The following is a 54,259-nucleotide window of genomic DNA, read 5'->3' as shown; positions in this document are numbered from 1 at the left end:
CTGTTGCCAACAGAAACTTCATGAGTCAAAGAATGACTGAAGAGATGAATGAAATCATTCGTGTTCTTCAATTGACTACTTATGATGAAGATGAATGGGATGCTGATAATGTGACTGTCATGAGAAAGGCATTGTCTGCTGCCAAGTCTCTTCTCACGGCAGCTCTTGACTGGTTGGCTGATCCACAAGCTAGACCAGGAGCTGTTGGAGAGAAAGCTATCCGTCGTATCTGTGAATATGCTGATAGAATTGCTGCTCGTGCACTTCCAGAAGATGCTCAAAGCATCAAGAGAAGCATCTTTGAGATCACTTCTTTCACTGATGAATTGTGCAATTTGAGAAACAACGGACAACATGATCGTGAGAATTTGGCTGCTCAAACTGCCAGAAGACTTAAGGATCTTGTTGGATCTCAGACAAGCTCTGGATTGATGAGCGATGCTCTTCAGAATGCTCAAAGACACGGTGGAGCCAATCCAGCTCATACTGCTGCCGGAAGATTAGAGCAGGCTATGAGGTTAGTAGTTTAGAAAATGATTATACTGTAATTCTGAATAATTTCAGATGGCTCGACAACCCAGGACTCGATGACGGAGGTCTCGGTCTCCAAGCTATCCGTCTTCTTACTGCTGATGCCCGCAAGTTGGCTGATCGTTTGAACCCACAAGACAGGTAACAATTTATCAGCTTCCCTGTTCAGTACAGTCCACAAAAACAGCTTCTCATCTACCCTTTCACAATACGTCTTATGTATCCGAACCCTCTTTCTCAACCCCCATCACTTTCAGAAACCGGCTTCTTGGTCTTTGCTCTGATATTGATCGATTGGCTGCTCAACTTGCTGATCTTGAACGTCGTGGACTCGGAAACTCACCAGAAGCACAACAAATTCGCAACCAATTGAGAAATTCCCTTCGTGATTTGGGAGATTTTATGAGAAGAGTTCTCACCGATCGTGTTGTCAGTTTTTCCTTTTTTCCTTTGTGCAGATTATCAGAAACAGAAATTGTTTCTATTGAGGTTTTCTGTTGAGAAGACGCTCCCAATATTCCTCTCTCTTTAATCAATCTGTATGATTCCAGGTGGACGATTTCGCCGACATCACGACGCCACTCAAACAATTCGTGGAGGCCGTTCACGCCGACCCATACGATCCAAACCGTGAGCAGAACTTCGTCGATAAGTCTCAACGTCTCTCGGATCACTCTCAATCGATGACCACCACTGCACGTCTCGTTGCCTCATGTGGACCATCAAAGAGCAAGAAAACAGTAGAAGCTATTCTGGATACGGCTGAAAAGGTTGAACAGCTGACACCACAAATTGTTAACGCTGGACGTGTCAGACTTCATAATCCAGGATCTGAGCAACACTTTGAGAATATTCACAAGTTAGTTATTCTGGGAGGGGATAAGGGTTTAGAATAGAGACAGAAACGGAAATTAGATTTATTTCTGAAGTGTGTCAAGTAGCAAAGAGGCTCTTTCTCTTATTTTATTTTTTGAGAAGAAATACTTTTAAACTTTTCCAACCATTCATTTTCAGACAATACGCCGACGCTCTCCATCGTCTTCGTTCTCATGTTGACGACGCCATTGATACTGGAGAGTTCGTTCGTGCTTCTGAAACCGTGAGTCTTTTTCCAAACACAATGTTCATAATTCGTCTTGAATCCAGGCTATGCGCCGTTACACCAATAACTGTGAAGGAGCAATCAGCGGAGGAGATGCCCATGGAATGGTCAACAACAGTTCACAGATCGCTCGTCTCGGAAATCGTGTGTTGATGACTGCACAGAATGAAGCTGACAACTCAGAGGAACCGTCGTTCGTGTCGAGAGTCAGAAATGCTGCCGACCAGTTGCACAATGGTAAGTTTCTAACTGAATTCCATTGGGTTCATTGCATCAAATAGAACACAACAGCACACAGATCATCTGAAATCTTGAGTCTACGATCAAAAACATCTGAAATTTCCCCCTCTGTTTATCACTTCCAAATCTCTTTTTGTTTTACTTCCCCGTTCCTCGTCAACTTAAAAAGTGACAAGTTAATGCCATCCCCACACAGTTGTCTTCTTCCAACCAACCAACCCATCATCACCAATATCAAACAGTTTAAATAGAAGCTATGAGGGAGAGAAAATGAAAAATTGTGGGTGGTTGGAAGGGGTGATTTGTTGACTTTGACGTTCATCTTACTCTCCTCTTTCAATTCTCTCACTTTCTTTTTTCCGCTTTTTGTTTGTGTGCTCCTTGTAATTTTCGACGACGACGGGGGCAAATCGGGGCTTTTCACCATCCTTCGAAACCCACGAGACACAAAAGTTCCTATCTTTTTCCAAGTTACCAGTTCAATCCGAAAACTGTTTTTCTTATTCTAAACTCCATGTTTTATCAAGGTTCCTAGTTTTTGGAGAGGATTACGGTTGTTCTATTTTGTAGTTTCAGCTTGGTAATTCGGAAATTTCTGGAATATCTGCGCTTTTTTTCTCACATTTTCATTTCATATCTCTTTTATTCTCGTTGATCAAATCATCCTTAAGTATCATCTCACAGGGGGAAATGATGCCTATCAATCGGTACTCTTCGTCAGTATCCGATAACTACGACTCATCGGATGAGTATGACAATTATAGTGAGCAAAACTATGAATATGTCTACAAAACTCGTCTGATGCCCTTCAATCCGCAGGTTCTTATTAGTAAGTAACATGATAGAAACGATAGAACACAACAAAACACAGACTATATTCAATTTCTCTTATATCAAATCAACCCAAACTCTCTTTTCAGCCATCCCACCAATGGTGAATAATGCCAAGCAAATTGCCCAGAATCCACACGATCAGTATGCTGCACAGAACTGGCGTGGAACCAATGATCATTTATTGAACAGTGTTAGAGCTGTTGGAGATGCAATCACTGGAGTTCCAATGAATAATGGAAGACATTCAAGCTACCAAGAGAGCATTTCAAGAGCTTCTCCATACAATCCAGTGAGTACTTTCTCACTTTTTGAACTCTGTTCCTTTCGAAACAAAAAACAGTTGTGTTCGCCTTCTCATCAAAGATCATCTTTGACCTCATAATTTAGTGTTGGTACAGTAAATAGAAACTTCCTTCTTTTTGTTTGCTTGCTTCCGAGGCGAAGGCACAAGAATGTTCGTAGCTTTTCTCATGAAGATCTGATTGATTTCAAGGAGTTCTTCATTGGATTTGAATGATTTGGAAGTAATGAAATCACGACTGAGCATTAAGATCAATTGGAATGAGGACGAGACAAATACAAGCAAAAATAAACTTTTTTCAGCCTCCACCATCGTCGCAAGTGATCAGAAGTGTCAATGCATCCCCACCAACTGCTCCAATCGTTCACAACAAGATGATCATTCGAGAGGATATTCCTGCCCCACCACGTCCACCCCCACCAGTTGAACTCTCACCACCACCACGTCCACCTCCACCACCAGAGTATGATGAAGAAGAAGAGACACGTGCATTCTGGGAGAGATATCCATTGCCACAAGCATCTCATCAACCAATGCTTGCTGCTGCTCACAACTTGCACAATGAGTTGAAACAATGGAGTTCACAAGAGAACGATATTGTTGCTGCTGCCAAGAGAATGGCTATTTTGATGGCTAGATTATCTCAATTGGTTAGAGGAGAAGGCGGAACGAAGAAGGATCTTATCAATTGCTCGAAGGCTATTGCTGATTCATCAGAGGAAGTTACACGATTGGCAGTTCAACTTGCTAGACTTTGTACCGATATCAAGATGAGAACGGTAGGAATTCCTCGGATAACCGAATGATCTTTATCTATTTCTTTCCAGGCTCTCCTTCAAGTTTCTGAAAGAATCCCAACGATAGCTACCCAATTGAAGGTGTTGTCAACTGTGAAGGCTACAATGCTCGGATCAGCAAGTGAGTTTGAAACTAGAACAATGACAACTGCTAATTCATAATTCTCATTTTTTTTAATTCAAAAGTATCAAAAACCATTCCAGATGTCATCGGCCCATACGGTCAACCAGTCGAGGGTAAATAATTCGTTTGCAGAGAAAACAAAATAATTGTGTGAATTGAAATTTTCCATTCCCTCACTAAACATTCTATAAAATAACTATCTTGTGTGAAACCAATGATTTGCGAGTGACTGATCTAACCATTGATTCCTTTTAATAAAAAAAGTGTGAATTCGCAACTAAATTTTTTGATTTCAGGCAGCGAAGAGGATGATGAAGCTATGCAACAGCTGGTACACAATGCTCAAAACTTGATGCAATCCGTAAAAGATGTTGTTCGTGCTGCTGAAGCTGCCTCGATCAAGATTCGCACCAACTCAGGACTTCGTCTCCGTTGGCTCCGAAAACCAATGTGGTCCAACTTCTAAATCCCTGTTTCTACTGATTCTCTTTTTCTTCATTTTTACATATTTTATGTATTTTTCCTGTTTTGCTAGTCATATGGCTCTCCTGCATAATAACTTTCATATAATTCTACTTTTTCAGTTTGAAATTTGCTCCAATTTTTCCACTCCTCCTTCCTCTATAAACCCCTCCAAAAAGTGCCTTTTACAACAAAAAACACGTTTTTTCTACCCGTTTACTGTCTACTGAAACTGCCTTTCGCTGGAATCATTATTGTAAACCCATCGTTTCCAACTCTCCCTTTCCAGTAGTTTATTTTTTATCAGTAAATTTCCGTTTAATTTTTTAAAAACCGAAAAAAAATTATCGATTTTGTGTAGAATACCATTATCATTCTCTCATTTACTTGCTATAAGTCAATTTCCATTATTTCATCTTGAAATATTGAACACTTTGTCGATTTTTGTGAATAAAAATTTAATAATCACTGCCTTCCTCCCCAACACGATTATGATTTAGAAAAATAGTTGGGGCAGTTATCTCATTAAACTGGGAGCTGGGAAAAGTTATATTGTTCTCATCTTGCGGAATTATGTTGTTGATATTTAGCATTAAAAGTTTTACGATGTTTTAAACATATTTACAGTGCTCTGCATAGTTGTCAAAAGCCGGATCAAAACGTTCCAATTCTCATCAAAAAATTGTTTGGACTTTAAAAAATTTTTTTTGATGATTCAGAATTTCTCCTCGATCATAGTCGAAATGTTACTTTTTCGTGACAAAAATTCAAAAAATTTCAAAAAATTCGGTTTTTTGTTAACTGAAATTTTCAAAAATTTTTAAACCAACATTCAGGTCTTAAATTTTCTGACTAAGATTCGGCAGCTATGGATATCCGGAGCTCCGGCCGGAGCCAAACTCTCCAGATTGATCCGGCTGGAGAGTTTGGAGTTGTCTGAGAGGAGTACACGACAAGGTGCGACAGGGCGCGATTGCAGGCATTTAAAGGCGCATCCTATTTCTTTCCACGGGTCTCACAGCGAAACATTTTTTAGGCCAAACTGACAAAAGTTTGTCTCACTTTTCCTATTTTTACTGAATTTTTAGGCTTTTTGTGGATTAATATGTAGAATTCTATTGTTTTTGTGATAATGTAACCTATAGAACGCCCTTTAGTAAACTTGAGATGTATAAAATTTTCTGTGTTTCTCGTAAAATTCTGTTTGTATTTTCAGAACTTTTCTTAAAGCTTATTTTTTCAGCTTGAGGTACACACTTTAAAAAATGAGAGGACCAAAGAAGCATCTTAAGCGTCTTGCTGCCCCAAAGCACTGGATGCTCGACAAACTCGGAGGAGTTTTCGCCGTTCGTCCAAACCCAGGACCACACAAGCTTCGTGAGTCTCTCCCACTCAGCTTGTTCCTCCGTAACCGTCTGAAGTACGCTCTCAACTACACCGAGGCCAAGAAGATCCTCACCCAGAGAATTGTCCGCGTCGACGGAAAGGTCAGAACCTGCCACAAGTTCCCAACTGGATTCATGGGTAAGAAATTGACACTGTTGATTTTTAAATACTGATTTTTTTACAGATGTTGTCGCCATCGACCGCACCAACGAGTATTTCCGTATGCTCTACGATACCAAGGGACGTTACATCGTCCACAGAATCCAAGCTGCTGAGGCTGACTTCAAGCTCTGCAAGGTCAGATCTGTCCGCACACTCAACAAGGGAGTCCCAGTCCTCACCACCACTGACGGACGCACCATCCGTTACCCAGACCCACATGTCAAGGTCAACGATACCATCGTCTTCAACATCAACACCCAGAAGATCTCCGACTTCGTCAAGTTCGAGCCAGGAAACTTGGCCTACGTCACCGGAGGACGTAACGTTGGTCGTATCGGAATCATCGGACATCGTGAGCGTCTCCCAGGAGCATCTGACATCATCCACATTAAGGATTCTGCTGGACACTCCTTCGCCACTCGGTAAGTTTGCCTTGAAGGCTAAAGGAGAATGAAGGTCGGGGGCCGCGAGGGTCGTAAAAGTCCGGCTAAGGTTGGTTGCTAAAATAAGTTCTTTCCTTCCAGCATTTCCAACGTCTTCGTCATTGGAAAAGGAAACAAGGCCCTCGTCTCCCTTCCATCTGGAAACGGAGTCCGTCTTTCCATCGCTGAGGAGCGTGACAAGCGTATCGCCCAAAAGCATTAAACTGTTGTTTTTTGTTGAAAAAAATAAAATTGTTAATCTAAAACTTCTGTTACGCATGCCAAATATTCGAAGCTTGTTTGAACAAACCTACCGCTTCCAATAAAGAAAACAGTTCGAGATTATTAAAGTTCAGAAAATGAGTCAAAGTCATCTTTGGAAGGCGCTATCCGGTGTTTTGTGTGTTTATAAGCGTTCTGGAGTCTCTTCATCGGCTCTCATTAAGCTCTTGACCAGACAGATTTCTGAGACAGTTGCTGAAATAGAATCTACTTCACAAGTAAGACTTCCTCTGATCTCTCTTCCAATTGTTGAACCTCACCATGAATCTGGAGCACTTGTGGTAGTCGGGCGGAATGAAATAGCGGATTATAGGTGAGGTCGATGACGAACATACTGCGAATCACAGTACGTAATACTTTGAGTAAATTTCTTTTTGAAGAGCAAATTGGGTTTAGAATTATAATTTCATCATTTGAATCTATTCGATAGGATTGTGAAGAGGCAATCATAATTAACATGCCCTTATCGGCAGTATTTTCAGATATCACCCTCTGGTATCAGGAAGATCCATTAGGTCGGAAGACATTCAGATTCTAGATGTACTTCCGTTAGCAGCAAATAGTTCTGGAGTTTGCCGTAAGCATCAGATAAATTACGAAAATAAACATAATATTTTAAGTGTTCGGGTTGAATGATGGATGCGAAAAAGTTCCTGAAATCATGGCGAAATCGTGGACGAATGCCTATCGGATTGATGGACTACTCAAAAAACCTGTGGACACCTCTGCAGAAATCGGAAAAATTACACGACACAGAATTGAAAAGGTTTTGTCACGGATGGAATCAGAGTTTCGTGGAGCTTCATTTAGACATGCTAATGTGGATTTAGAAGTGAGCAGTCCGGGTAGTATATCGCATAATTATTTTAATTTTCAATAGAGCTCTGAGGCTTTCGAATTAGCCCGACGAGGAGTCCCAAGAGCCCAACTTCCTGGTGCTCAAATAGTTTATTCAATCGACTTGAATTGGTTCCGATCACCCCGGTTTTCAATTACTGCGCAATGCTCTGGAGAAGACGATGAGATGTTGAGGTGAGAGTCCTTGTTTCAGGATTTAAATAGTCTACAATTCATATTTTTCCAGACAGCTCGTAGAAAACATTGGAATAAATCTTGGATTGGAATCAGCGACGATTCGACTTCAAAGACAGAACTTCGGCCCATTCAAAAGCGACGATTCATTACTCGAAAAACAAATAAACCTACAGAATATCATCAGAAATATTCAATTGAACCGGTATAGTAGATGAGAGGCAAAATCATCGTTCGAGTAAATATTTACAGGAGAATTATTGCTTCATCCGAATCGATTGATAAAAAAGTCGTCACAGAGAGCACCGAAAATGAATCTTCGAATAAGATTCGCGAAGTTTTCGATGGATTCGGACTCAAAGAATCAACGAAGCTGGATGATTACGATGCGATGAGACCGGCTTGGCCGAGAAATTATTGATTCTAATCTAGTCTTTATTGTTCTGAAAAATATACTGAAAAATGAAATAAAAATTGCGAGAGTTGTCAGGAAAAATATTTAAATTTAGTTAAGGCGTATATGAGTTTTAGAGGAAATCCAAAATAATTTGATGAAGAGAATGATGAAAAATATTAGTTTTATGATAACAAGGGGGGTGAGAAAAGAAAAAAAAAATCAAATTCTGAAGAGAATTATCGTTCGAGTGAAATTATTGATGAAGAGCGACCAGGAAGAAGCAACCGAAAGCGAAGACGTGGGAGATGAGAGAGTTGGATGCCTTGGTTGTAGTCTCAATGGATGGGGTGACTGGAGCATCAGAGGTGACAAGTGGAACGATGGCTGCAGTGGTAACCTGAAAACCGATGTTGAATAATAGAGACCAGAAAGTCTACATCGGTTATAATCTTCAGTTTTTCACTTCCAATTTCGCTACAATTTCTTCTTTATGACGCTCATAAAACACACTAAAGCAGTGTATCTTGACGTTTTCAAGACAATAGAAATTTATAGTAACTAAAAACGATCTGAAGGAAACCAAATTACTCGAAAACTAACCTCAATATCAGCACCTCCGGCCTTTCCAGTAACCTCTCCTGCAGCAACAGCTGGAGCTTCCTTGGCTGGTTCAGCTCCACCGACGGCTCCTCCGGTGACTGGAGCTTCAGCTGCTGCTTCTGTTGTCACGACGACAGCGGCTTCTGGAGCCTCTTCTTCGGCTGAAAAAGGACATTGAAACTTTCTTCCAGACATAAGATTACTGTAGATACTTACCGTATGCCACAGCGAACATCATTGAGATGGTGGCGAAAAGAACGAATGATGTGCCGAACTTCATGTTGATAATGGAGGATTGAAGGCTGAAAATAAGGGAACTGAAGATCGAAAAATTCGAGAATGATTTCGAAAGAAGAGAGTGGAAAGTATGAATGAAAAGCAAAACGTGTCCAAAGTGATACTGATGTACATATTTATAGACTGTAAATATTCCCACGATATGGTACGAAATATGGAAATGACTCCCTCTCTCTCTCTCTTTCTTTTCTTTTTTTTTGGACAACACGAAACAGATCATTTGACGACAAAAAGGAACACGAATGGAAGGTAAGAAGAAGAAGAAACGAGAAAAACGAGGGGGTGTGCAATACCATTCGAACCGCAGTTTTATAGATATATTCGAATTGAAAACGACGAAATCGTGTATGTTTTATCGTTCTCTCTTTCACTCCCTCACTCTATACTCCGCACGAACCCCACACATTCAATCGAAACAAAAAAATGGAAGTGAGAGAATCGGCGGATTACTGATGAGTTAAGATGACGTGGCAGTTTGAGATTCTAGAGAGAGGAGTGGGTCTAGCTAGCCCAATTGGAAGAGCTTCTGATGACTTCGGTCTTCTGTTTTAGAATGATCAGAAACGATATAGATCTTCATGAATGCGTAGGAAGAAATGTACTCCGGAAATTGGATTGTCTAGACTAAAAGGAAAAAACAATACAGTTTCTATTCTAATTTTCAGAGAAAGAACTCATGAGATCTCTGTATTCAACTGGTTTTTAATATGTTCTTAGAATACACAAGGAAGTAATTAGATGACCTTGAATGAGTTACTAAACCTCTGCCATTCAGAAAATGAAAATGAGAGCGAGAAGATCTGAACTACTTTGTATCTCAGATTTATATCTTCCGGGTACTTCTGATTAGATTAGATTTCCTTCCAAATTTTGTATTTTCAGGTATAAAATCCCAATCCAAAGTCTCAATAGATAATCTACTTCCTCGTGGATCAAAAAGAAAAAGTATGAAATGAAACTCTGAGTCATGTCAACACAACATCTCAATAGATTAAACCTGAGAAGAATGAGAGTTTCTAGAAAACTCCTTTCGATTTCACCAAAAGGAATGACGTGTCACTTGACAATAGACTCAATCATCTATTCAATCGACTCTTATTGTTATGATAAAAAGCTTTTGAAGATGAAAAAAGAAAAACGAAGAAACGGTTACGGTAGGGGGAATTGATAAAGTTTACAACTTTACTTTATACTTTCGAATTCGTCATGGGATGGAAGAAAGAAGGGAAATTCGTCGAAAAGTGAGGGATTCATGATAAAATATTCTGTTTTGAAACAATAGAAATAAGGAGAAACAACAACAAGACCTCCCGAATAACTTGTTTTTGTACTATATGTTTATTGGTCAATCAGATGGTCAACTGATACGAAACAACATTTTTTCATTTGTCGAATGAGTCTGGAAACTCGAGAATTGATAATGGACACGTTGGGGGAATCAGTTGGAATCTACCGTAACCGATCCGAGTTGTTCTAGAGACACCGGCACCTCAAATCGTAATAATATAATTTTTGTTACCTACCAGCCCTCATCCTCATAAATAAAAATAAAAACTAAAAAATCCCAAGACGCGAAAAATGTGTATTTCTTGCTCCTCCCAACTGAACACATGAATGTGTAAACACGTCTTCTGGTTATTTTTTGTGCGGCTCTCTTCGCGCAGAACAAAATATATATATATAGAAGAGCAGGAAAGAAGAAGAAATCTAATTGAGAATTCCGAACAGAGTGAGAGAGGAGGACGATCCGACCCAAAATATGAAAGAGTTGGAGAATACAAAGTAAGAGCAACGAACACTTGTAATGGAGAAAAAGAGCAGGGACAGAATACAGAGGAAGATGAGTTGGAAAGTATGTCGAGAGAGTTTTAGAATTCGCTAGACGCTGTTCTATTCATTTTTGAGATAAGATCCCTTAATTCTTTTTTTTATGATGGCACTCGTTTAAAGGCAAAGAGCAACCAGGTAGGCGATGCTTCAGATCTGGAGTTCTAGCGATTTGGAAGACTCTTTCTTCTCTTTCAATGGATTTCCAAGAATATCTCTTTCGCTAGACCCATATGCATGGAGCAGTGAATCACTCAAAGCTCCTTGAGACCCACCCCAAATCTGCATATTCTCAAAGATAAGATCTTGTCCAAAACCCAAGGAGCTCTCATGAAAAATGACAAAAATTGTTGGGGGTGGATGAAAAGGAATAAGGAAATAAGAATGCTTTGTCATAATCCATCTTTTCTTCAATTCGATATTCCGAAAAATTATGTATTCATCAGAATTGTTGCACAATTTTATGAATGGAAAAGTGATTAGAAGGAAGGGAACATCTGTTGACATGCGACTCCTTTCTCGAAGAAAATAGAAAGAGAGAGATGGTAAAATATATTACTTTCCTGTAGGTTGATGTCATGAGAAGTGCAAGCCAGCTTCAGAAGGAAGGAAATAAAAAATGACTCTTCTGGTAAAAGAACAGAAGAAGAAAAATAAGAGAAGATATAGTATGATCCTTGTTTGTCATCTCGAAATCAATGAAGATCCACTCGTCATCCAATTTATAAGTTACTTGCTGATCACTTTCAAAAAACAAACCTCAGACTGAAAATCCGGACTATGAAATCAACATCAAGATGTTGAGACTGTCTTATAAATATTCTCTCTCTATCTCTTACCACTTTCATCATTTCCTCTCCTCTAATTTCTCTTCTTATTTTCCCGTAAAAATGAGTGGGACGTGCCGTCTAATACCTGACGAAAAGGCGATTTGTGATGGGCGGGCTAACAAAAATTTATTTTTTATTTTCACTGGTTTTTTTCTTCGACAAAATACATTTTCTTATTTTTTGTATGTCGTGTTGAGATGTGTGAAAAAAAGAAAAAAGAAGAAGAGAGATGAATAAGATAAGTGAACACAATTTTTCAGGAAACGAAGAAGAAGCAGAAGAAGAAGAACAGTTTAAAAAGAAGAAGAAGAAAATAGAGGAAATCTATTCAAAATGAGTAATCAGATTAGATGGGAATAGAATTCTGAAATTAGTAAAGAAAACGAAGAGACGGGATAGCAAAGAAGATGTTCCACGTCACAAGAAATGGATATAATGATGGTCTTGAAAATGGACATGGACAGATGTAACTATTTGAGATGAAGGAATTGACAGACTACCGTAGTCCACTATCAAGTTTCAGATGTCTAATTGGAGACTAAGGAGGTAGTAGACGAAGGGGAATCCCAAAGGAATGAACAGTAGTTTCAGGTCCACAATGTTTCGAGATTGTATTTTACAATTATCAAACGTGGACTTCGACCGATCGATTTGATGTTTTGGAGTGACTTACATCCAATTCTGACAGTGGATTTAGACTCGAATTAGGATTATCAGTATTCAACTAACCGTAAAGCTGAAGCTTTCAAGACTTTAATGTCACCTGTCAATACCGAAATAAAGTAATTTTCATATTTGTTATTAAAAAAAATTCCAAGTAAAATTGTCCGTATGTAGAATACAAAATCTGCATCCGACTGAGTTTCAGGCCAGAAAGGCTTAAACGTCTCTTCTATGAAAATCTCCAGCAGTGGGTGCAGACCATCCACTAGTACGATCCTTTGTTAGAATAAAAAAACCAAAAAGAGCGTGGGCATGAAAACACAAAAATGGTGATCTCAGTCCTTCTTCTTCTTTTTTTCGTTTTCTTTCATCACCAATGCAAATGGAACTGGAAGATATCCTCGGGAAAAACTTGAAATTTGACACCAATTTTTTGTCTCTTTGCATTTGCGTTTTTTCTTTTCTTTTTCTCTGGTTCCGCTCATTATAAAAGGCCATTTTTTGATGTTTGGTAGCAAAAAATGGAATAAGAAATAGAGGATACGGTAGATAGAAGTTCCTGTTCTGATGGGAAGTGAGTTCAGTCGATCGAGGTAATCAAAAAAAGGTGGCATATTTTTCTAGGAAATGAACAGAAGAACACAAAAAAATTATCAAAACACGAGAGCTGAATATCTGGAAAATTGTATTGCGGGGGAAAATAATAAAATGAGATGATAACAATAACAATCAAAAAGATATGAAAAGCGAGTTTTGTATTCGAGAATCACAAAATAATATGTCTATAGACACTTTATATTCTCCATTCAATGGGTGTTTATGAGGGAAAAAGCAGTTGGTAAAAGAGGGAAAATGGGGTCTCGATTCGATAATCGAAAGTGTTTTTTGATTGATTTTTTAGTGACTCACTTTACAGAAAACGGTGGGAATGAAGTTGATGGAAAGTGGGGAATATCTTCTGCAATGGAAAGAAGAAAAAGGCTTTCAATTGAATTGAATCGAGAGATGAGTTTTCATTTTCATCTTTATAAAATCTAAAAAATATTTATCTGATAAGACGGACAAAAGATTATATTTTGTAACTTTTAATCATTTTAATGGTTTTTTTCAGATGAATAGTGCATTAGATAAATTTATTATGAGAGAATGAATGTAGTTAGACTTCAACTCACTACCACGCTGGTCTTTTGGACTGTCTAACTTTTTAAAAGAAATTGAGAACACACGGGCAAATATCACTATCCATTTCGACGTGCCAACATTCCCCCGTTAACTTTTTTTGGAAATGATTCCATGAGAGATTGGGAATATAGAAAAGCTTATTTATTCACATTACTTGACAAAAAACTCGACGAAACAAATTGAGGGACTCGAAATGCATTGCCTTCGTTCTCCTCTTTTCATCTGTCTTTTGATGGTTTATCAAGGCAAGAAATCTATGAGTTATCCCTTGAAAGAGACCTTTTTCAGCCGTCTCATTCATCAAACATGCTCCTGCCAGTAAGGGAAATTCCATGGATGGTGCATTCGGAGGACCTGTTAGACCGGAACAGGTGATGTGGGTAGTGGGTAGTACATCATCAGTTGTCGGAAAGCGGTTAAAAGAAGAATCGACAACGGTAGAGGTGATTACGGAACCAACTAAACAGGAACCGAGAACCGAAACACCAACAACAGTGCAGGTGACCACGGAAGCAACAACAGAAATATCTACAACTGAAGCACCAACCCCCGAACCGACGACAGAAAAACGAACAACTACGGAACCCACTACGGAACCAGCTACTGAAAATCCCACACCATCAACTCCGACTACTAGAGCACAGTACACTATGCCATCTGAAAAACCAACAACTGAGATCAGAATTACTGTAAAGCCAACAACTGAAGATTCTGTCACCGAGACGACGGAGAAAGTGTTCCCATCTTCATCGATTGCTCCAACTCAAGCAGAACAAACCACATCTGAAGTTCACACCACTGAACATCCAACTCCAACAAAAGGTTTTTCAACAATCGGAGCAGAATCGACGACTGGTTTCACCCCGACAATTGGCGACGTCGTTACCACTACTGAAGACGTCTCGTTTTCTAAACTCGGAGCTCATGGACGACTCGTAAGTATTTTGTTCTCGCTTTTTTCATTGAATCTCCTGGTTTTCTTCAGGGTGCAGATACACTTCCGAACGGAACTCCAATCAAAACTTTACCTGATGATTTCCGAGTCTATGTAAGATAAGATAGAAGATTCAATTTAATTTATTTATGCTATCCGAGTTTTTTTCAGAAAGGAAAAGATGATTTCAGTCCTGTCGTTGCCAACAATAAAGGGATTTATATCCTTCATCCGGTACAGAGACAGGATAAACAAATCATATTTGATCCATTCACAATCGGACAAGTTCTCGGATATCTCTATGAGAAAATTGAGTTTGGAAATGAGAAACCGCCTGGTGGAAAGTATACAATCGAGTTGATGGGTGGAAGAATTCCAACGAAACGTTTTGCTTCTAATGGAAAAACTCGTCGTGCATCACTAATTTTCACAAAGAAAAATGTAAATTAGATTAGCTTTTAAGTAAAGTTTATATTGGAAATAAATGATTTCTCTAATCAAAGTTAGCTTATTTTCTTCTTCTCGTGCAAAAACTATATATTTATTTCTTCACTCTCCAATCTGATTCACGTTCAGATTCCAACATTAGATTCAGATTTCCTACTGAAAAATTTCTTCCCTGTTGAGTTTGAACTTCCATATTTCATTTCCGTCTGACAGGTGTTCAATCTCCTCTGAATAACATTTTCCAGGTGAAAATATCAATTTATTCATGAAAACTTTAGAAATTTTTTTTCATTTTGACCACACACAGTTCTCCCAAACATATTATTTGAATCTCGACCTTCCAATGCTTGGAACTTTACCAAAAGTATGGTTAACTTATGGAATAATCTCTGCAATTTTCATGATTTTATTAATTGTTTTGTTATCAAAAAACAAACATTTCACGTTCTCATTCTATCGATTGATCACGATGGATCTTCTTCTGAATCTATGTTGTTGGCTGAATACGTGGCCGAATAGGATGATTTTCAGACAAGACGGAGTAGAATACATACTGCCAATTTATGAATACGTTCCTTCTGTGATTTATATAACTTATTTTATAATGAATATATTTCTTCATGTTCAAAGTATCAGTTCTATTTCTATTTGTATTCATCGTCTATCAACTTCTCTTTTCAAATCCTCAAACTTTTTCTGGAGTAAATATTATCTTTTGGTTTATGCATTGACTCTAGTCTACTCGTTTGGAGCAACTCAATTAATTCATTTGAATGAAGTTGAGTTCGATTACCAGTCAAATACATTCACGTTTTCCAATGTCACAGTGGTAAGTATGGGAACTAAATGTGAAGATTTCAATAACTTTTGAAGGAACAAATCGAGGCCAACAGAGTTTATCTTCGGTTTTTTATTTCTGGCTACCTTCTTATCATCTTAATAATTGGATCACTGACCATATTCAAAGTTAAGAAACGATTGGATAATCAGTCACTTCAACATAAACAATTACTTCGGAAAATGTCTCAGATTACGATTACTCATACCTGTGCCTATGCTCTTTTATTGATTTGGCAGATTGTCAGTCCTTTTTTGATCTATAACAATTCAATCAATATACTGATGACAGTTTCAGATATGGTGAGCAGATGTCATTCAGTTTCCAGAAATTGTTTCTTAGAGAGTTTCAGATTGCATTTTCGATGGCTTATATTCTGATTCTATTTGATGGAAATGTTCGAGCAGCCATTATCAACAAAATTCCTTTTACGGCTATGATAAAAGGGAGAGTTACGGATATTCAGAGTACTCAAAACAACTCAAGTCGGGTTATTGTAATGTGAAGTTGTTCTTTTTGTAACACGAAGTATTTCAATATGACATATTAAAAAAAGAAAAAGAGAGTAGTCATTGACTATTCAGATAGGTTTCACTTCTTCATTCAGCTGTTCTCGTAAGTACTTAAAAAATATAATGTTGTGTTCAGAGTTTCAAATAAACTTATGTGAAAAAATGTTGAATTGCTCTTTGTTGAAATCGAGACGCAATGTTAACGAAATTTAAGAAAATTGAAGGTTTATGCGCATTGGATTCACTTCGATTCACAACGTTGATTTTTGAAAGTTTCAGTTTTAATAAAAAGAGAAAGTTTGAAATATTTGTGCCCGGAGATGGAAATAATCATTATTCTCTGGCTTTTCTTCGGTATTTTTTCAGCCGCATTGACTATATTTCTGATTATTATTCTATCAATCCACAAATCATTCAGCTATTCGTTTTATCGTGTTATTCTAGTTCATCTGATTTTGAATACGCTCTGTTGGATCAACACGTGGCCGAATCGATTGATTTTCAGGCCTGAAGCTGAAAAATTGATACTTCCCATTTACGAGAATGCTAAATTCATATTGGACATTTCGATGTTACTCATTGTTTTCTTTTTTCATGTTCAAAGTTTGAGTATTATCATTATCTGTGCTCATCGACTGACAACTACAATACTGACCGAAACCAACTGTTTTTGGAATCGATACTATCTTATTGTCTATTTTGGAACCATCGTTTTTGCATTCATCGCAACGAAACCCGTTTCTTTTCATAACGTTATTTTTGATTATAAGTTGAGACTATTCTATTTCATTACGCTAGTTCAGGTTCGATGCTTGCACTTTGCTTCATTCAATTTCTTCTAATTCTTATTAATTCAGGATGACGGCGAAAACAGTTTCTATTATCTTTCTACATTTATGGTCATCTATTTTCTCATAATATTTATTTTCGGTATTCTAACAATTCGACAAGTAAAAAAACAATTAGTTTTTCATGCGAATCAACACAAAGAACTTCTGAAAATTCGATCGAAAATTGCAATAACTCACACTGCTCTCTATGCTTCATTTCTTTTGTGGCAAGCTTCTACCAACTTTTTTTCATTTAATATCACAATTACTATGATGATGACAGTTTCAGATATGGTGGAGAATTATAAACAGAATTTAATTTATGAATTCACTTTTCAGGTCACATTCTCAATGTCTTATATGATTTTCATATTTGATCAAAATATTCGAGAAGTGGTAATTGATATTTTATATTCATGAAAAATGAATACAGCCAGTAATTACTCTTCTGTTATTTGTTATCTAATAAGAATGTGCTTCAAAAAAAGTTTGAAAAAAAATCTTGCGAAGAGATCAAAACCATATTTATCGCTAGTTGATATTTCGGAAATGTTAGTACACAAAAATTAGTTTTCTACAAAAAGTGTTATTCGGTATGTAAATAACAACCATTTCGTATCTCAAATTTTGCTCTTATACGGAAGTAATGCCACACTTTTACTCATATCTGATCTTATGGAATTGATACTTTTTGTATGGCTTCTATTTGGAATATTCTCTGCAGTTCTATCTATTTTTATAATTACTTTACTGTCCGTTCATACATTTTTCAAGTATTCATTTTATCGTGTTGTCATTGTTGATCTCATTCTGAATTTGATGTGTTGGATCAACACGTGGCCACACCGTCTTACATTTCGACCGGAAGGAGAAATATTCATTCTTCCAGTGTTTGTTCATACTCCAATCGTTCTCAAAGTCTCCAATTTCTTGGTCTCATTCTTCTTCCATGTTCAGAGTTTGAGCACTATTATAATATGTGCTCACAGGTTGACAACTTCTATTTTCTCTTCTGCTCTCAAGTTCTGGAACAAATGGTTTCTAGTATTGTATTTTGTAGTATTGGGTCTCTCTTCACTTGGATCTAATCTTATTACTGTTCGACCAATGTATTTTGATTATGAATTGAAGAAATTCATTTCATTACCACTGTCTCAGGTGAGAAATCTCTGTGAAATAGGAATCAGTGAATAGTCGTATTTCAGGGGGAATCGGAAAAGAATCGCGTCGTTTTATTCACCTTCATTGTATTCTACTTCATCATAATAGTAGTTATCAGTGTCGTCACTTTTCTGCAGGTCAGAAAAAAGCTATCTGATCAAAACGATGCACACAAAAAGCTTCTTCGTCGTCTCACTCAAATAAGCGTTGTTCATTCTGCTGTTTATTCTATAACGCTCGCGTGGCAAATCACGTCATTCAGTGTTTCGTATTATCTGACTGTGGATATATTGATGACTGTTTCAGATTTAGTAAGAATTCCGAAATCGGTAAACTTTCATAACATAATTGAATTTCAGATAAATTTCTCAATGACTTATATTATGGTCATATTCGATCAAAATCTGCGTCAGGCTATCAAAACATCAATCTTTGTTAGAAAAACAAATGTGAGACCTTCAGGAATACAGAATTCGAGTCGGTGCAACATTACATAATGAATGCTCAATTAACTTGAACATATAAACGAATTTATTTATTACTGTTAACTTTAATAACATATTATTTGATAGCACTCCACTGAGACGGTGCTTCATTGATTGTCTCATTATCATCTGCTTCTCTTGGAGCCATTGGAGGTTCTGCTTCTGAAACATCAATTGAAGATTCACATCATTTGAGTGTTCTTATTACCCGGTTCCGGTGTTTTCACTTTTTCTGCTTCTTGAGTAGGAGTCGTCGGAGTTCCTGGTTTAGAAGCCGGTGACTTTGTAACTCCTTTTTCTTTTGACATGTCACGAGGTTTCAGTTTACTCGCATTGTTTTTCTGGAATGTTTTCAGTTTTGTACCTTTCTGATAGAAAATTCACCTTCTTCTTGCACCCAACACCAACAAAAACGACGAAACAGATATTCAGAATCAGGAAGGCGTACATCTTGAAGTATGTGCTGGTGGTTGAAGATTTGCTAAATTAGTTTCAAACCTTTGAACTGAATATTGAAATTAAAAACTCACAAAAACTAGAGTCAAATGTGAAATAAGTTTGTGAATCGACTAGACGCTTCTATTGAATGTTCGGTCAACACGGAAAAAAGTATCTTTTTTTGACGGAAATTTAGGAAATGACGTAAAAATCAGGAAAAGAAGTGTAGTTTTTCATTGCGAGGTGCATAATTTTTGAAAGTACGGCTCGATTTTTGAGTGCGTTACAGGATAATTGTATTTCTTCCACCAATACTCTACATATGATGAAAATTTCTTTTCCATTCAAAATGACTGATAAATACTCTCGAAAAATATGAAATATCTGTTATTATTTTATTCAACAACACAAAGACACAAAAGTTGATTTTTTGATTTTATTTCATTCTTAAGTTGAGTCTCCAGACGAACAGGATGTTCTAAATGCCATTTTCACGTTTTCGTCGCAGAAAAGAAGCATGTATGTCATGGAGAATGTCATCTGAACGTGTTTTAATAAACTCTTGAAACACTGAAATTCTACTCACAAAGTCGACAATAGTGATCATCATTTCGACAGTGAAATCTTCAATTTGCAAGAAAAAGGATCCCATGAGCGAGAGAAGACAGAAAACACGGAAGAATGTATGAGCCAAGATGACCAATGACGAGTGGTGATAACCTTTTTCTTCGTGTTTTCTGATTTTACAAATAGTAATCAATCCAATAATGAGACTGATCAAAATGTAGAGAATCAGAAAAACTCCAACGAGAAATATGTTCATTATTCCATCTCCCTGTAAACACTCGATTCAGAACTCTGAAATTTTGAATGTTTTAAACTAACCAAATTCATCACGATGAACACAAAATTTCCAGTTTCAGGGAGATAGCGGATAGTCGGAATAACGATCAAGTAGTTCGCAGCCAATAAGCCAAATGCTATAATTAATCCATAGATCAGAAGACACCATCTATTCCAGAATTTGTTCCGTTCTTCATATTTCTCGGGATTTGCAGTTCTCAGCTTGTTGATACAAATCACAATTGAACTCCATGACTGAATATGACAAAACGCGACTCCGAGGAATGTGAAAGACTTGAATAATCTTGGAGAATGTTCGAAGAGAACTCTTGCGAAATACGGAGAATCTTCTGTGTAGACGATTCGACTGGGCCATGAATTGATCCAACTGAGAATGACAAGAACGAGATGAATTGTGACGAGTCGGTAGAAGGATTGATTGAAAAGTTGGCTAGTTGATATTATTAAAACAAGAAATGCTGACAAGACAACTGATATGAGACCATATCCAAGCCATATTTTGGATATCACAAACATCAGTCAAAACGTGAAAACTGAAGTTTAGAAGTGAAGGCTTAAATAATAACAGACTCGAGGTATGCAGCTGAAAAAAGTTAATGAAATACTGAGAAATGGCTCTACTTCTAGTCTTTAATTTCAGGTGAAAAACACTTCGTAAACAATGAAAACTCAAATATTGTTTGATTTTTTGAATAAGTGGATTCTGGAATAGAGTGTGGTCGAATAACTGTAGTTTGTCTGGTAATAAAAGGATTCACAGCGGTCCTAGTTATTCCTCATTCGGCACTCAAAAACTTTTGAATTGAATATTTCATTTTCATGATAATGAAAAAAAAAACTTATTGATCATAACCAATCAATGCAAGAACTGGATTCAAAACGAACTTGTCGACGGCTGAGGTGTTGAGAGAATTGATGTTGCACGTGAAGTCACAAACGTCATTTGATACAAAAATACCCTGTCCCTTGATAATTTTCCATCCCGATGGGCTTTTATTTGTCTGGAAATATTGGTTTGCAATGAGAATAAAAAGGGGTACGAACTCTTTCCAAATGAATTATTGAATGTGCTTTATGCTCTGCTGAATATGATTCGATCATTGCGTAAATGTCTTTTTTTCCAACAGCAGCTGCATCCAAAACAGAGAATTCCAGAATCGTTACCAGGCGGAACAACTTTTTCACGTTATCCAGTGCTGAAAAAAAGAGTTTTTGGCGGAATAAAGACAAAAAACTCACTTCCGATATCGATTGAAGCCAGCTTTGACATTCGTGCCAAATTAGTTTCGTTCGTTGCTTTTTTCAAAAGCTCCAGTTGAGTTTTAGCCAAGAATTCAGCAGTTTTGTTAGTGCCAGAAAGATGTTTTTGGCTGGTGTAGACAGCCAGAAGCAGAACAAGAAAGATTTTGAGATGCATCTCTCAAATGATTTCTTCGAAATAAATCGTAAAAATGAACACTTTTTGTGTTCTCTACCAGTCGAATGTGGTCAATATTCGACAAAAACATACTTGTCACGGGCCGGGCCGAAATCAGGAAAAATCTCGGCCCGGCCCGGCCCGGCCCGGCCCGGCCCGGCCCGGCCCGGCCCGTGGCCCGGCCCGGCCCGCTCGGCCCGTTTTGAAACATTTTTTTCAAAACATTTTGAGTTTTTGAATTTTTTTTGGAAATTTTTTGAAAAAAGTATAGTTTTCGAATAAACATTTAAAATTGAATCAAAATTTGAATATGTAATGATAATTTAAGCATTTTTACTGTTTTTTTTCGAAAAATTTCAAAAAAAAATTGGTAAAAATGGGTACCCATTTTTGAATCCGGGCCGACCGGGCCGGGCCGGGCCGAGAGAAATTTCGGCCCGGCCGGGCCGACGGGCCGAGCCGGGCCGGCCCGATTTTTGACAAGTATGGACAAAAATGGTTTGTTTGTTTTACTTTTATGCGAACTGACGAGGCGACCATACATTGATAATCATTCCCTCTGTTGAACCCTCTAGAAAACAGATTTCATTTTTTGTATTGATCAGAACGCATGGAATAAAAAAGGAAAACTGTATCTTATCTCAGTAACAGCAGAAAAATAGGGAATGTTGTGAGTAAGGGGGTGAGTGAAAATGATTAATTATGATTATTAGGTTATTAAAAATCCGGATGCAGAAAAAACAAATCGTCAAAGAATACAGTTGTTAGTATTATCTACAGATTCCCATAGCTTGATTTCCTTCTGAATATCGTTCACATTTTTCACAATTCGATTGTACAGATGGCATGTATCTTCAGATATATAATCCAATGCATACTTCCATTCTTCAAATGATAAGTGTGCAATTTCCTTCGATTCTATCCAACTCTTAACAATCTTCCCGACGGTCACATACTTCTCATTGCCACGATGACTCTCAAAAACGTTTTCGAACTTTTTGAATTCTTCAGTCATTCGTTCACGCAGTTGATTCAACCGGGTCTTCTCTGGATAAGGATCATGCCAAACAAGAAAAAGAGCATAGCATTCGAAACCGTCTCGAACGAGAATTGTCGCAGTTAGACCGTCCGAACGAGTGATGTCGTATCCTTCAGAACAATCAATACGATTCGAATGATATGGTTCACTTGGGTCACTGCAATTGAAAATGTTTGGCTTTTTCGAAATTTCAATTATTGAAACTTACTAAAAGCATCTCGATCTGATTTTCGGATCCCATTTCTTCCATTCCAACTTGCTTTTCTTCAAATCCAGTTCAGTGTCGACATCCCATCCCAATTGCATTTTTGCCAGTGTCCTATTCGTAGAGTTGTACCAATTTTCAGCAAATGAATTAACATCAGATGGTCCAAACTTGTGATTAATGAAGCTTCCGTACCGACAATTCAAAGAGATCAAATCGGGAAGAGTCATCCAGTTGGCATTCTCCAAAGTGAGACTTTCCAAGTGACATATCTGAAAAATGGAAAATGAGAAAAGTCAGTTACTCCGTAAAACTCACCTGATCAAAATCAATCTCATCTTGATTTGTGACATACGCCTTCAATTCTTTTCCGATATTTACCATATCCAGAATTCCATACAAATCTTCGTCATTCTGTTCATTATTATATCCTTCATACACCTCTAGTTTTTGACATTCCGAGATGTTTTGATTGAGAAGAATTGAATAGAGATTTCGGATGTGACTCAGATCTAGGAAAAGGTTGACCGGTCCTTGGAAGATCTTCGAAATGTGATTAAACACGACAGATGCTCCGAACTCTGGGTTGTGAAAGTGACATTGGATTATGTTTCCATTCTTATGACTGAAAACAATTACATTTACTACTGGCGTTAGAATATTTATTGGGAGTTTCTCACCATTTCTCGAACCGATGACATCCTATTCTCCTCTCTTCTTGATGCGATTTTCCTGCCATTTGACCTCCGACGAACTCCCATTCTAATTTGTGTTCGTGTAGACCGTCGTCGTTTTTGAAGACTGTGACAATGTGTGGACATTCTTTCAGGAATTCCACATTATGTTCGATTACACGCAGTCTCGCTGAACGAAAGACACAGTCTCTCACTCTGGTGGAGGTGAAGGAGAATTCAAGTCTAAAATCAATAAACTACAACAGATTTCTCTGAGAAGAAACTTACAAATCCATCGTTCCAAAGTTCAAAAGTACTTCACGAAGTGCCACTGCTGGCAAACGAAGAAGAGGAAACGAAACAGTCATTAGTAGGGAAATAATCGTAAAAACTCAGAAAATCACTGGTGTGACCTACAAGCCTTCTACACAGAATAGACCTCCATGTGGCCATTTCTTCTCAGACCATTCTCCCACACATGATTTCCCAGTAGGTGACATTTATTATCTTCAAAAGAGATACAAAGTGCTATTAAATAGGATTAGATAAACACGAACTTGGCTCCTAGGAAACTTGAGATAATGACGTCATCATCAGATCTTGGTCATCTATGCAAATTACGGGTGAGAAGTAGAGACCTGTCGCGTCAATGGACAGGTGAGAATTGAAGACTTGTCACATGAGGATAGAAGATGAACCCATATTCGATGAAGACACGATTGGCTATTTCTCAGAAGTCAGAAGAGAATTCTGGATTTTACATAAAAGTTGAAATTATCTCTGAAAACTTGAACTCGAACATGCCGATTTTTTTCAGAAATTTTCAATTCAGTCGATCACATAACACGAGACTAGAACAGCGACGGATCCTTCAAATCCTTTCTAAATTGGGTCATTTTGTCTCACATTCTTCTTATTTCCCCTCCTCGTTTTTACCAAGACATATGATATGCACTAAATGTAGTATTAAAATGATTATCTCCTTACACATATACATCTTTTCAGAGAAGATGACAAAAAAAGAGAAAAAATGCGAAGACGCAGAGTGATAATATTGAGAGTGATAATACCCCGTGTGATAATATTAGACCCGACGGAAATTGGAAAGAAATGTCTGCGTCTCTCACTCCCCTTCACTCTCTCGCCGCTGCCCACCATCTCGCGAGCTTGAGGATAATTGTCAACGGAAAAGTGTAGTTTCTGAATCTATTTAATTGCAATCTGAATAAAACCAAAACTATTAGAAGAGAAAATGAGACATGAGAAATTCCACCAATTTTAAAATAAAAATTTTGGAAAAATTAAAATATAATGCTGTTTCATATGTACCTTAATAGCAACACCAGTTCTTTTCGATTGGTATTCTCCAACAAGTCCGTACCCCCTTGACAATTTCTCATCCTTTATTTGGTTGTTCTTGCGTAGTTGCTTTGCAGATTCTTTGAAGGTTGGGACTCTGAACCAAACTTTCTGGGTTCTACGTTTTTAATTCTAGGTTTTGGTATTCTGAATTCTGAAACCCGGAATCTGGGTATTGATATCTGGATTGTTAGATTCCTATTTTAGATACTGCATTTCGTATTCTAGGTTCTATGGTTCTGAATTCTAAATTTTTTTTCCGGATTTTTTTGAATTCTGTATTTTGAGTTCTGGATTTTGAAATGTGGATTCCTAGACTCTGAATGATGAATTCTAGTATCTGGGATATCGAATTTTGGAACCCAGAATCTGGATTTTGAAATATGGCATCTTCGATTCTGAATTCTGGATTCTAAGATTCTAAAATTTTGAGATTCCATACTCTGTAATAGGGCAACTTACAATAATTTTATTCCAGAGGTCGGACGCTTTGTGGAACCCCCGGCTACATGGCCCCAAAAATGTTCACTGATGCGGCACACTCGTTTTGTGTCGACTGCTGGGCACTCGGGGTAATCCTGCATGAAATGTTAACAACGTTTGGTTTTGATATCATGGAAGTTTTGAATTTGAATTGAAACAGAGAAAAATGTGGACGATGCAACAAGTAAGTTCAGAACGTTTTAGTGAAGAATAAAGAAACGTTTTTCAGTTGCTCTCATCTAAATGGATTTCTAAGAAAGAAGAAAAGAGAGAATTGGACATTATTGAAGATTTTCTGAAAATGATATGATATGGCCTCTACTGGTTCAACTGCTTTCATCACACTGTTCTGTAAATTTATTTTCAAATATGAATTACATGTGAAACAGCATTATATTTTTGATTTTTCCAAATCTTATGTTTTGAAATTGGTGGAATTTCTCATGTCTCATTTTCTCTTCTAATAGTTTTGATTTTATTCAAATCGCAATTAGATTCAGAAGCTATACTTTTTCGTTGACAATTCTTCCCAAGCTCGCGAGATGTTGGGGAGAGAGTAAAGTGGCAGTGAGAGTCGCTGATATTATGAATTCTGAATCCCGAATTCTATGTATTAATATCTGGATTGTTACATTCTTATTTTTAGATTCTGAATCTTGTATTCTAGGTTCAATGATTCTGAATTCTGAATTCTGTATTCCGTATTCTGGATTCTCGATTTGGAAATCTGGGTTCTTAGACTCTGAATGATGAATTCTAGGATTTGCGATTTCGAATTCTGAAACCCGGATACAGGATTTTGATGTCGGGCGTCTTTGTTTCTGAATTCTGGATTTTAAGACTCTGAAATGTTGAGATTATATATTCTGTAATAGTGGCTTTTATTCCAGAGGTCGGACGCTTTGTGGAACCCCCGGCTACATGGCTCCGGAGATGTTCACCTATGCGACACACTCGTTTCTAGTTGACTGCTGGGCACTCGGTGTAGTGATACACGAAATGCTGACAACTACCAACCATTCGAGGATGAGAAAAATGGAGGAAAATCGAAAAAATGGAAGTATTAATCGAAGGAAACGTTTGGTGTTGATATCATGGAAGTTTTGAATTTTAATTGAAACCGAGAAAAAAGTGGGCGTTGCAACGGTTTCAACGAAAAAGTTCATATGTAATTCATCTTTGAGAATAAATTTACACTTCAATGCATCATACTCTTCTATATGACCACTCGTCTCTATAAGGTTGGACAGGCTTGTGGTCATCAACATATAATCAAAAAAGATTGACTTTCTGTAGAGAAGCATTGGTAGAAAAGAATACAAGATTCAGAATCTAAAAAGAAGAATGTAACAATATAGATTTCAATACATAGAATTCGGGATTCAGAATTCATCATATCAGCGACTCTCACTGCCACTTTACTCTCTCGCCACCATCTCGCGAGCTTGGGAAGAATTGTCAACGAAAAAGTATAGCTTCTGAATCTAATTGCGATTTGAATAAAATCAAAACTATTAGAAGAGAAAATGAGACATGAGAAATTCCACCAATTTCAAAACATAAGATTTGGAAAAATCAAAAATATAATGCTGTTTCACATGTAATTCATATTTGAAAATAAATTTACAGAACAGTGTGATGAAAGCAGTTGAACCAGTAGAGGCCATATCATATCATTTTCAGAAAATCTTCAATAATGTCCAATTCTCTCTTTTCTTCTTTCTTAGAAATCCATTTAGATGAGAGCAACTGAAAAACGTTTCTTTATTCTTCACTAAAACGTTCTGAACTTACTTGTTGCATCGTCCACATTTTTCTCTGTTTCAATTCAAATTCAAAACTTCCATGATATCAAAACCAAACGTTGTTAACATTTCATGCAGGATTACCCCGAGTGCCCAGCAGTCGACACAAAACGAGTGTGCCGCATCAGTGAACATTTTTGGGGCCATGTAGCCGGGGGTTCCACAAAGCGTCCGACCCTTTGAAGGATCCGTCGCTGTTCTAGTCTCGTGTTATGTGATCGACTGAATTGAAAATTTCTGAAAAAAATCGGCATGTTCGAGTTCAAGTTTTCAGAGATAATTTCAACTTTTATGTAAAATCCAGAATTCTCTTCTGACTTCTGAGAAATAGCCAATCGTGTCTTCATCGAATATGGGTTCATCTTCTATCCTCATGTGACAAGTCTTCAATTCTCACCTGTCCATTGACGCGACAGGTCTCTACTTCTCACCCGTAATTTGCATAGATGACCAAGATCTGATGATGACGTCATTATCTCAAGTTTCCTAGGAGCCAAGTTCGTGTTTATCTAATCCTATTTAATAGCACTTTGTATCTCTTTTGAAGATAATAAATGTCACCTACTGGGAAATCATGTGTGGGAGAATGGTCTGGGAAGAAATGGCCACATGGAGGTCTATTCTGTGTAGAAGGCTTGTAGGTCACACCAGTGATTTTCTGAGTTTTTACGATTATTTCCCTACTAATGACTGTTTCGTTTCCTCTTCTTCGTTTGCCAGCAGTGGCACTTCGTGAAGTACTTTTGAACTTTGGAACGATGGATTTGTAAGTTTCTTCTCAGAGAAATCTGTTGTAGTTTATTGATTTTAGACTTGAATTCTCCTTCACCTCCACCAGAGTGAGAGACTGTGTCTTTCGTTCAGCGAGACTGCGTGTAATCGAACATAATGTGGAATTCCTGAAAGAATGTCCACACATTGTCACAGTCTTCAAAAACGACGACGGTCTACACGAACACAAATTAGAATGGGAGTTCGTCGGAGGTCAAATGGCAGGAAAATCGCATCAAGAAGAGAGGAGAATAGGATGTCATCGGTTCGAGAAATGGTGAGAAACTCCCAATAAATATTCTAACGCCAGTAGTAAATGTAATTGTTTTCAGTCATAAGAATGGAAACATAATCCAATGTTACTTTCACAACCCAGAGTTCGGAGCATCTGTCGTGTTTAATCACATTTCGAAGATCTTCCAAGGACCGGTCAACCCTCTCGCGGTTCGCCAACATCTCGAAAAATCAAAATATAATGCTGTTTCAGATGTGATTCATTTTTGAGAATAAATTAACAGAACACTAATCATCAATAATTTCCAATTCTCTCGTTTCTTCTTTCTTCGAAATCTATTCAGATGAGAGCACCTGACAAAAGCTTTTCTTTATTTTTCTCTGAAACTTTCTGAACTCTATCAATATCGCCAAAATCTCACATTGGAACAATTTGCATTTCTACCAATGCTTCTCTACAGAAAGTCAATCTTTTTTGATTATGGGTTGATGGCCACAAGCCTGTCCAACCTCATAGAGACGAGTTGTCATGTAGAAGAGTATGATGCATTGAAGTGTAAATTTATTCTCAAAAATGAATTACATATGAAACAGTACTTTTTCGTTGACACCGTTGCAACATCCACATTTTTCTCAGTTTCAATTAAAATTCAAAACATCCATGATATCAACACAAAACGTTTCCTTCGGTTAATACTTCCATTTTTTCGATTTTCCTCCATCTTTCTCATCCTCTAATGGCATGGTAGTTGTCAGCATTTCGTGTATCACTACACCGAGTGCCCAGCCACTTTACTCTCTTGCCACCATCTCGCGAGCTTGGGGAGAAGTGTCAACGAAAAAGAATAGCTTCTGAATCTAATTGCGATTTGAATAAAATCAAAACTATTAGAAGAGAAAATGAGACATGAGAAATTCCACCATTTTCGAAATATATATATTGGAAAAATCAAAATATAATGCTGTTTCAGATGTAATTCATATTTGAGAATAAATTTACAGAACAGTACAATAAAAAGTTCTTCACTCTCATTTCCCTCCAAATTCCACAAAACGAATAATTCTTTCTCATCGAGATCCTGTAAAACGATTAAGTTCCAGGTTCTCAAATTCTCATCAAAACGTACCAAGGTGTTTCATTGCCAAAACAAATTTTCACGACACGGACCGTATTCTTTTGCCTCTCCAAACAGACATATTGCGATGATACATTGATCGATGTGCTCGGTTCCTTTGAGACGATGGTCCACCGAGGCTTGTCCATTCTTCTTATCTCGTATAGCAAACATTGTCCGTTGCGATCCTCCAGCAGAACCGAATCCCCACCGATTTCCACCATTTTTTGGATCATTTTGATCTTTTGGGGATCTTTTGATCTGAAAAGTACGTTTAGTTATAATAATGTTTTATAATCTGCTGCAAATTGCTTGAGATAACTAAGCAGCGCCAAAATCTCACAAATTAAGCAGCTCCATATGGTTGGACTGTAATTAAACAGCTTCAAATATATCTCAAGAAACTAAGCAACTCCCCAAATTATTTCATTTATCAAGCAACTCCAAATTGGTTGAGATAACTAAGCAGCGCCAAAATGTCATGAATTAAGCAGCTCCATATATAGATTGGATTGTGATTAAGCAGAAATGATGGATGCAAACAAAAGTGTTTGTATCCTATCCAAATATATCGATTGTATTACGAACTCACTGTAAGCAAATTTGTAGTTATTTGCGGGTTTCTTCTGTCGACTATTTCCACTCGAGATTGTCTCGTTGTTGGATTCCAGATAGATGCGTAGAGAATATCGTTGTTCGCATTGTAGCAGCTCGACGTCATACTCTCGTGTTGATCCACATTAATCTGGTTCACCGGGAGCATTTTGGAGGTTCGCAAGTCCAAAAGACCCATTCTTTGCTTACGGTTGGCTACAAATAAGACTGAAATAACTGTTCGTTGTATTTGGAATAAAAAGTACACTCACAATCATCACAACCGTGGACATCTGTCGAGTACTGATTCATCTCAAATGTGGCAAAGTGAGTTCCTGTTGTTGTAGACGCCAATTTGACGTTGTTCTCGAATAGCGCAGCTATGTTAGAAGATCCACAGAATGCAATCGATTTGAGCATGGAAGGATATTTTGGTAGCCATTTCTGGAAGAATTAAGTTAAATAATTAGGCGTCTCACAAAAGAATTGACTTTCGGTATGCGTTGAGAATTCTCTATAAATTTGCACCCTGATTGTTGAATGATAATAGTCAAAAAGTGCGAAACTCTCGAAAATTTGGTTTTTTTGCTCCGAAAGTTTCATCATTTTTCGTCATAGAAAACACGAGTGCCACTTTAGGAGGACTATCGGGCTCGTAAAAGCAACTAGCAGCTCTCGCGCCCAGTGGTTGGATGGCCGCGTGGCAGCACAGGTGAACCGCTGGGGATCCTACAGTAGCGAGCATAAGTGAGCACCCCTTTGTACTTTCATGTGTAACTCTGCTGAATCGTGTCCGTTTTGCCTAAACTTTTTTTTGAAAGTAAGCCAAAATATTCAGCAATACGAATATTTGTTTTTTGAGAAACTTCCATCATGATTTTTTCGATAATCGATTTTTCCTGATCTTGATTTGAAAATCCGAAAAAAAACTTTTTATTTTTCTCTTGGAGTGATTGAGTTTTTGTTTCAAAATGTTGGAAAACACTCAAGTAAACAAAAAATTATGTTGAATTGGCTTCTCAACTCGAGTTTCGCACTTTTTCACTATTATCATTCAAAAGAGCGGTCTCGAAACTATTAGGGTGCAAATTTATAGAGAATTCTCAACGCATACCGAAAGTCAATTCTTTTGTGATAAGCCTAATTATTTAACTTAATTTTTCCAGAAATGGCTACCACAATATCCTTCCATGCTCAAATCGATTGCATTCTGTGGATCTTCTAACATAGCTGCGCTATTCGAGAACAACGTCAAATTGGCGTCTACAACAACAGGAACTCACTTTGCCACATTTGAGATGGATCAGTACTCGACAGATGTCCACGGTTGTGATGATTGTGAGTGTACTTTTTATTCCAAATACAACGAACAGTTATTTCAGTCTTATTTGTAGCCAACCGTAAGCAAAGAATGGGTCTTTTGGACTTGCGAACCTCCAAAATGCTCCCGGTGAACCAGATTAATGTGGATCAACACGAGAGTATGACGTCGAGCTGCTACAATGCGAACAACGATATTCTCTACGCATCTATCTGGAATCCAACAACGAGATAATCTCGAGTGGAAATAGTCGACAGAAGAAACCCGCAAATAACTACAAATTTGCTTACAGTGAGTTCGTAATACAATCGATATATTTGGATAGGATACAAACACTTTTGTTTGCATCCATCATTTCTGCTTAATCACAATCCAATCTATATATGGAGCTGCTTAATTCATGACATTTTGGCGCTGCTTAGTTATCTCAACCAATTTGGAGTTGCTTGATAAATGAAATACTTTGGGGAGTTGCCTAGTTTCTCGAGATATATTTGGAGCTGTTTAATTACAATCCAACCATATGGAGTTGCTTAATTTGTGAGACTTTGGCGCTGCTCAGTTATCTCAACCCATTTGCTGCAGATTATAAAACATTTTTATAACAAAAAGTATTTTTCAGATCAAAAGATCCCCTAAAGATCATCACACACAAGTTCTGAAATCTATTGGAGAAGCGCTCAGTTGTTGTCACTTCAAGCGATTGTTTCATTGCGATGTCAAGCCGAAAAACATCGATTTCCCACGAGGCCGTAAAGCTGGGGAGAGAGGTATGGGGGGGTACTTGTAACACACACGCAACGGAGGGGAGTCGCGGCTGCCAGTGTAGGAGGAGAGGAGCATGGAGATGTAGTGTAGGGGGTCCTCAACTGTGGCAAGGAATGATGTGTAGAGGTTGTTCACTGCTTTTCAATGGGTTACCAATTATGGATAAACGAAAATTTGTTGTAGAAACCAAAGTCTACGTAGATGTGTCTTAAAAATACATGATTCTCTGATTATCGTTATCACCGATGTAAACTTTGTGAGTACATACCGCCAGTTTGTTGTTTCAAGCAGATCACTTAACATATCGCAAGGTTTCAAGTTATGGGGTGTGGGAATATTTTTGCGTCTCTGAAAATTCTGCAACGGCGCACGACTATGTTCTTACGATTATGCTCTTGCGAAGTCATGTATCTTATGCTCATGCGAAGTCATGGGAATTTCATTCCATATTCATTACGTAATTGTTGCGAGACTTTTTCTCAACTTTCGTTCGACTCCAATTGATTCAGGTTAGTGACTATCACCCTGTATACATATACAAAAATTGGACGACGATCATTGTAATCAACTCACAAATTGTGGCCAACGAAACAATTTACACAGGTGTATGCAAAATTGACTCCGCAATTCTACAGTTCCAGAAATTTAAGAAGTAGTTATGAGGATGCTACATCAACAATGCAACACAAGACAAACAGTCCCACTTTTTCATTTCTCATATTTTTGGAAAACACAAACCAACACCTTTGTTTCAAAGATGATTGAAGCAAAGTACACAAGAAGCATTGATATAGGACAGGAACAAAAATTATCAGATTCACAGATTTAATTCCTTCTTGAGTGATGGGCAATCGTGCTGGAAGAACTTCATGTTTTTCTGGGCAATGAGATGAGAACGACACACGGTGCATAGAGCGAGAGCTGAAATTTGGAAATTGAAACTTTTGAAATTTTGATACAAGTAAACTCACGAATCTGGATCATCCCATCTTCAATCTTGACAGTTTCGCGGGTTGAGTTGAACTTCTTGCATGGAGTACACATGTGAACAATAAGTGGATCCAAACCTTTGAAAAGACGTTCTGGCATAACATTGGCCTTGTCCTCGGTAGGAATAATGGACTCAGCAGCCTTCTCATACAACCACTATAAAGATAATCATTTTGAGTTTTCTACAAATTAAGGTCAACTCACAAGCTTAGCACCAGGGTTTTCACATTCAGGGACAACGAGCTTCTTTTTCGGAATCTTCTTCTTCTTCTTCATCGGTACATGGTTAGCCTCTTCGCCATCTTCAGAACATGGACCTTTCTCACGTTGACCGTTCATCTTGGGCTTAGTAGGAGTACCATAATCGAGGTGAACACCAGACATTCTCTAAAAATAATAAGAAAATTGGGGCGAATAATTTATTGAGGAGAGGAAGCATAACAGGGGATGCGAATGAAAGTCGGAAAAGTGAGGGTGCAAATGAGAAAGTAACGAGTACATGAGTCATCCACAAATAGGGACAGGTCAACTTGAAAAATTCAATCAACCGAGGTTCAGGTGAGGCATGAATCATCACCAGCAGGAGAAATTTTTGCACGAAGTGGACGACTGAAGGACAATGAGCAAGCAAACTAAGGTTTTGGTTGAATGTGGATGGTAGGCATGGAACTCTTAGCAAAGTTGAAAACGTAGGCTTCAGGCTTCTTTTCAGGCTTTTGAGTTGATGAGGATGTATAATAGTACTGATCCAGACCGTTTGAAGAAACTGAACGATTTGGGGATTTTTCAACTGTCAAGTGTTTGTAATCCTCACCACTCCAACTGGATCTTGGGAACTAGGTTGATATGAATATCCTGAGCTTATTTCATCACTAACGGCAGGCTTTTGAATGCCGGTTTTCGGAATGAGTAGCTACGATAACCACGAGATCACCACACTTGACAGAGAGATGATCGATGAGGCCGTGGAGCAAGAGGAGTTGAGAAGTAATGAAAGCCAGAAGTGGTCCCACAGTTTTTCAATGTAGTCCAAGGAACTAAGTCCCGAAGGAGAGTGTACGACAGTTCTCAAAAATGGATCACCAGTGCTTGATCATACTCATGCATTAGGCAGACATTTTGCCTATCGAAATAACGTTTGCTGAATTGCAAGAACAGCTAACGCGGTTGGAAACAGTGATGTCCTAAAAAATGCATTATAAATTCAAGAATCGTAGAGTTCACGGATTCCCTTTCTGTTTCTGAATGAGCGCTTAACGAACTGAACGAAGAATAGAAATATTGTGCAGAGCAATGCATCCTGTGTGATCACGAAGAGAACCTTCACAAATTTGGAAATGTGAATAATTCTGGGGTTACCTTAGCAAGGGCGGAAAACCCCGGAAACATGAAAAACTGAAGCAATCTCTCCAAGAACATAAAATTAGACTATGCACACGAAAACGGTTAGAGACAGTGAAATGACACCAAACAGAACAATCGTAACGCAGAACGATTGGTTTTGATGACTCATCAGAATTGAAAGTTTGAAACCCTGAGAGTTACCTCTCGCGATGACTCATCAAGGATTACTCATCAAGGTTGACTCATCAATGATGACTCACTGTTTCGAGGTTCAGCATATATTGGGATTTGCCGACAGAGCAAGGAATTCTACATATTCTGTGGAAACCATCCATGTTTCACTGAGGAAAGATAGAAATGAGTCATCACATAGGGACACAAACACACCCATTTTCAACAAATCTCCGATGGTTCAATGAAATAAGGAGAAATGTGAGCTATAAGGACAAATTATAGTGCAAACCGACAAATCCTGGGGAGTAATTGAACACAACAGACGAGAATGAAGAGGTATATAAGGCAACCAGTGCAACACCATAAACCATATCACACTTCATTCCGAAGTGAACGTCATTGATTCTTTTGACGCTTACCTTTATCATTTTCATCATCATCGTCAATCCCTCCCTTGTCTTGATTCTCACCCTCATCAACCCCAACCTTGTCTTGATTTCCATCAACATCATCAACCACACCAATACCGTCGTTGTCTTGATTTTCAAGAAGATCTACAACCATGATGGTTGAAAACTTTGAAGAGGTAGGTGTAGAAGTTTTTGAAGTCGTCATTAACGTCAACTTTTACCAGGGACAAATTGGTGGAGCAAAGATCCGTGTTTTGGACGTTCACGAAAAAACCCCCAAGGGTCATTTTGAAGGTCGAATCATTTCACGCACTCTTGGCTTGGAACTTCCTGATTCTATGACTACTCATCCACGAGGTCCTGAAATGTTTGCTGAAACTTTGATAGAGCTCGCTCATCGCTATGACCCATTCAAAAACCCCCGTGTAAAAGTGGGTATTGTATTTGAATCAAGCGAGATTCCTGAAAGCGTTGGTTTGTGCTATCAACCAATTGACCGGATCAAGGCTGAACACATTGTTCAAACTCTTGCTCTTCAGTCACAGTCAAACAAATCTGTCTTGGAACTTGAAACTCCAAAAATCAATGCCAGATTTACATACATCAATCCACCAGTTGGTAGCGGTAAACGGCGCTTTGACACTGGCAAAATCCTGGAACTCACTGTATTTGAAAAACGACGAAAAACGAGCGAAACGGAGCTTGAGATGAAGAAGGAACTACCAAAAGTCAAAAAGCTCAGATCCAACATCATGCCGAACGAAGGTAAAGTTTTATGAACATTGCTGTTCAGGTTAATATCATCATCATCGACATGTTTTCAGTGATCGAAGATTGTCTGGTTCATGCATTGTACCAGACCCTGATGTACCACAATTGGAAACTCTGTAGAACACAGGAAAGCAAGAACAAGTATCGAAATGCACTGAGAAAGACTTTCAAGCGACCACACATCTGCCAAGAAGTTTACGAAGCGGTGAAAGCTATGAAAGAGGTAAGATTCAGGGCAAACTCAGCAACTCAATTTCAGAAAACTTGTAGAAAGCAGGTGTGTCAAAATCGTCAAACTTCTGCAGGATGGATGTTGAGCGATTTCAAAACACAGTTTTTGCCGGAACACATCAACTGATTGTATTTGTGAAGAACTCAACTATACCCTACTACTCAGGACCATACGTGGGCGAGAAAAAACAGCTGGTCTTGTACTTGGACGATGGACACTATAGAGGTGTCAGAAGTATTTGTGCACTACTGAGGACCGATTACTATTGCGCTCTCTGCAATAGACGCTATAAAAGTACCGTACAGCACTATAAATGTCCACTGGTTCACCGTTTATGTGGTCAACGTCATTGCCCCGTTACAGAGAGTGATCAACCAACTCGATGCAAGACATGCACCGTGTTATTCAAATCGCAAATCTGCTATGAAAATCACATCAAAAAAGGTAGGCGCTTGGTTATAGGAACGCTCCCGCTCAAAATCACTTCTTTCAGGTTCAAAAAATGGCAAAAGCCGATGTGAGTATACAGCAGTGTGTAGGAAATGCGAGGACATCTACTACACGAACAAAGGCAATCCACACAAGTGCGGACAGAAGTGGTGCTACCGCTGCAACTGCGAAAGAATGATGCCACACAACTGCATCATGTCCATTTCAAAGAAAAATGAGAAAAAGCTGACACGGCGTCGTGTATATTTTGACATTGAGGTTTGTATATCACCAAAATTAAGTTCACACCGTAAAAATTACAGAGCAGAGCAGACGAATCAACTGGACAGCAACACCCCGTCTTGTTCGTGGCTCTTCGTTGTTGCCCAGGCTGCGCAATCTTCATACCAAATGACATTGAACAAGCAAGAAACATGGTGTGCTCGAAATGTGCACCTGATGGTCGATTAAAGGTCATAGAATGTATAACCATCGAGAATCGAAATGTGGATGTTGGAAGTGAGATGACAAAGTGGCTGTTTGCTGATCACCACCGAGGAGCTGTTGTCGTGGCACACAATGCATCAGGGTAAATCTTGATGTTGCATATAATACAAAGATGCGGTATATTTTAGGTACGATGGTCAATTCATTCTTGAGAATTTGATTGCCAGCAACAAAGCTTCACCCAAACTTGTCATGGATGGAACCAAACTGATTTTCATGGAGCACAATGGAGTAAAACTTCTCGATTCAATCAGATACCTATCAATGAGTTTGAGTTCACTTGGAAAGACGTTTAACGTGGATTCCGTAAAGGGGTAAGACAGTGTGAGACCAGAGTGAAGCTATTCTTAAAGTTTACAGGGACTTTCCGGTGTTGTTCATCAAACCCGAAAACTACACTTACGTGGGACCGCTTCCTGATGATTGTCACTACGCGATGGACAACAAATCGTCAGTGGTCAAAGAGCAACTTTCAACATTTTTGAGTGCACAAAGGACTGAAGGCAAAATTTTCAACTTTATCGAAGAGATTTTCAAGTATTGCTACAACGACGTATACATTCTGGCAACTTCAATGGGACTCTTCGAAACGGAATTTGAAAAAATCACAAACGTTTGCCTTCTGGAGGTAAGGTTCTGTAAAAATTGTACCACACAACTACTTTCAGGAGTCTACGACTGCGGCGTCAGCAGCTGCTCTTGTGTTTCGTCGAAATCATTTGGATTCAGAAAAGCCGATTGTCTTGGATGTGAAACCGTCAGTATCAATGAATGCATCAGAAGTCAGTCAAAAATATTTGGCATGGTTCGCTTCGAAAGAGGGTGTGCAGCTGAACATGTCAACCACGTATGGTGAAGAAAAGGTGAGTGGAGCACACAGGCTCACAGCCGATAATGCAAAATTTTCAGATTGGGAGGTACCGAGTGGATGGTTTTGTACATCCATGCCCAAAATATCCTCAAGGACTCATCGTTGAGTTTTTCGTAAGTGAACACAGCTACGAGATTCCTAAATAATCACAATTGCAGGGCTGCTACTGGCATGCACACGAGTGCACTTATTCAGAAGAATCCATGATCGGTTGTGAAAGTGCCAAAGAAATTCGCCTGAAAGATGCGGAACGTTTGAATGCACTTCGTGAATTTCACCCAGTCGAAGTTGTATGGGAATGTGAAGTGAAGAAGCAGCTTTGAGAAATCCTGAGATGGCCACATTTTTTCGAGACTATGAAGCTGTGGTAAGATTTCAATGCACACACCATCTGCACATAAATGAATTTAGGGACTTCTACACTGCGACAGGGCACTGACAGGTGGCAGAACCGAAGTTTTTCGACTATACGCCAACAATGAGGGTAAAACACTACGATATGCAGACGTTGTCAGGTGATTTGCGGCTTTACTTTCATCAAAAACTATAGTATTTTCAGTCTCTATCCTACGGTGATGAAACACGATCCATTTCCTATTGGTGCACCTGAAAATGTACCTAAAAGTTACATGGAAGTACCAATGAGGAAACCAACCGATTTGACATTTCGCGGGTTTTTGAGCTGTAAAGTCTTACCACCACGACATCTGAAGCTACCGGTGTTACCAATCAAGGACAACGGAAAGCTCCTGTTTGGCCTTTGTAAAAGTTTGTCACGGAAAAAGTCAACATAGAAACCTCATCAGTTTTTCAGAATGCTGCAGAGACTCAAATCAACATGATTGTGAACACTCGGACAATGATCGTTCGTTCAGTGGAACGTTTACTACTGTGGAACTCCAGAAAGCACTGAGCGTAGGCTACGAAATTACAGAAGTGTTCCATGTGAAGACAGGTATTTGGTGGATTCATGTAATTTTATTTTTGCAGGGTGTCAAGTATGAAAACTGGGTGCAAAACGATGAAAGTGGTCGTGGAGGACTATTCACCTCGTACATCAACCAAATGATGGAGGAAAAAATTGTGAGTGAGACAGTGCTGGGTGCCTAATTTATTCAGCCATTTTCAGTATAGCACAGGATGGCCAGCAAATGTCATCACAGATGCTCAAAAAGACGCGTACTGCAAAGCATACTTTGACAAGGAACAAATTCATCTCACGGACTACTCACGGTTCTCAAAAAATCCAGGGAAGAGAGCTGTTGCCAAGTTGATGTTGAACTCGCTGGTATGGTTTTTAATGATCTCACTCTAGATAAACCAATTTTTTCAGTGGGGTAAATTTGCACAGCGAGTGGATCGAGAAACGACTTGCATAGTGACAGACCCAACGGTTTTCTGGAACATTTTCTATGACACAACAATCGTCATTTCGGATGTATTATGCGTGAATGATGCACTGATCATCAAATATAGGAAACAGGCAGAAACTCTTGAGAGTTTCAAAACCAGTGCAATGCAACTTGCTGCACTCACTACGTCTTATGCTCGTCTTCGACTCTATCCGCTTCATGGAGATGGTTGGTGCGGAAAACATCATGTACACAGGTATTTTCCAGTCAGCGGTCAATTTTCGCACTCAAAACTTACAGATACGGACTCAATCATTTATGCTGTACCCGAAGGATCAAATGACCCATTGCGTGGAGAAATCGGACCTTATCTTGGACAGCTTACTGATGAATTGGATGGCACAATGACAGAATTTGCAACCCTAGGTCCCAAAACGTATTGCTACAAGGAGGTGTCAGCCGATGAATCCCTGAAGGTGAGTGGTAAACAAGTGTAACGCGATAGATTACCAAATTTTCAGGTCGTTCGAAAAGCAAAGGGCATCACAGTCAATTCCGTTGTCAAAAATCTCATGTCTTTTGATCTGATGAAAACATGGTGGATGAAGTTCTGCAGGATGTATATCAACGAACCCGAGTTCAATTTCCGCAACACGTCATGTATCGCGATGCATATCACCACGTCTACAGCAAAAAGATTTTCAAAAAATTCCAGTTCACGTTCAACAAGAGACGCATCGTTTCCGATGGATCTACACTCCCATATGGATTTTGTGCCTGAACTTATGAAATTGTCGTTGTCCACATATAAATAATTGTCGTTGCCCACCTATAACCAATAAATAATTGTGAACCATGTGCTTCTACAAGTTTTCAGACAGAATTTGCTGTGACCAAGTTTTGATCGTGAAGTATATCTGTAGCCAAGTTATGAGTCTGAAGTAGTTTTGATATGGGGAAATTTCATAAACGGAGTGTATTTGCGGGTGAAATTTCAAAATTACATCATTCTGTGTCATATTTGGAGACTGGAGTGCTTTTGATATGACCAAATTTCCAAATTTACATCATTCCGCACCAAATTTGGAGATTGGAGTGCTCTTGCAATGCCCAAGTTTTCAAATTTACATCATCCTGTGTCATATTTGGAGACTGGAGCGCTTTTGATATGACCAAATTTCCAAATTTACATCATCCTGTGTCATATTTGGAGATTGGAGTGCTTTTGATATGACCAAATTTCCAAATTTACATCATTCTGCACCAAATTTGGAGATTGGAGTGCTTTTGATAAGACCAAATTTTCAAATTTACATCATTCTGTGTCATATTTGGAGTGTGGAGTGCTTTTGCTATGGGCAAATCTTCATTCTTCTGTGCCTAACATTTGAAGAGTGAAGTGCTTTTGCTATGAAAATTTTTAGATTCATACCCTTGTGACCAAATGTTCTGACTGAAGGTCTTCTGAAATTTTGTTTTCTGTGGCTAAAATTCAGACTCTAGTGTTACAATTTCGAGAATGCATATTTCCAACCATTGCAAATATCCACATCACGTAAATCTATGGCGTAACAACTGAAAAGCAACTCGTGACAGGTAAAATTCAGTTAAGATACATAATTTTTCCAGCTCATTCCCGAAGAAAGTCGTATCAATCCTTGGAAATCCATGCTTAGGGGTTTCGACGAATCCTGTAAATGCAAAACCATAAGCCATTTTGAGCAACTATAAGGCCCACGAGAGGGAAATTGAGGGGTTTTAAGGACGCGAGAGAAGTATGGGGGAATATGAGGCGAACGAATTATTCGTAGTCGCTGCGTCTCTCGCTTGGAAGGGTCGGGGCTTATTCTCTGCCTCTCTCTCACTCACACACTCTCTCACTCTGTAGCCTATCCTTCGCGCCTGTCATTGATGAGGCGCATATCCTTAATGAGGTCCTTAGTGCTTATCCTTAATGAGGTGCCTATCCTTAATGAGGTACACATCCTCAGTGACGTGCGTATCCTTAATGAGGTACACAAACCGGCTTATCTCTACGCGTATCACACATTGGACTTTTTGGAAAATCAGTCAGAGTACCGGGTTGGGTATCGAACCTACCGAAGGCGATCGACCGCACGTGTAACCTAGACTGAGAGGTAAGGGGATGTTTATATACCGAGCGCCCGCGCCCCCTCGAGCGCCTGGTGTGGGGAGCGAGGGGGTTGTCTCTGCGTCTCTCATGCCAAACACACCTCGAGAGACGCAGAGACAACCTCCTCGCTCCCCACACCGGGCGCTCGAGGGGGCGCGGGCGCTCGGTATATAAACATCACCTCACCCCTTGGTCTAGGTTACACAGTTAGCGCACCCGGTTGTGTGTTTAATCAGCGGTCGGTCGCCTCCGGTAGGTTCGACACCCAACCCGGTACTCTGACTGATTTTCCAAAAAGTCCAATGTGTGATACGCGTAGAGATAAGCCGGTATGTGTACCTCATTAAGGATACGCACGTCACTGAGGATGTGTACCTCATTAAGGATAGGCACCTCATTAAGGATAAGCACTAAGGACCTCATTAAGGATAGGCGCCTCATCAATGATAGGCGTGAAGGATAGGCTACAGAGTGAGAGAGTGTGTGAGTGAGAGAGACGCAGAGAATAAGCCCCGCCCCCTCCCAAGCTACAAAGTGAGAGAGTGTGTGAAGTGGAGAGACGCAGAGACATGACTACAAACTACAAAAGTTCGCCTTATATTCCCCCATACTTCTCTCGCGTCCTTAAAACCCCTCAATTTCCCTCTCGTGGGCCTTATAGTTGCTCAAAATGGCTTATGGTTTTGCATTTACAGGATTCGTCGAAACCCCTAAGCATGGATTTCCAAGGATTGATACGACTTTCTTCGGGAATGAGCTGGAAAAATTATGTGTCTTAACTGAATTTTACCTGTCACGAGTTGCTTTTCAGTTGTTACGCCATAGATTTACGTGATGTGGATATTTGCAATGGTTGGAAATATGCATTCTCGAAATTGTAACACTAGAGTCTGAATTTTAGCCACAGAAAACAAAATTTCAGAAGACCTTCAGTCAGAACATTTGGTCACAAGGGTATGAATCTAAAAATTTTCATAGCAAAAGCACTTCACTCTTCAAATGTAGGCACAGAAGAATGAAGATTTGCCCATAGCAAAAGCACTCCACACTCCAAATGTGACACAGAATGATGTAAATTTGAAAATTTGGTCTTATCAAAAGCACTCCAATCTCCAAATTTGGTGCAGAATGATGTAAATTTGGAAATTTGGTCATATCAAAAGCACTCCAATCTCCAAATATGACACAGGATGATGTAAATTTGGAAATTTGGTCATATCAAAAGCGCTCCAGTCTCCAAATATGACACAGGATGATGTAAATTTGAAAACTTGGGCATTGCAAGAGCACTCCAATCTCCAAATTTGGTGCGGAATGATGTAAATTTGGAAATTTGGTCATATCAAAAGCACTCCAGTCTCCAAATATGACACAGAATGATGTAATTTTGAAATTTCACCCGCAAATACACTCCGTTTATGAAATTTCCCCATATCAAAACTACTTCAGACTCATAACTTGGCTACAGATATACTTCACGATCAAAACTTGGTCACAGCAAATTCTGTCTGAAAACTTGTAGAAGCACATGGTTCACAATTATTTATTGGTTATAGGTGGGCAACGACAATTATTTATATGTGGACAACGACAATTTCATAAGTTCAGGCACAAAATCCATATGGGAGTGTAGATCCATCGGAAACGATGCGTCTCTTGTTGAACGTGAACTGGAATTTTTTGAAAATCTTTTTGCTGTAGACGTGGTGATATGCATCGCGATACATGACGTGTTGCGGAAATTGAACTCGGGTTCGTTGATATACATCCTGCAGAACTTCATCCACCATGTTTTTCATCAGATCAAAAGACATGAGATTTTTGACAACGGAATTGACTGTGATGCCCTTTGCTTTTCGAACGACCTGAAAATTTGGTAATCTATCGCGTTACACTTGTTTACCACTCACCTTCAGGGATTCATCGGCTGACACCTCCTTGTAGCAATACGTTTTGGGACCTAGGGTTGCAAATTCTGTCATTGTGCCATCCAATTCATCAGTAAGCTGTCCAAGATAAGGTCCGATTTCTCCACGCAATGGGTCATTTGATCCTTCGGGTACAGCATAAATGATTGAGTCCGTATCTGTAAGTTTTGAGTGCGAAAATTGACCGCTGACTGGAAAATACCTGTGTACATGATGTTTTCCGCACCAACCATCTCCATGAAGCGGTAGAGTCGAAGACGAGCATAAGACGTAGTGAGTGCAGCAAGTTGCATTGCACTGGTTTTGAAACTCTCAAGAGTTTCTGCCTGTTTCCTATATTTGATGATCAGTGCATCATTCACGCATAATACATCCGAAATGACGATTGTTGTGTCATAGAAAATGTTCCAGAAAACCGTTGGGTCTGTCACTATGCAAGTCGTTTCTCGATCCACTCGCTGTGCAAATTTACCCCACTGAAAAAATTGGTTTATCTAGAGTGAGATCATTAAAAACCATACCAGCGAGTTCAACATCAACTTGGCAACAGCTCTCTTCCCTGGATTTTTTGAAAACCGTGAGTAGTCCGTGAGATGAATTTGTTCCTTGTCAAAGTATGCTTTGCAGTACGCGTCTTTTTGAGCATCTGTGATGACATTTGCTGGCCATCCTGTGCTATACTGAAAATGGCTGAATAAATTAGGCACCCAGCACTGTCTCACTCACAATTTTTTCCTCCATCATTTGGTTGATGTACGAGGTGAATAGTCCTCCACGACCACTTTCATCGTTTTGCACCCAGTTTTCATACTTGACACCCTGAAAAAATAAAATTACATGAATCCACCAAATACCTGTCTTCACATGGAACACTTCTGTAATTTCGTAGCCTACGCTCAGTGCTTTCTGGAGTTCCACAGTAGTAAACGTTCCACTGAACGAACGATCATTGTCCGAGTGTTCACAATCATGTTGATTTGAGTCTCTGCAGCATTCTGAAAAACTGATGAGGTTTCTATGTTGACTTTTTCCGTGACAAACTTTTACAAAGGCCAAACAGGAGCTTTCCGTTGTCCTTGATTGGTAACACCGGTAGCTTCAGATGTCGTGGTGGTAAGACTTTACAGCTCAAAAACCCGCGAAATGTCAAATCGGTTGGTTTCCTCATTGGTACTTCCATGTAACTTTTAGGTACATTTTCAGGTGCACCAATAGGAAATGGATCGTGTTTCATCACCGTAGGATAGAGACTGAAAATACTATAGTTTTTGATGAAAGTAAAGCCGCAAATCACCTGACAACGTCTGCATATCGTAGTGTTTTACCCTCATTGTTGGCGTATAGTCGAAAAACTTCGGTTCTGCCACCTGTCAGTGCCCTGTCGCAGTGTAGAAGTCCCTAAATTCATTTATGTGCAGATGGTGTGTGCATTGAAATCTTACCACAGCTTCATAGTCTCGAAAAAATGTGGCCATCTCAGGATTTCTCAAAAGCTGCTTCTTCACTTCACATTCCCATACAACTTCGACTGGGTGAAATTCACGAAGTGCATTCAAACGTTCCGCATCTTTCAGGCGAATTTCTTTGGCACTTTCACAACCGATCATGGATTCTTCTGAATAAGTGCACTCGTGTGCATGCCAGTAGCAGCCCTGCAATTGTGATTATTTAGGAATCTCGTAGCTGTGTTCACTTACGAAAAACTCAACGATGAGTCCTTGAGGATATTTTGGGCATGGATGTACAAAACCATCCACTCGGTACCTCCCAATCTGAAAATTTTGCATTATCGGCTGTGAGCCTGTGTGCTCCACTCACCTTTTCTTCACCATACGTGGTTGACATGTTCAGCTGCACACCCTCTTTCGAAGCGAACCATGCCAAATATTTTTGACTGACTTCTGATGCATTCATTGATACTGACGGTTTCACATCCAAGACAATCGGCTTTTCTGAATCCAAATGATTTCGACGAAACACAAGAGCAGCTGCTGACGCCGCAGTCGTAGACTCCTGAAAGTAGTTGTGTGGTACAATTTTTACAGAACCTTACCTCCAGAAGGCAAACGTTTGTGATTTTTTCAAATTCCGTTTCGAAGAGTCCCATTGAAGTTGCCAGAATGTATACGTCGTTGTAGCAATACTTGAAAATCTCTTCGATAAAGTTGAAAATTTTGCCTTCAGTCCTTTGTGCACTCAAAAATGTTGAAAGTTGCTCTTTGACCACTGACGATTTGTTGTCCATCGCGTAGTGACAATCATCAGGAAGCGGTCCCACGTAAGTGTAGTTTTCGGGTTTGATGAACAACACCGGAAAGTCCCTGTAAACTTTAAGAATAGCTTCACTCTGGTCTCACACTGTCTTACCCCTTTACGGAATCCACGTTAAACGTCTTTCCAAGTGAACTCAAACTCATTGATAGGTATCTGATTGAATCGAGAAGTTTTACTCCATTGTGCTCCATGAAAATCAGTTTGGTTCCATCCATGACAAGTTTGGGTGAAGCTTTGTTGCTGGCAATCAAATTCTCAAGAATGAATTGACCATCGTACCTAAAATATACCGCATCTTTGTATTATATGCAACATCAAGATTTACCCTGATGCATTGTGTGCCACGACAACAGCTCCTCGGTGGTGATCAGCAAACAGCCACTTTGTCATCTCACTTCCAACATCCACATTTCGATTCTCGATGGTTATACATTCTATGACCTTTAATCGACCATCAGGTGCACATTTCGAGCACACCATGTTTCTTGCTTGTTCAATGTCATTTGGTATGAAGATTGCGCAGCCTGGGCAACAACGAAGAGCCACGAACAAGACGGGGTGTTGCTGTCCAGTTGATTCGTCTGCTCTGCTCTGTAATTTTTACGGTGTGAACTTAATTTTGGTGATATACAAACCTCAATGTCAAAATATACACGACGCCGTGTCAGCTTTTTCTCATTTTTCTTTGAAATGGACATGATGCAGTTGTGTGGCATCATTCTTTCGCAGTTGCAGCGGTAGCACCACTTCTGTCCGCACTTGTGTGGATTGCCTTTGTTCGTGTAGTAGATGTCCTCGCATTTCCTACACACTGCTGTATACTCACATCGGCTTTTGCCATTTTTTGAACCTGAAAGAAGTGATTTTGAGCGGGAGCGTTCCTATAACCAAGCGCCTACCTTTTTTGATGTGATTTTCATAGCAGATTTGCGATTTGAATAACACGGTGCATGTCTTGCATCGAGTTGGTTGATCACTCTCTGTAACGGGGCAATGACGTTGACCACATAAACGGTGAACCAGTGGACATTTATAGTGCTGTACGGTACTTTTATAGCGTCTATTGCAGAGAGCGCAATAGTAATCGGTCCTCAGTAGTGCACAAATACTTCTGACACCTCTATAGTGTCCATCGTCCAAGTACAAGACCAGCTGTTTTTTCTCGCCCACGTATGGTCCTGAGTAGTAGGGTATAGTTGAGTTCTTCACAAATACAATCAGTTGATGTGTTCCGGCAAAAACTGTGTTTTGAAATCGCTCAACATCCATCCTGCAGAAGTTTGACGATTTTGACACACCTGCTTTCTACAAGTTTTCTGAAATTGAGTTGCTGAGTTTGCCCTGAATCTTACCTCTTTCATAGCTTTCACCGCTTCGTAAACTTCTTGGCAGATGTGTGGTCGCTTGAAAGTCTTTCTCAGTGCATTTCGATACTTGTTCTTGCTTTCCTGTGTTCTACAGAGTTTCCAATTGTGGTACATCAGGGTCTGGTACAATGCATGAACCAGACAATCTTCGATCACTGAAAACATGTCGATGATGATGATATTAACCTGAACAGCAATGTTCATAAAACTTTACCTTCGTTCGGCATGATGTTGGATCTGAGCTTTTTGACTTTTGGTAGTTCCTTCTTCATCTCAAGCTCCGTTTCGCTCGTTTTTCGTCGTTTTTCAAATACAGTGAGTTCCAGGATTTTGCCAGTGTCAAAGCGCCGTTTACCGCTACCAACTGGTGGATTGATGTATGTAAATCTGGCATTGATTTTTGGAGTTTCAAGTTCCAAGACAGATTTGTTTGACTGTGACTGAAGAGCAAGAGTTTGAACAATGTGTTCAGCCTTGATCCGGTCAATTGGTTGATAGCACAAACCAACGCTTTCAGGAATCTCGCTTGATTCAAATACAATACCCACTTTTACACGGGGGTTTTTGAATGGGTCATAGCGATGAGCGAGCTCTATCAAAGTTTCAGCAAACATTTCAGGACCTCGTGGATGAGTAGTCATAGAATCAGGAAGTTCCAAGCCAAGAGTGCGTGAAATGATTCGACCTTCAAAATGACCCTTGGGGGTTTTTTCGTGAACGTCCAAAACACGGATCTTTGCTCCACCAATTTGTCCCTGGTAAAAGTTGACGTTAATGACGACTTCAAAAACTTCTACACCTACCTCTTCAAAGTTTTCAACCATCATGGTTGTAGATCTTCTTGAAAATCAAGACAACGACGGTATTGGTGTGGTTGATGATGTTGATGGAAATCAAGACAAGGTTGGGGTTGATGAGGGTGAGAATCAAGACAAGGGAGGGATTGACGATGATGATGAAAATGATAAAGGTAAGCGTCAAAAGAATCAATGACGTTCACTTCGGAATGAAGTGTGATATGGTTTATGGTGTTGCACTGGTTGCCTTATATACCTCTTCATTCTCGTCTGTTGTGTTCAATTACTCCCCAGGATTTGTCGGTTTGCACTATAATTTGTCCTTATAGCTCACATTTCTCCTTATTTCATTGAACCATCGGAGATTTGTTGAAAATGGGTGTGTTTGTGTCCCTATGTGATGACTCATTTCTATCTTTCCTCAGTGAAACATGGATGGTTTCCACAGAATATGTAGAATTCCTTGCTCTGTCGGCAAATCCCAATATATGCTGAACCTCGAAACAGTGAGTCATCATTGATGAGTCAACCTTGATGAGTAATCCTTGATGAGTCATCGCGAGAGGTAACTCTCAGGGTTTCAAACTTTCAATTCTGATGAGTCATCAAAACCAATCGTTCTGCGTTACGATTGTTCTGTTTGGTGTCATTTCACTGTCTCTAACCGTTTTCGTGTGCATAGTCTAATTTTATGTTCTTGGAGAGATTGCTTCAGTTTTTCATGTTTCCGGGGTTTTCCGCCCTTGCTAAGGTAACCCCAGAATTATTCACATTTCCAAATTTGTGAAGGTTCTCTTCGTGATCACACAGGATGCATTGCTCTGCACAATATTTCTATTCTTCGTTCAGTTCGTTAAGCGCTCATTCAGAAACAGAAAGGGAATCCGTGAACTCTACGATTCTTGAATTTATAATGCATTTTTTAGGACATCACTGTTTCCAACCGCGTTAGCTGTTCTTGCAATTCAGCAAACGTTATTTCGATAGGCAAAATGTCTGCCTAATGCATGAGTATGATCAAGCACTGGTGATCCATTTTTGAGAACTGTCGTACACTCTCCTTCGGGACTTAGTTCCTTGGACTACATTGAAAAACTGTGGGACCACTTCTGGCTTTCATTACTTCTCAACTCCTCTTGCTCCACGGCCTCATCGATCATCTCTCTGTCAAGTGTGGTGATCTCGTGGTTATCGTAGCTACTCATTCCGAAAACCGGCATTCAAAAGCCTGCCGTTAGTGATGAAATAAGCTCAGGATATTCATATCAACCTAGTTCCCAAGATCCAGTTGGAGTGGTGAGGATTACAAACACTTGACAGTTGAAAAATCCCCAAATCGTTCAGTTTCTTCAAACGGTCTGGATCAGTACTATTATACATCCTCATCAACTCAAAAGCCTGAAAAGAAGCCTGAAGCCTACGTTTTCAACTTTGCTAAGAGTTCCATGCCTACCATCCACATTCAACCAAAACCTTAGTTTGCTTGCTCATTGTCCTTCAGTCGTCCACTTCGTGCAAAAATTTCTCCTGCTGGTGATGATTCATGCCTCACCTGAACCTCGGTTGATTGAATTTTTCAAGTTGACCTGTCCCTATTTGTGGATGACTCATGTACTCGTTACTTTCTCATTTGCACCCTCACTTTTCCGACTTTCATTCGCATCCCCTGTTATGCTTCCTCTCCTCAATAAATTATTCGCCCCAATTTTCTTATTATTTTTAGAGAATGTCTGGTGTTCACCTCGATTATGGTACTCCTACTAAGCCCAAGATGAACGGTCAACGTGAGAAAGGTCCATGTTCTGAAGATGGCGAAGAGGCTAACCATGTACCGATGAAGAAGAAGAAGAAGATTCCGAAAAAGAAGCTCGTTGTCCCTGAATGTGAAAACCCTGGTGCTAAGCTTGTGAGTTGACCTTAATTTGTAGAAAACTCAAAATGATTATCTTTATAGTGGTTGTATGAGAAGGCTGCTGAGTCCATTATTCCTACCGAGGACAAGGCCAATGTTATGCCAGAACGTCTTTTCAAAGGTTTGGATCCACTTATTGTTCACATGTGTACTCCATGCAAGAAGTTCAACTCAACCCGCGAAACTGTCAAGATTGAAGATGGGATGATCCAGATTCGTGAGTTTACTTGTATCAAAATTTCAAAAGTTTCAATTTCCAAATTTCAGCTCTCGCTCTATGCACCGTGTGTCGTTCTCATCTCATTGCCCAGAAAAACATGAAGTTCTTCCAGCACGATTGCCCATCACTCAAGAAGGAATTAAATCTGTGAATCTGATAATTTTTGTTCCTGTCCTATATCAATGCTTCTTGTGTACTTTGCTTCAATCATCTTTGAAACAAAGGTGTTGGTTTGTGTTTTCCAAAAATATGAGAAATGAAAAAGTGGGACTGTTTGTCTTGTGTTGCATTGTTGATGTAGCATCCTCATAACTACTTCTTAAATTTCTGGAACTGTAGAATTGCGGAGTCAATTTTGCATACACCTGTGTAAATTGTTTCGTTGGCCACAATTTGTGAGTTGATTACAATGATCGTCGTCCAATTTTTGTATATGTATACAGGGTGATAGTCACTAACCTGAATCAATTGGAGTCGAACGAAAGTTGAGAAAAAGTCTCGCAACAATTACGTAATGAATATGGAATGAAATTCCCATGACTTCGCATGAGCATAAGATACATGACTTCGCAAGAGCATAATCGTAAGAACATAGTCGTGCGCCGTTGCAGAATTTTCAGAGACGCAAAAATATTCCCACACCCCATAACTTGAAACCTTGCGATATGTTAAGTGATCTGCTTGAAACAACAAACTGGCGGTATGTACTCACAAAGTTTACATCGGTGATAACGATAATCAGAGAATCATGTATTTTTAAGACACATCTACGTAGACTTTGGTTTCTACAACAAATTTTCGTTTATCCATAATTGGTAACCCATTGAAAAGCAGTGAACAACCTCTACACATCATTCCTTGCCACAGTTGAGGACCCCCTACACTACATCTCCATGCTCCTCTCCTCCTACACTGGCAGCCGCGACTCCCCTCCGTTGCGTGTGTGTTACAAGTACCCCCCCATACCTCTCTCTGGGGGACTTTGGGGTCTCGACTTTCGATGAGTAAGTTATCAATGCATTTTTACTCTGGTTTTGGAATCCGAGTTCAAAAAACCGTTACTTTGATATCTGGATTGTTAGATTCTAATTTCCGAATTCTGAATTCCGGACTCTGAATTACAGATTCTTAGATTCTGAATTCTAAGTTTTTAAATTCTAGGTTCTGGTATTCTGAATTCTGAATCTCGGAATCTGGGTATTTTTATCTGAATTGTTAGGTTCCTATTTTTAAATTCTGAATTTTGTATTCTAGGTTCTGGAACCCGAAATCTGGATTTTGATACCTTCCTTCTTAGATTCTGAATTCTGAGTTTTACCAGAATTTGGATTTTATTTAGAAACGTTGTTCATCTCTATCAATGTTTCTCTACTTAACTTCACGTCTATTTAGTAATGGAGATAATGACGACAAATCTATCCAATATCATCGATTCGAGTGGACGTCTAGATGAATATGATGCTTCACAAGTTCTGAAGTCTATCGGAGAAGCGCTGAGTTACTGTCACTTCAAACAACTGATTCATCGAGATGTCAAGCCGGACATCATCTTAATTTCTGGGGATTCCGTTAAGCTGGAGGATTTTGGCGTCTCAACTTTCGAACAGTAAGTTATTAATGCTTTTTTACTCTGGTTCTGAAATCCGAGTTCAGAATCCCGATACTTTGATATCTGGATTGTTAAATTCTGAATTCTGAATTCTAGGTCTTCAATTCTAGTTTCTGGTATTCTCAATTCTAAATTCCGGATTTTGGGTATTGATATCTGAATTGTTAGATTTCTATTTTTAAATTCTGAATTTTGTATTCTAGATTCTATGATTCTGATGCTTATACTAATGCTTATACTCTTGATACTTCTGTTCTCTTTTCTTTCTTGCACGATACTTGCGATCGTATTCAATAAATAAATAAATAAAAAATATCTGGATTGTTAGATTTATATTTTTAGATTCTGAATTTTGTATTCTAGCTTCTATGATTCTGAATTCTAAATTCTGAATTCCGGATTCTGGATTTTGAAATCTGTATTGTCAATTTTGAAATCTAGATTCTTAGACTCTGAATGATGAATTCTAGAATCTGGGATATCGAATTCTGGAACTCGAAATCTGGATTTTGATATCTGGCTACTTAAATTCTGGATCCTAGATTCTAAGATTCTGAAATTTGAGTTTCCATATTCTGTAATAGGGGCAATTTACAATAATTTCATTCCAGAGGTCGAACGATTTGTGGCACCGAAGGATATATGACGCCTGAAATAATCACCGACCAGATGTACTCGTACCAAGTGGACTCGTATGCTCTCGGTGTCATCGTGCACCAAATTCTAACGACTACGATGCCTTTCAACGATGAAAAAGACGGAGGGAAATCGAAAAAGTGGAAATTTGAAACAAATGAAAGTTTTAATGAGGATATCATGGAAGTGTTGAGCGAACTTCTGGAGGCAAAACCGAGAAGAAGATGGACAATGAAACAAGTAAGTTCAGAAAGTTTTAGTGAAACATAAAGAAAGACTTTTTTCAGGTGCTTGAATCTACTTGGATAAAGAAGGAAGAAGAGAAGCTAATTACAATCCAATCATATGGAGCTGCTTAATTCATAATACTTTGGCGCTGCTTAGTTATCTCAACCCATTTGGAATTGCTTAATAAGTGAGATAATTTGGAGAGTTGTCTAGTTTCTCGAGAGATATTTGGAGCTGCTTAATGCATGAGATTTCGGCGATTTTTAATCATCTCAACCCATTTGCAGCAGATTATAAAGCATTATTATAACAAAAAGTATTTTTCAGATCAAAAGATCCCCCAAAGATCAAATGATCCAAAAAATGGTGGAAATCGGTGGGGATTCGGTTCTACTGAAGTGTAAATTTATTCTTGAAAATGAATTACATATGAAACAGTACTTTTTCGTTGACACCGATGCAACTTCCACATTTTTCTCAGTTTCAATTAAAATTCAAAACATCCATGATATCAAAACCAAACGTTTCCTTCGGTAGATACTTCCATTTTTTTTGACTTTCCTCCATCTTTCTCATCCTCGAATGGCATGGTAGTTGTCAGCATTTCGTGTAGCACCGAGTGCCCAGCAGTCGACATAAAACGAGTGTGTCGCATCGGTGAACATTTTTGGGGCCGTGTAGCCGGTTCCACAAAGCGCCCGACCTCTGGAATAAAATTATTGTAAATTGCCCTATTACAGAATAAGGAATCTCAAAATTTTAGAATCTTTAAACTCAGAATTCAGAATCTAAGAAGGAAGGTATCAAAATCCAGATTCCGGGTTCCAGAACCTAGGATACAAAATTCAGAATTTAAAAATAGGAACCTAACAATTCAGATAAAAATACCCAGAATCCGAGATTCAGAATTCAAAATACCAGAACCTAGAATTGAAAAATGTACAGATTATAAAGCATTATTATAACAAAAAGTATTTTTCAGATCAAAAGATCCCCAAAAGATCAAATGATCCAAAAAATGGTGGAAATCGGTGGGGATTCGGTTCTGCTGGAGGATCGCAACGGACAATGCCTTCTATAAGAGATAAGAAGAATGGACAAGCCTCAGTGGACCATCGTCTCAAAAGAACCGAGCACATCGATTAATGTAACTTCGCAATATGTCTGCTTGAAGATGAATAAGAATACGGTCCGTATCGTGAAAATTTGTTTTGGCAATGAAATACCTTGGTACGTTTTGATGAGAATTTGAGAGCCTGGAAATTAATCGTTTTACTGGATCTCGATGAGAAAGAATGATTCGTTTTGTGGAATTTGAAGGGAAATGAGAGTGAAGAACTTTTTATTGTACTGTTCTGTAAATTTATTCTCAAATGTGAATTACATCTGAAACAGCATTATATTTTGATTTTTCCAATATATATATTTCGAAAATGGTGGAATTTCTCAAGTCTCATTTTCTCCTCTTAATTGTTTTGGTTTCATTCAGATCACGGAGATCAAACCGAGAAAAATGTGGACGTTGCAACGGTGTCAACGAAAAAGTACTGTTTCATATGTAATTCATTTTTGAGAATAAATTTACACTTCAATGCATCATACTCTTCTATATGACCACTTGTCTCTATGAGGTTGGACAGGCTTGTGGGTATCAACCCATAATCAAAAAAGATTGACTTTCTGTAGAGAAGCATTGGTAGAAATGCAAATTGTTAATATGTGAGATTTCGGCCATATTGATAGAGTTCAGAAAGTTTCAGAGAAAAATAAAGAAAAGCTTTTGTCAGTTGCTCTCATCTAAATGGATTTTGAAGGAAGAAGAAAAGAGAGAATTGGAAATTATTGAATTTTTTCGAACAATGATCAGGCTTGAATTCTACTGGTTCAGCTGCTTACTCTCATAATTGTTCATTTCTTCGTCATTTTCCTTCATCTTTCAACTGTTCTGTAAATTTATTCTCGAAAATGAATTAAATCTGAAACAGCATTATATTTTGATTTTTCCAAAATTTATATTTTGAAATTGGTGGAATTTCTCATGTCTCATTTTCTCTTCCAGTAGTTTTGGTTTTATTCAGATCGCAATTAGATTCAGAAGCTATTCATATTCGTTGACACTTCTCCTCAAGCTCGCGACTCCGGCTGTGAGCTCCTCGTGGGCCCCTCCTCCAAGTCTGGGCTTCTCATGGGCTCCTCTTCCGGTTTTAGGAAGAGCCCACAAAGAGCCCAGACTTGGAGAAGAAGTCCACGAGGAACTCAAAACCGGAGTCGCGAACTTGCTGTTTCAGATGTTATTCATTATTGAAAAT

At 38.9% G+C, this 54,259-nt stretch overlaps 14 protein-coding genes across 14 annotated transcripts; 8 read left to right on the top strand and 6 right to left on the bottom strand.

The window, feature by feature from the left end:
- Nucleotides 1-5,656: 5,656 nt before the first annotated feature.
- Nucleotides 5,657-6,584, top strand: GCK72_013844 (uncharacterized protein; the record flags this gene model as incomplete). Its single annotated transcript, XM_003107981.1, has 3 exons — nucleotides 5,657-5,915; nucleotides 5,962-6,361; nucleotides 6,464-6,584. The coding sequence occupies 3 exons, from the start codon at nucleotides 5,657-5,659 to the stop codon at nucleotides 6,582-6,584; spliced, it is 780 nt and encodes a 259-aa protein (XP_003108029.1).
- A 136-nt stretch (nucleotides 6,585-6,720) lies between these two features.
- Nucleotides 6,721-8,096, top strand: GCK72_013843 (uncharacterized protein; the record flags this gene model as incomplete). Its single annotated transcript, XM_003107711.2, has 6 exons — nucleotides 6,721-6,956; nucleotides 7,126-7,220; nucleotides 7,264-7,475; nucleotides 7,524-7,675; nucleotides 7,728-7,880; nucleotides 7,928-8,096. The coding sequence occupies 6 exons, from the start codon at nucleotides 6,721-6,723 to the stop codon at nucleotides 8,094-8,096; spliced, it is 1,017 nt and encodes a 338-aa protein (XP_003107759.2).
- A 229-nt stretch (nucleotides 8,097-8,325) lies between these two features.
- On the bottom strand, nucleotides 8,326-8,952 carry GCK72_013842 (uncharacterized protein; the record flags this gene model as incomplete). Its single annotated transcript, XM_003107956.2, has 3 exons — nucleotides 8,326-8,469; nucleotides 8,673-8,833; nucleotides 8,889-8,952. 3 exons carry the CDS (start codon nucleotides 8,950-8,952, stop codon nucleotides 8,326-8,328), a joined length of 369 nt encoding a protein of 122 aa, XP_003108004.1.
- Nucleotides 8,953-13,803: 4,851 nt separating this feature from the next.
- GCK72_013841 (uncharacterized protein) lies at nucleotides 13,804-14,855 on the top strand (the record flags this gene model as incomplete). Its single annotated transcript, XM_053730021.1, has 3 exons — nucleotides 13,804-14,406; nucleotides 14,457-14,519; nucleotides 14,577-14,855. The coding sequence occupies 3 exons, from the start codon at nucleotides 13,804-13,806 to the stop codon at nucleotides 14,853-14,855; spliced, it is 945 nt and encodes a 314-aa protein (XP_053584793.1).
- A 2,996-nt stretch (nucleotides 14,856-17,851) lies between these two features.
- Nucleotides 17,852-18,690, top strand: GCK72_013840 (uncharacterized protein; the record flags this gene model as incomplete). The annotated part of the gene is made up of 3 exons (XM_053730020.1): nucleotides 17,852-18,190; nucleotides 18,238-18,504; nucleotides 18,553-18,690. 3 exons carry the CDS (start codon nucleotides 17,852-17,854, stop codon nucleotides 18,688-18,690), a joined length of 744 nt encoding a protein of 247 aa, XP_053584792.1.
- Nucleotides 18,691-18,754: 64 nt separating this feature from the next.
- On the bottom strand, nucleotides 18,755-19,128 carry GCK72_013839 (uncharacterized protein; the record flags this gene model as incomplete). The annotated part of the gene is made up of 3 exons (XM_003107708.1): nucleotides 18,755-18,840; nucleotides 18,887-19,019; nucleotides 19,063-19,128. 3 exons carry the CDS (start codon nucleotides 19,126-19,128, stop codon nucleotides 18,755-18,757), a joined length of 285 nt encoding a protein of 94 aa, XP_003107756.1.
- A 435-nt stretch (nucleotides 19,129-19,563) lies between these two features.
- On the bottom strand, nucleotides 19,564-20,496 carry GCK72_013838 (uncharacterized protein; the record flags this gene model as incomplete). The annotated part of the gene is made up of 3 exons (XM_003090215.2): nucleotides 19,564-19,656; nucleotides 19,703-19,951; nucleotides 20,002-20,496. The coding sequence occupies 3 exons, from the start codon at nucleotides 20,494-20,496 to the stop codon at nucleotides 19,564-19,566; spliced, it is 837 nt and encodes a 278-aa protein (XP_003090263.2).
- Nucleotides 20,497-20,819: 323 nt separating this feature from the next.
- On the bottom strand, nucleotides 20,820-21,397 carry GCK72_013837 (uncharacterized protein; the record flags this gene model as incomplete). The annotated part of the gene is made up of 3 exons (XM_003090212.2): nucleotides 20,820-20,981; nucleotides 21,025-21,176; nucleotides 21,220-21,397. 3 exons carry the CDS (start codon nucleotides 21,395-21,397, stop codon nucleotides 20,820-20,822), a joined length of 492 nt encoding a protein of 163 aa, XP_003090260.2.
- Nucleotides 21,398-22,145: 748 nt separating this feature from the next.
- GCK72_013836 (uncharacterized protein) lies at nucleotides 22,146-23,683 on the bottom strand (the record flags this gene model as incomplete). Its single annotated transcript, XM_003107688.2, has 5 exons — nucleotides 22,146-22,593; nucleotides 22,645-22,913; nucleotides 22,960-23,266; nucleotides 23,322-23,558; nucleotides 23,604-23,683. The coding sequence occupies 5 exons, from the start codon at nucleotides 23,681-23,683 to the stop codon at nucleotides 22,146-22,148; spliced, it is 1,341 nt and encodes a 446-aa protein (XP_003107736.2).
- A 3,965-nt stretch (nucleotides 23,684-27,648) lies between these two features.
- Nucleotides 27,649-28,237, top strand: GCK72_013835 (uncharacterized protein; the record flags this gene model as incomplete). The annotated part of the gene is made up of 3 exons (XM_053730019.1): nucleotides 27,649-27,728; nucleotides 27,774-28,010; nucleotides 28,066-28,237. The coding sequence occupies 3 exons, from the start codon at nucleotides 27,649-27,651 to the stop codon at nucleotides 28,235-28,237; spliced, it is 489 nt and encodes a 162-aa protein (XP_053584791.1).
- Nucleotides 28,238-29,103: 866 nt separating this feature from the next.
- GCK72_013834 (uncharacterized protein) lies at nucleotides 29,104-30,096 on the bottom strand (the record flags this gene model as incomplete). The annotated part of the gene is made up of 3 exons (XM_053730018.1): nucleotides 29,104-29,343; nucleotides 29,675-29,904; nucleotides 29,949-30,096. 3 exons carry the CDS (start codon nucleotides 30,094-30,096, stop codon nucleotides 29,104-29,106), a joined length of 618 nt encoding a protein of 205 aa, XP_053584790.1.
- A 770-nt stretch (nucleotides 30,097-30,866) lies between these two features.
- On the top strand, nucleotides 30,867-31,231 carry GCK72_013833 (uncharacterized protein; the record flags this gene model as incomplete). The annotated part of the gene is made up of 2 exons (XM_053730017.1): nucleotides 30,867-31,014; nucleotides 31,059-31,231. 2 exons carry the CDS (start codon nucleotides 30,867-30,869, stop codon nucleotides 31,229-31,231), a joined length of 321 nt encoding a protein of 106 aa, XP_053584789.1.
- A 3,790-nt stretch (nucleotides 31,232-35,021) lies between these two features.
- Nucleotides 35,022-37,816, top strand: GCK72_013832 (uncharacterized protein; the record flags this gene model as incomplete). Its single annotated transcript, XM_053730016.1, has 10 exons — nucleotides 35,022-35,448; nucleotides 35,508-35,677; nucleotides 35,725-36,130; nucleotides 36,180-36,394; nucleotides 36,439-36,704; nucleotides 36,751-36,936; nucleotides 36,983-37,235; nucleotides 37,291-37,485; nucleotides 37,532-37,606; nucleotides 37,652-37,816. The coding sequence occupies 10 exons, from the start codon at nucleotides 35,022-35,024 to the stop codon at nucleotides 37,814-37,816; spliced, it is 2,358 nt and encodes a 785-aa protein (XP_053584788.1).
- A 13,064-nt stretch (nucleotides 37,817-50,880) lies between these two features.
- On the top strand, nucleotides 50,881-52,081 carry GCK72_013831 (uncharacterized protein; the record flags this gene model as incomplete). The annotated part of the gene is made up of 3 exons (XM_053730015.1): nucleotides 50,881-51,083; nucleotides 51,698-51,962; nucleotides 52,010-52,081. 3 exons carry the CDS (start codon nucleotides 50,881-50,883, stop codon nucleotides 52,079-52,081), a joined length of 540 nt encoding a protein of 179 aa, XP_053584787.1.
- Nucleotides 52,082-54,259: the final 2,178 nt, after the last annotated feature.

The sequence above is a fragment of the Caenorhabditis remanei genome, chromosome IV, assembly GCF_010183535.1.
Source record: "Caenorhabditis remanei strain PX506 chromosome IV, whole genome shotgun sequence".
Classification (NCBI taxonomy): domain Eukaryota; kingdom Metazoa; phylum Nematoda; class Chromadorea; order Rhabditida; family Rhabditidae; genus Caenorhabditis; species Caenorhabditis remanei.
Note: the sequence above shows the minus strand (reverse complement) of the source record. Positions and strands in the feature narration are given on the sequence as shown.